The sequence below is a fragment of the Thalia democratica genome, chromosome 4, assembly GCF_965202585.1.
Source record: "Thalia democratica chromosome 4, ktThaDemo2.hap1.1, whole genome shotgun sequence".
NCBI classification, from domain to species: domain Eukaryota; kingdom Metazoa; phylum Chordata; class Thaliacea; order Salpida; family Salpidae; genus Thalia; species Thalia democratica.
The window spans coordinates 34,680,170-34,741,117 of NC_139168.1; the positions used below are offsets into that span (position 1 = coordinate 34,680,170).

General features: G+C 24.5%; 4 protein-coding genes across 5 annotated transcripts in view; 2 read left to right on the forward strand and 2 right to left on the reverse strand.

Annotated features, from left to right (window-relative positions):
- LOC145835016 (cyclin-dependent kinase 10-like) overlaps positions 1 to 7,206 on the reverse strand; it is an 8,422-nt gene extending 1,216 nt beyond the window's left edge. The window contains exons 1-6 of one of the 2 annotated variants that reach the window (XM_082942547.1): positions 6,961 to 7,206; positions 6,658 to 6,730; positions 5,673 to 5,847; positions 764 to 913; positions 336 to 511; positions 1 to 85 (exon numbers count right to left, since the gene is read on the reverse strand). The exon at positions 1 to 85 is cut by the window's left edge and continues 46 nt beyond it. In XM_082942547.1, coding sequence (XP_082798673.1) covers positions 1 to 85; positions 336 to 511; positions 764 to 913; positions 5,673 to 5,847; positions 6,658 to 6,730; positions 6,961 to 6,963 — 662 coding nt within the window. In that variant the 5' untranslated portion in view covers positions 6,964 to 7,206. Of the gene's footprint in view, positions 86 to 335; positions 512 to 763; positions 914 to 5,672; positions 5,848 to 6,657; positions 6,731 to 6,894 lie in introns of both variants that reach the window. The other variant, XM_082942546.1, reaches the window with a different exon arrangement.
- A 392-nt stretch (positions 7,207 to 7,598) lies between these two features.
- Positions 7,599 to 9,591, reverse strand: LOC145834233 (tetratricopeptide repeat protein 14-like). Its single transcript, XM_082941609.1, has one exon. It carries the CDS (start codon positions 9,584 to 9,586, stop codon positions 7,904 to 7,906), a length of 1,683 nt encoding a protein of 560 aa, XP_082797735.1. The 5' UTR covers positions 9,587 to 9,591; the 3' UTR covers positions 7,599 to 7,903.
- A 20,736-nt stretch (positions 9,592 to 30,327) lies between these two features.
- Positions 30,328 to 38,478, forward strand: LOC145834537 (transmembrane protein 135-like). The gene is made up of 12 exons (XM_082941984.1): positions 30,328 to 30,452; positions 31,438 to 31,527; positions 31,908 to 31,941; positions 32,095 to 32,160; positions 32,463 to 32,509; positions 33,282 to 33,470; positions 33,949 to 34,024; positions 34,421 to 34,570; positions 35,675 to 35,818; positions 37,186 to 37,284; positions 37,550 to 37,617; positions 38,080 to 38,478. Exons 2-12 carry the CDS (start codon positions 31,496 to 31,498, stop codon positions 38,222 to 38,224), a joined length of 1,050 nt encoding a protein of 349 aa, XP_082798110.1. The 5' UTR covers positions 30,328 to 30,452; positions 31,438 to 31,495; the 3' UTR covers positions 38,225 to 38,478.
- Positions 38,479 to 55,485: 17,007 nt separating this feature from the next.
- Positions 55,486 to 57,987, forward strand: LOC145834370 (U6 snRNA-associated Sm-like protein LSm6). Its single transcript, XM_082941784.1, has 2 exons — positions 55,486 to 55,607; positions 57,557 to 57,987. Exons 1-2 carry the CDS (start codon positions 55,517 to 55,519, stop codon positions 57,700 to 57,702), a joined length of 237 nt encoding a protein of 78 aa, XP_082797910.1. The 5' UTR covers positions 55,486 to 55,516; the 3' UTR covers positions 57,703 to 57,987.
- Positions 57,988 to 60,948: the final 2,961 nt, after the last annotated feature.

A 60,948-nucleotide genomic window follows, 5' to 3' on the forward strand; every position in this document is an offset into this window, starting at 1 on the left:
TCTATCATCTCAATTTCGTTTTTACCTTTCAACAAAGGTTGGTGCGCTAACAATTCAGCTATTATACATCCAGTAGCCCACAAGTCTGTATTAACAAATTGGTTTTCAGCTGGTCATTAATAAAAACAAACGTTTTATTTTGTAAAATTTAGTTATAGACAACAACTTGCAATTCTCAATAAAACAAAGTTGCGAAAATAGTATTTAATTACATTTGTAATTAAATACTATTTTATTTTAAGAGTTTCAGCCTACAATATCTAAACGTTATTTGATGTTAACTTTACTCCAAATAAATACCTATCAAAAATGAACACGGAAAAGTCACAACTTGCCTACTGCATAGTCATGCGTCTTTGAACCCAACAACAGCTCAGGGGGTCTGTACCACAGAGTGACCACCGTGGGCGTCATGGAAACGGGGGGTATGCCGAACTCGCGAGCCAGCCCGAAATCAGCAATCTTAAGGATTCCATGATCTGTCATCAGGAGATTAGAAACTTTGAGATCCCTAAAAAAAGTGTGATTGTCAAAACAAACCATAACTTTAGTATAGTGCATCAGCACCTCTACAAAAAGATACATTTAAGCTCAAAGATCTAGTTTAATTAAGATTTTTTTACAAAACTTTAATACCAAACTATTTTTTTAAACTTAAAATAACGCATACAAAAAGACATAAAATTTGAGACAATCGATGCGTTATATAGATAATTAAGATAATAAAGAAAGTCGAAAAAATACTTGGCAAAACAAACTCTACCTGTGAACAATGAAACTTTCGTGGAGGAATTTCAGCCCGTTGAGCAGTTGGACGGTAATGCATTTGACTTGGGCTTCCGAGAAGGGCGAGGTCATGTGATCGAGCAGACTCGCCAGGTCCTGCTCGCAATATTCCATCACGAGAAAAATGCTGCAACAAATACGAGTTTGAAGATTTTGTTTCCAATACTTACTATTGCTAATGTCCCTTATAGAAATAGGTAAGTTCGTTGTCGTTTTAATACTTCTTGTCTTAAAAAATGCATCTTTTCAGCCTGTTTCAATGGTATCTTTAATTTGTTTACGTTACGACAAAACAAAAACAGCAGTATGTTGATAAAGAACACAATTTAATTTTCTGATTGTATATTTTTGACCAGTAACAAAGGTACAAGTCTGAATCGTCCGTGCAAAAATCAAATCTAGTTCAAACACGTCGAATAAGACACTAATCAGAACTGTAGTATGTAAAAATTTTTCACGAGAATAAGTTGTTTGATATAAATTATTCAAAAACTCGTGAGAAGGTTTTTTGTTCTTCTAATTTAAACATTTTTTATTCAAAAAGCTGAAGTTGTTATAAAACTTGAAGCGCAAATAATTTATCATACAAGTTATCTTTTACCTGTGGCGTAAACTGTTTTAAACATTATTTTAGAAACAGAAAAAAAGTTCTCAAAAAGTTTTGTCTAAGGTCCTGGTGTACGAAAAACCTTTCGGTTATCGGTTTATATTCCACGGATACAGTTTGAACCTTTGTTATTTTAAGGATAGTTTTACGTTAATTTTACACAACTACTTAATTGTTAAAACCTTTTAGACTATTAAATCATAACTACCTTCTGTAGACTTAATAAAATGTTTTTTATTTATTAAATACAAATAAATAATTACAAGCTCAAATCTTAAGTGAACTTTGTAATTCTATAAAACAGCAACAAAATTGTTTTGTTTTTTAGCAATATTAAAAGTATAGATCTTTAAAGTGATTAAACTTAATTGAAAAATATATTTATATATATATATATATATATTAATGACAACTTTTTAAACTATTTTCAACAATTAAGCTAACTAATCATATATAGAAAAACAATTGTTTAAAAGAAAAGTTTTCTTGTAAAAAATGTCAATGAAATATTTATAAAGTCCTTCAAATTGAATTAAATTAAACTAAAAGTTTTCATAACATTTCAATCTACCCTTAAAAAATACAATGCAAAAGTAAAAAATTCTGCTAATAAAATTATTTTATTTAACACAATAAAATTTTTATATGATTTTCAAATATTATACAGAAATTATCATCGTACAGCAAACTATACTAGCTCTTTTTGCTCAGAGTCCTCATCAACCTTTTTTTTTACTCCGAGATCTCTTACTCCGACTTTTCTTTTCAGAGCATGTCAAGTGATGTAAAATTCCACGCATTAGCGCAAACATCTTTTGTTGGTGCTTATGACGTCACAGGGGAAAATTATTCGCTTGTTCCTCCTCAGACCGCCTCATCCACGGTAAACTTCAACGTTGATGGTCGCCGCAACGCATGTACGGTGCCGCCTAGTGACAGCAGACGCGTAACTAGGAACGTGGTCACTGTTGAAGGGCGAAAAACTTCTGACAGCAGAACTCAGCTGGGCAACAATAAATTCTGCCCATCCAATGATTCTTTCAAAGCTTTAGTGACTTAGCTGACTAAAACCGAAGATATGCCAAAAGCTCATAGTCAACAGCTGGTTAGTAAAGTAAACGAGACTTTTTCATTTATGCCAAATAGAAGAAAATTTCTATTTTATAAACAAACCAAAACTGAGTACAATATCAAATAGGCCTGTTTTTGTAGAACCAGCTAAAAAGCAGATAAGTGTTTGTATAAACAAGCCAGTTTCTTTTGAATCAAAACTCAGTATATTATCACAAAAACCTGTTTTTGTAGAACCAGCTAAAAAGCAATTCAATATATGTACCAATAAGCCAGTTTCTTCTAAATCAAAACTGAGTACATCATCTCAAAAGCCTGTTTGTATAGTACCAGAAAAAAAAAAGTTAAATGTTTGTATAAACAAGCCAGTTTCTTTTGATTCCAAACTCAGTACAGTTTCTCAAAAGCCTGTTTCTGTAGAACCAGCTAAGTGTCAAGTCTCTATCTAGTAACCCAACAACAAAAGAAATAGTTATTATAAATATTGAATCTGTCGCTTTAGAACCAAGGAAAGAAAATGAAGTTGGAGTTTCAAAAACCAAAATGCTTCCAGTTTCCAAACAACTTCTTATAGTTACTCCCCTTGATTCTAAAAACTGGTCGGATAAATCTGACAGTGAAAGTTTTGAAAAATAATAACTTGCTTACATGCAATCAAAAGTAACTAATTCGCCAAAAAACTCTGAATTTATTGACTGATCAGAAGGTGACAATGAGAGTAGTCAAATAAAAAAGAACATGATAGATAGTAAAATGGCTATATTTGATAAACATGCAGACTTTTTTTTTAAAGCCTTTTTAGACCTTAAGTCGCCGAAGCTGTTAGAAAAATAAAAAGAAAGCAAACAATATGTAAACTAAACCATCTGAAAAGCAGTTAATCGCATCAAATAAAAAACGTTTATTACTTAAGCCTTTAGAAAAAGAAGTATCTGTTGAACCAGCTCAAAAGCAAATCAGTGTCAAGCCTTCATCTGATAAACCAATTTAAAAAGAGGTAATACAACAAACGAATCTTTCTTTTTAGAACCTTCCAATGATAACAATATTAGAGATTATCAAACCAAAAAGATAACAGATTTCATACAACTTCCTATCATAGCACCTCTTGATGCTAAAAACTGGTCAGATGAATCTGACATTAAGAGTTTTGAAAAAATTAAAAAGTTCAAAACAATCATACCAACAAGGAATAAAATCACACTGCTTGATAACAGCAAAAGGTTTCCTTCATCAAGCAGCTGTTCAATTTCGGTTGAAAATTTAAAAGTATCAACAAAAACCTCCGAGTTTTCAGAGCAATCTAAAGCAAGTTCTGAAACATCTATTGAAGTTAAAATTTTAAAAGATTCAGCAAAACCCGCAGAAATGATCGTTTCTGTAAGTTGCACAAACGTGAGTTTCTAAAACTTATCACAAACAAATGGTTTTATTTTTAAATCAATTAGAATTTATACTGTTTAATTAATTATCAAGAATTTTTGTTTAGCCAGGTTTTGTATTCAATCTTTAGTTTATGTATAGAATTTAAATACATTTATACGTAAAACATAATTCATAACATTTACTTTACCTTTATTTACTTTTCTATTTATTTAGGTTTTATAATCAGTTGTTATTTCAGACATTTGGAAAAAATAATAACCAAATGCAAAAATAAGTTCGATACCTTTAGAAAAAGAAGTACGTCACTATAAAAATTACTGAATATAATTTTTAAGGAAAATTAACTTATTTTAGATAAAGTATTATAAATCTGTATCAAAAATATGTTTAACGTTAAAAAAACTTGTAATCTATACTTGTTATAGCTTCTCCCTTAGAATGTCTTTTTTTTTTATAGTAATGGATGAAGCTTTTATTTTTAGAAAACTTAAAAGCATACTGAAACTTGTGAATTGGCTTATCTACTAATTCTATATAGTCTAAACAAACTAAAAAAATCAGCAACTTGCCCTTAACTAAAAATTTAAGGTAACATTAAACAACAATGATAATTACAACAACAAAAATTATAATAATAATAAAATAATAATTTAATGTTTCAATTTTTTTTCTAATTACTCGTCTAATTTTTCAATTTAGTCAAATACTAAACTTCCAGACAAACAAAGCTAGTTGATAAACCATAGCATCTGATTTATTTTACTTTATAAATGTATTGATCAGAATTATAAAAAACAACACAAAACAATTTAAATTATGTTCTATAATTTAGTTTAATCTAATACTTAACTGACTCTTTTAAATAGAGCTGAGTTATGGCACCACTTATGTAAATGAAAACAACTTTCATGATAAACTGCTCTAATCAAAAAGTCTTTGGAAATCAAGCTTTTAAAACTTGATAAAAAGTAATTTTTAGCAATTTATAACATGTTTTTATCGGAGCATTAAAAAAATATTACAGCAAGTTAAAATAAATATTTCATATTTTTGTACATTCAGCATGTTTAAAAATTTAAATTTAAAATTATCTTTTGTATATAACAAAATATTTGATTTAAAAAATTTAATGGCACACATGCATCTTATTAAATAATTTTATTTAATATATCAGACTCAATAAAAATTACGATAGGCAATTTACCATTTATATAAAACATTTAAACTTTAGATGCGTTAATTGCCTATTGTCTAGATATAACTTTTTATCCTTTAATTAAAACAATATTTCAAACTCTAAAGTTTAAAATCAATCATATTGTTTTTCCAAATATTTGTTAGCCTTAATAGAGTTAAATATAAAATAAATATATTACAATTTTATACTTATTTCAAGATTTTTACAGAGTTTACTGAAGAGAATTTAGTGTTATTTTCTAAATTATAAATAATAATTGTAACTTTTGCTTCAAATAGTAAAATCATTTAACACTGTGCATATGCATTAATTTTAAAACTTTGTCTTCTGAAGTTTGCTTTTTTTTTCTAATTAGCCGAAAAAGTGTGGCCAAGTAAACACTTATTTGTTTAAAATTAGCCGTGAAGTTTTTGATTATATCTACCTACACTGCATTTTTAAAGTTTGAAATATCATATGAAAGAAAAAATACTTTTATTCATCTAAATATCTTAAAAGAACGCTTTTTGTTATACTAAGTAATTAAACAAATATCCTACCTATAGTGTTTGGATCACATGCTTCCTTGCGTTAAAAAAAACCGAAACGAAGAATTAACTAGTAACGGAAACTTTTTTACCTGACCTGTCAAGTTTCTGCCCGACGACCACTTCCTTCAGATGCACGATGTTCTCGTGCTTTAGGTTGAGCAGAAGGGTGATCTCCCGCAAGCTGCTCTGCGAAATCCCGTCCTGCTCATTCTCACTGCGCACCTTTTTCAGCGCCACTATCTCGCCCGAGCTCTTGTCCCGCGCCCTGTCTGTGATCGAACGCACTTGTTTTAAATTGAGCTGAGTGGTAAAGAAAGCATGCAATGTTTGAAAAATGCGAAGGCAAATAAATTATCACAGCAATAAATGTTGCATAGGAGTTTTAAATACTATTAAGTTATTGTGGGTTTGAGAAGAAGCTAAGGAAATTTCAATATTGTGTATGTTGCCTTTTCTTTTTGTGTAGTTTTTGTTATTTAGTTATGTGGTTTTTTTTTTCAAATATGTGCAAAGTAAGTTACTTAAGAAGAAGTTATGTGCACACAAGATAACTTGGTACACTTTTAATTATTAAAACAAACATTTTTATGATAAATAAGTTTTATTAGAAATAGTTTATATAAACTTGATAAAATTTACTATTTATTAACTTTTGAAAACACCTAGCAAACATTAAATTCTTTAATGTTTTTACTACACATCAAAATCTTTGTGCAAAATAGAATAATTTCAATGCACACTTACTTGAATAAGCACACATCTATGACAAACATATGACTAAACATAGATCATACTAATAGAATTAATATGTAAAAACTAGATATTACTTGAAATTTATTTTTGTCTACTTAAATATATTTTTGAATACAGGTAATTAGTTTTAAAACTTAATAAAAAGTACTTTTTAAAAACTAAGTATCAATTCGTAAACAAAAAATAAAGAAAAAAAGCAATTAAAAACATAAAAGTGAGTAATAAATAAGTTAACTTAATTTGTAAGATACCATATATTTAAAAACCGAATAACATTTTTATTTTATGTGGAGTAAAACTCAGCATTATAAAACCATTTAACTCACACACAATACCATAGGTGCCTTCACCTACTCTGTTAATTTTTTCAAATGATTCTACATCTCTGCATTTTCCAAACTGTTAATGGTTTTATAATAATGAAAAGTTGATAGAAAAAATGTCAAGAATTATTAAACATGGTTGTAGTTTTAAGAACCAAAATTTGTATTTTTATAGCTATTTAAAACAAGTTACTGAGAATTAAAAAATAATAATTTTACATTAAAAAAAAGAGCAAAAACCTTATCACTTTCAGGTACTTTTATTGGTTTACCAGATAAAATTGAACAAACACAACCAGTATTTACCATTTTATTTTTCTTTAAATATATATCTAAGGATGTATGTTCCTTTTTCTAAAAAGTTCAAAAGTAAGGTGATATAATATGTTTTAAAATTTTTTACTGGTCTCAAAATCATAAATCTGAACTCAAATGGTTTTTGTTAATAGTCTCGCTTAAAAAAAGTTTTTAAGTAAAGACAAACTTATAAAAATGTTAATTGTTATTAAATATCTTGTATTTAAAATCCAAAAAGTTAATATACGCTGATGCTTTCATTCATGAAAATCTAACTATTACCTTGAATATAATTTTATAAACCTGAGCTGACAGAGTATTATTTTGAGTTGCAAAATCAAAATAAAACATAAACTTGACTTCAGAAATATAAGTATTTGATAAAATATCTATTAGTTAATATCAAATTCAATAATAAAGTTTTACAATTTTTTATTCGGAAAAATAAATATTTTTTATCAAGTTTAATATTTTATAGTTATTCTTAACTTTCAAAGGCACTTACTAAAACTAACAAACTAGTAAGAAATGTTCATAAAATTATTACTGTGCATAAAAATTTAATATTATAAAATTAATAACTGTGCATTAAAAAAATTCACTAGAAGGTAAATTCTAATACTTCACAAAAAATGATGTGTGGAATATTTCCAAACTTATATAATTTACAAAACTAAAGAAATAAAAAGTTTTTTTAATTTTAAAATAAGAATTAAAAAAAATAAACGTAAATATAATAACAATTTCCTAATTTTATCTATAAAAAGATATTTTTAAACGATTTGAGGACAAATTTATCTACAAGAAATGAAAAGTCTTAAAATTGTGTTTTAACAAATGAAAAGTCTTAAAATAATTTTTAAAGTTAAATTTTTGTAAGTACTTTATTTGTTATAAAATGTGAAAAATTTAATTTTAAAAGAAAACAAATTAATTTTTTTAACATGATATGCTACTTTTTCTTAGTTTGAAATTTTGATATTTCCTCTAAAATAGTATTTAAATTAGATTTATCAGGTTTAAAAATTGATGATGCTCTTTTATTGTTTTCATGGTAGGACTCTTGTTTATATTTAGAGTCATTGTGAAAACTGTTTGAAGTACTTGGTGTTCGACTCTTTACTATTGTTTTTTTATTAGGTGAAGGACTTCTGGTAGAATACTTTTGCTTTCTGTCAAAATCACCATTACCTTCATGAGAATTACCTGATGACAAGTGCCTCTTTTTTTTTAACTTTTTTGATTTGGCTCTAACTTTTTTCTTTTTATGTTTTGAACTTTTTTTCCTTTTTTTTCTGCGAGGTTCAGAATCGGATGAAGAAGAACTTTCACTTGAAGAGTCACTACTTGAAGATGACTTTGACCTTTTTCTTTTTTTAGATTTCTTTTTATTTTTTTTGGTAAAGCTACCCTCAAGTAGTTGCTTGACTTTTAACATAGACTCTGATTTTCTATCTTCTAACTCTTGCTTTATTTGTTCTTCTTTTAACTTTTCGTTTTGATATCTCTGTGCTATGATTTTCTTAATATTCTCATTTGCATATAAAGCTGCTTGATGATTTGATTTGTACTCAAGTGCTTTTTCATACATAGACTTAGCTTGCAAGTAATCTTTGTCATTTATTGCTTTAGATTCAATAGATTTTCCTCTTTGAATTAAAGTTTCAAGCAAGTATTGATTGGCATTTTTATGATGCTTATCATACTTTATAGCCTCTTCAAAACACTCAATAGCTTTAAAGTAAGTATTACTATTAGCATAAATTGCACCTTTACCAACTAAAGCATCAACATTTGTAGAATCTATTTTCAATGCTTTGTTCATTTCACCTAAAGCTTCCATTGTTCTTCCATCTCTGCAAAACTCAGCACCAAGCTTAACATGCTTTTCAGCAACTTTATTAGACTGCCTCTTTCGCAGATACTCAGCATACTCAGATGATGGAAACTTCATGTCATTCAAGTCATCAAAAAAAGAACAATGATTATTAGTAATCAACTTCTTTGACAGAAAATCTACAACATGAGGATTATAAAAGCCAACAGAGAGACTCAAAATTTCGTTGTAGCTTTCTTGAGCTGACAAAGAACGCTTGTAAGTTGGTGGCAAGTCATCCTCATCAATAACACCTAACCTCACATCATTGTTTTTTGGTTGTTCTAAAAATGACAAAAAAATGTCTTCATTGCTAGGATTTAAGTCTATTACCACTCCTTTTACTAGCTCACCTTTTGTAAAATTCTTAAGAGGGTTTTCGAACAAAGAATGCTTCTTCATCTCTTCTTTTGAGCAAAATGCATCAATTTGAAGATGGTCAATATTCATGCACTTGTCACCATCAAAGCAAAGAAGAGTAACAAATAATCCTGAATCGTTAATGAAGCTGATTCTACCAACAACAACATCATTTATATTAACTATAGTCCAAAAATGTTTTAAAAGAACATTTTTGTCAAGATCAAAAAAAGTTTCTAAACTAGGAGTGGCTCCATAAACATTCAACTTATCCTCTTCATTTGACCATTTGGATTTAGTAACATTTACTTTTCCTTTAAATTGCTTTATTCTTTTTTTATTTTTTGTTATAAAAGATTTAATTTTATCAATACTTAACTCCATTATAAGTTTGTCCATTATAAGTCCCTGTTTAAGTACTCAATTAAAAACTTACAGCATTATAATAGTCTACAATAAATACTTTTAGAAAATAAAATACTAACATGATACATTTAGGATTGCCATTCACTTATAAAAAAACTCAACGGTCTAAAAGTAGCATGAATTATTATAAACTAGTCTTGAGTCAGGCAGAGTTTATTTAAAGAACTTTGATAATTTTCGCAATTGCTACTCAGTTTACTTTAACCTTAGACTTCAATCAACTTATGACTTATTTACAAAATACAAAAAAACAATCCTTTAAAATGCATAACTACTTTTAACATTAAAGGTTTAAAAAGGGCATAAGCAGAAATAGGAGTTATCATGTTTATTTTTTACACAACAGTACTCATTTTCAAAAATGTGTCAGTAAACAACTATTACCTTTGATTAACAAAAAACAAAAACAATAATACTTTTTAATTTACCAAAGATTACTAAAGGCCATAAACAGTTTTTTTTTACAAGAAAGTCTTAATTTTAATACTTTTTAACAAACTACCAATTGCTTTTTACTAATTTTCAACATTCATAGTAACTTTTAAGATATAGTTAATTAAAAATAGAGGTCAATTGGTATCTTAATAAAAAATACTACTACACAAAAATAATACTTATCCTCCTCAACTTTTAAACCAATCTTCTTTAATTAATTTTTCAGTCTTATCTTTATTATATAACAAAACAATTGTGCTATAGGATAATTTTAGATATTAAAATATAATTCATTTAAAAAAGTTATTGTTTTTATTTAAATTTTAGTCATAAAGTTGCTTCTATAATTTATATTTTAAAGATGTAATACGCTGTTTTTTGTTTAATACAAAAAACATTTCTATTATTTATTTCTATAGTTTATTATTAACAAAACAATGTTTTACTCCTATATCCTAAAAAACCTTTCCTGTAAAATGTAAGTCTTTTGAAAAAAATTGGAGATGTATTTTTGAAATTTTTAGGAATATCAACAATGAAATAATTTTCTTCTGTATGCTTGCTTGTATATAAAACTTTTGCTGAAAATATCTTACAAGTTTATGAAAATTTTTGTGTTCTATAAAAAGTAACTTAAAGATTATAGTTAAATATTTGTAAATTTGGTCTAAATAATTTATTTTATAAACCCCATATGACCTTTTATTCAAATATGATTAGCAAAATTAACATTGAGTTAAATCATTTACCTTCTTAACTTAAAATGTCTATGTTAGTATTTTTCATCTTTTATCAGGACTTGATTAATATTTTTACATTTTATACAGTATAGCAAGCTGCAAAGCTAAAATTTTTTGCTAGAAATTGAAGTCAAAACTAACAGGAATAAAGTGGTGTATCATTCATACAACATTACTTAAATTTAGAAAAATATATTATAAATAACTTTAATAACTAAATGAAAAAACATTTAAGTACAAATATCAAATTTATAAAGTATAATTTTAATTTCAATATCGTAGCCTTGATCAATTAAAACTATTTATGTTACCATCAATACACCTGGTCACTGGTCTTTAAAAAGTTTGTTCCAGTTTAATTGTTCTTTAAAAAAAATGTTTTTAATTGTTTTTTTTTTCTGGTTATAAAATTACTGTGAAAGATACTGTAATTCTATTTTAAGTGTGTTTTATAATAACTATAAATCAGAATAAAATATAAGTTGTTTATTGTATATAAGAGTTATTTTGTATTTAATGTAAACTTCATTATTTCCCATAGAAAAATTGATTAAAACTTCACATTTGTCCAGTTTTTTTTTTTGGTTAAATTTTTAAATTTCAAGTATTTTCAGATATTTTTGGATGAAATGGCATTCTGGAATAATTAATTTATTAAGGCACTTAGTCAAAGTATTAATTGTTATACTGATGTAGAACTATGCACAATACTTGGTAATTACCTAGAATGATGTTGCACCAATATCAAACTGAAATTAAATTGTAATTGATATTTTTTCAACCATAATGTTAGGCTAAAAAATTATTGTTTTAAGCATAATGTGTCTTATTTTTTAGTGCATTTGTGTATACACCCAATTAATTATATACTTTGTTTTCCCTTTTGATTTCTGTACAAATTCAAGTTTTAATAGTTTATGTTATTTATCTCATTTTAATTATTTAAGGGATATTTCTGTTGAGATGTTGTTAATTTTAAATATAACTTTGTTATGAGAAAAATGATTTGTCAAGTTCTTAAATATTAATAAAGATTTGTGTTAACTTATTGCTAGCACTAAACTACATTAGTTTTTATTTTATTTTGTTTTGTAGTTATTTGTTTTTAATTTATACTGCTTAATGGTATTTGCTACTTAAATTTTCAATGGCTAATTGTGGAATAACTTTGGTGGCAGTTACATCATAATTGGACTGTTGCTATTGTTGTTTTGTTCAGAACATCAGCAGCACTTGCTTGGGGATTTGAGCTTCAAGATTTTTCCACACTATGTAGTTTTTAATGTTGATATTTTAACCTTGTGAAAGTTTGCCAAACAACATGTCTCCAAGGTTTTTTTGATAAAGGGTTAGGATTAGTTTTTTTTTTTTTGGTTAGTTAAAAGTTCTTTTTTATTTTTTGTTTATAGATAGATTTAGTTTTATTTCTTAATTAAAATGTAACTTTTTTAATTGATAAATTTTAAGTTAGGGCAGATGGAATAACACATGATGAGCTCAAACTCACTCAATAGACTTCAGAAAATATTTATTGTTGCAGAGGGGAGAAAGAGTTCTGATGTTTTTCTACCTTAAAAATAAATCTATGAAGACACTTTTTTTTAAACAAGCTATATAAATACATAGTAAGAATTAAATTTATTTGTAAAAAACTAAAATATTTAATCAATTTTATTTTACAATATTGTAATCAATGTAAATTATTGTATTGATATAATTTCTTTATATTTTAAAATAAAAGCAATTTAAGTTTAAGGGCATAGGGGGATAAACATTTTTTTTTGAAATTTGGTTTTATTTTATATAGTTTTTACTAAGCTACCAGATGCTTTTTACAGATTTTAAAGTTTCAACATAATTTTTGAGATATAGCTGGTCAAAGTCAGAGGCAACAAAAGGATCTTTAAGGGAGGCGCAAACTAAAACGGCAAATAACTAGAAATCACTAAAAATCTATCTTTTCTTACGTTTTTTTAAATAACTACCTCAAATTTTCAGGAAATGTTTCTTGCATTATTTAGAAAATTCTGTCGGAACAGAATTCAAAACAATTAAAAAATAAAAGTTTTATAACAAAAATTTTTAAAAAATCTGTTTTTTTGTTTATTTTGTATGTTAAATTTTTGTTTTTTAATTTTTTTTTAATTCTTTCCAACAGAATTTTCTAATTATATCAAAGAACATTTCCTAAAAATTTGAGGTAGTTATCTCAAACAACGTAGGAGAAGATATATTTTTAGTGAAATAGTCTATTTTTGCAGTTTTAGTTTGCGCCTCCCATAAAGAACCTAGTGTTGCCTCTGAATTCACTAATTAATTAAAATAAAACATTAATAAAGACTTAAAATTATTTCAATGTTTACTTTTTTAACTTAGTATTGTTAATATGACTGTGTTAACTTATATTTATGTTAGTATAAAACGTCAAGTAGAGTAAAATGTGTTACTATATTTTTTATCTAAAAGCTGAACTGTTTTTAAATAGAAATGTTTTGCAATTTAGAAACTTTGTGCAAAACAAAAACTTTTATGTAAACTGCTATGCACATATGCTAAATTTTTAAACCACTGCTTTAGAATAATTTAAAAGGCAATAATTATATATAAATTATGTATAAGTATAATATTATTTTTCAATCACAAAAATTAGTTCAGTTTAATAATACAAACTGCTACAAAAATTTCTTACGACTATTCTTATTTGTAAAGAAAACCAAATTTTTTAAAACTTTAATTTATAAATTTAATATAGAAATGGGAGTCACTTGTACAACAGTTCAATGTATAAGCAAAAGCTTCTACAAATCATATGGCAATAATTTTGAGTTGTTTTATGTATGCTGTAAACTCATTTCAGATACTATAGCTTTGATTCGATGTTCATACTTTAGTTGAACTATATTCAAAACTCAAAAAGATACCATTAAATTTCAAAATTTTGATTAATTTTAACGCTGATTCAAGTAAAGTTTTACAGCTATATTTATTTTTATGAACATGTTTAAATGCTTATTTATGTCGTTCTTCTTAATGATGTTTATGTTGTATATATACATCTAAAGATTTTGATAAACTTTATAGTAAGGGTAAGTCAAAGTTTTAACAACTTTACAACTACAATAAAATTATAACGTTTAAGTTCCTCAGATCTTTCTTTTGGTATATCAATCGATAATTGTTAATTTTGTGTCTTTATAATAACAAGTATATAATAGCTTTTAGCATGCTTTCTAAAAATTATAAAAGCTGATATTTTATACTCATCATTATTGCTTGAAGTACTTTCAAATGCGTTGTCAGAAGCAAGAACAGTAATTTATTTTACTTGCTTCTGAAAGTACTTTAAGCAATATTGATGACTGATGAGATGAGTATAAAATAAAATCTTTGTTATTTTTTTTTTAAGTTTAATAGTTTTTTTTTATATAGCAATTTTACAACGAAAATGTTTTATTTTTGAACATAAAACTACAAAACAGTTTATCTCTTATTTATTGACCTTTCAGATGTTGTCTGTTACTATTTGTAAAAAATCATTAGATATGCACTAACAAAAAGTATTGGTTTGCATGATTTTTTTTTTCAATTTATAAACGGTAAGTTTTCACGTGTAACAAAAAACTTATAGTATTAGCTATTTTTTTCTTTAGAAAACTTAATAAAAACTATAAATAAGCATCAGCATAGAAGCCAAATGTAGCTGAAACGCGGAAAATTTGTTAAAAAATGAGCTATTTTCCACAATAGCAGTTAGCTTAGCATAAACCTCTTTTAACCTAAATTTTGATTTTTATAGCAGAACGGCCTTAAGGGGCGTCACGTAAACGTAAAGGGGAATCCTGTTGTACAAAACATTTTAAAAATAATTTATCAAAGTTTTTAAACTGTAGTAACAATGCTTGTAACTACAAGTTGTAAGGTTTAAAATAAAAAATTTAAACTGTGACAAGTTAAATCATTATAAAAGGTTCTAAAGGAACACTGCTCTTCAAATAAATTAAATTTGGAAATATTTAAAAAATGCTCATGCTCATAACTTTTATAAAATAAATCATCAGTATTAAAAAGCCAATTTTTTGTATATTTTAAAATTTCAGTTAGTTATATATATTTTTCATGTTTTTCAGGTAGAAAATTAAATAATGTATTTAAATGTTAATTTAAACTTATTTAAACTTTTTTATATTGTTTAACGAAAATAAGATGAAATAAGACTTTCAGCAAAATATTAAGCTTAGTAAGTTGTTTATGAAACCTTGCCAAATCCTTAATTACACTGAAAATACCAATTTTTAAATTTACAAAGTGTTCAATATAATGTTAAGAAGCAAAATAAAGGAGGGTGGAGTAAATCTAATGGTTGTCTACCATACAAAAATTAAAATATCCTAGAAATAAAATAATAAATTGTGATTAAAGTCTTAAAATACTTAATGATTTTTATCAAAAAGTTTTCTTTTTAGTTTAATTTTTGTTTTCTATTTTATATATTTGAATGTTTTAATGAATTTTTAAATGACTTGATTAAATTTCAAATTTTATGATTTCATTTAAGTAATATAGTTTATAACCAAGACATTACTATATTCAAATTACTATTTATTCAAACATAAGTTTATCATTTTTTCAAAAACAGAAATAAGGTTTAACATTTTTTTTAGTTTTTAGAAATGTCTCTTTGACTTCATTTTTGCACATTTTTGCTGGTCACTCTTTACTCAAAAAAAAAAACAAATTGAGTCTTAATAAAATGGGTGAATAAGATTCCTTGAAACAACCTATCTGCAAATTTTAATTTAATAATGTCTTCCATTATTAAAGTCTAGGACTGTTTGTATAGTAGCCATATACAAAGTAGCCTACAAATGTGCATAATTGTGTTAACCATTAAAATAATAAAATTGGTTAGCCTATGTTATTAAATTAGTCCAGTTTTATAAGCTAACTCTTATTAAAAATATCTTAAAAGACTCTCCTTTTTTAACAACTAAATATTTTAACTGTATACTTATTAATTATTCAAGAATTATCTAAATGACTTTAGACTAGTAAAAAACATTTTACCTATTATTTTAGAACTTAACAGTTATATAATGTTTTCTTTTTAATATTTAACAATTTATTTACTCTTTTTAGCTCTTCTTTGATTTCTTAAATAAGTTCTTCTGTTATTTGATAAATATTTTTTTTTCAATTTTGGTTTTGATAAGTTATGTTTTTCAAGAATTCTAGAAGTTATGATTTTATAGCTCAAGTTTAGAAGTGTACAAATTTTTCTAAAAACAGCTGTGTTTAAATCAAAACTAAACAATGTCTTTTATTCACTAAAAAAAATTAACAAAGTATTATGTAAAACAATCCTAAAAAATTTAAAAATAAGTTTTGTGCAATAAGTATAATAAGTATAACAAAATAATAGTTAAATAATTGATCTTAATCATCTAATTGTTATAAAAAATTATCATTAAGAACAGTTTTAATAAAATATTCATTAAAAAAATTTGATGGATTTGCTTCATTAAGAAAGTTTTCAGCTCATATTTCCCATATTCTACAATATATGAGAAAAAAAATAAAATTATGGCTTTTAAAGCTTTTAAAATAGTCAATAAAAATGTACATTAATTTTGTGGTGGACTTTAGATAAAATGATTGTGCTAAGAATTAATGTTTCAGTTTTAAAATTTGTTTGTATCATGTAGAAATTTAACATCAGTAGATTAGTTTTTTTATAGTATCATCCATAAAGTTTATACTAAGATTTTTTACACAACCAAAAACAGTTTCAATTAACTTTTAAGATATATTTAGTTAAAAAAAGTTTCAGATACATACTGTGTGTGGTACTCTTAGGCTAGTATGAACTTTTTTTGAAATCTCATGCTAGTGTTGATTTCCTTTCAGTATCTCATACCATTTTTTATGCCTTAATTATTTTTTATTTCTTACAAATATTAATTTTTTAAATTATTCTGTAATTATTTAGGTGTCTTTTTGTATTTAAACTTAAGTAGTATTATTTTTATTCAAACATTTTCTAACAAAAATGTTTTGTTTCTATTTTATTATAAACTCTAACTAGTCTGAGGTAACACAGGCTGACTATTTTGCCTCAAAGAGTGGCAATTCTGATTATTATTAACCCAGCTAAATTATAATTACTTCAACTTAGTAGTTAGAATAGTTAAAAGCAAAGTATACATTTGTAAGTTGTTTAAAAAGTAGGAAAAACATCTATCTAACTAACTAATGAATTTTTATAAAGTATTAAGTAAAAAAAAATACTTATTTTAATAGCTTATTACTAACAAAACAATGTTTTACTCCTATATTTGCATATAGGAGATCCTCAGTTGTTGTTAACAAATCTGAAAAAAAAATTTGAACAAATAAATGGAAGTAAAATAAAATTAAAAACAAAATATTGAAATAGGCATTTAAGTCAAGAACTTTAAATTGATTAATTTAAAAAAAATAACAATATTACTAAAAAAATATGTACAATTATGATTCCCAATATTTATTTAATCCAAAATACTAAAAAAATATTATTTGTTATTTTATGATAGTTAACTTTATAACAGCCTATTTAATACAAAGCACTCAAACATTTATTTGTCACAGCTGGTTAAAAATGATAACTTTCAAAATTGAAGCACCTACTAGGAAGAATAAACAAAAATACACTTCTAAATAGAAATCTGTTCCTGAGTTTAAAGGTAAACTAGTTGATTGTTGCTTTACATAAATAGGACTTATCTATTAAATACAGAATATGATTTTACTAATAGACTAATAGATTTTACTAATTTGGATTATGCCTGATGTTTCTAGTTCATACCACGTAAGGTGTAGATAAGATTAAAAGTGAAATGCTCAAGTCTTAAATACCATGCTAATACTAGCCAACATTTGAAAAAAGTTAGTTTTAACTAATCATCCTACCAAAAATTTTGAATAAAAATTAAAAACATAATAAGGGCATAGGGATGTAGATCACCATTTTTACAATTTAGTCTTATAATATTGAATTTTAGCTAAACTCCAAGTTGCTTTTTACAAATTATAAAAAAATAAATTACTTTTTGAGATATAGCAGGTCATATTGGACAGCAACAATAGGTTCTTTTTGGGAGGGGCACACTAAAACAGCAAAAAAAGACTACTTCACTAAAAATCTATCTTCTTCTACGTTTTTCGAGATAAATGCCACAAAGTTTCAGAATATGCTCCTTGCAACTTTTAAAAAATTGTGTCGGAAGAAAATTTAAACTAATAAAAATAGATAATCTGTGACAAAAAAAAACAAAAGAAAAACTGTTTGTTTTTTGTTTATTTTTATATAATTTTAAATCATTCTTTCTGACAAAGTTTTAAAGTACTTTAAACAACATATCCTGAAAGTTTGAGGTATTTATCTCAAAAGACGTAGGAGAATATAGATTTTTAGTGAAGTAGTCTTTTTTTGCTATTTTAGTTTGCCCCCCCCCCCCCCAAAAAAAAAGGAACCTATTGTTGCCTCCTACTTTGACCTGATATATCTCAAAAATTGTTTCTTATTATTAGTATCAGTAAAAACCATCTTGTAGCTTAAAAACTCAATAAAATAAGATCAAAATGTGAAAAAAGTGTTTAACCCCCCTATGCCCTTGATACTTTTATTAAAATTTGTTTGCATTTCCTGATTTTAAAAATAACTAAATTAATTCTCATACTGCTCTACTATTAGCATGTATTTTTCATAGATATTCATGATAAAAACTTCAGTAACAAGTTTTATTCATTATTTTTTTCATAAATGGGCTAGATTATGCATGCTTGTTTTCTAAAATATTATCTTTTTGTATAAACTTTACCTGAACACATTAAGCTGAAAACGGGTTAAAGCGGCCATTGGTTATAATAAAATAATCTTGCTGAAAAAAAAAATGAACAAAGTGTTAAACATAGTTTAACAAAGTTTGATTTTTTTGTTTTAAAATTGGTTTTGTTGTTTTTCTGCTTGAAGTATTTAAGAAGTTATGTAAGTTTAAATCCAACTAGTTTTTGCTTATACAGTTTGAAAACTACTCCGAATTCTTAATAGTTTTGACAAAATTTTCATGCAGAATGTTAGAGAAAAATTTCTGTAAGACTAATTTAGAGAAACTTTTTTAGCATTTTTCTTAAACTTTGTTGAAATAGTATTGGAAAATACAATGAGTTATTTAAAAACTTAAAACTTTTAACTTAATTTTTTTTAATTGATATTTAAAAAAAAAAAAAAAGTGCAAATAGGCATCAGGATGTTGCTTGTATAAACCTAAAATTAGTTAATTTCCTAATGATTGTTTTATTTTGTAAAATTGTATATAGAATTTTTATCATATTTGCTAAAACATAAAAAAAATGAAGATATTTCAGCACCAAGCATTTGAAATATTCTCTTTTAGAAATACTTTGTAATATATTACCATAAATCATCAATGAAATTATCAAAAGATTATAAGTTTTAAATCAAGAAAATGTACATTTTTTTTCAATTTTTCAAAGAATTCTGACATTTTTTAACACTTAACCAAAGAAATCAAAAAACCTAAAAAAGTTTTTATATAAAAGCTTCTAAGGTATTTTTTAGCAGTTGATGTTGGCCTTAATTTTGATAAAAATTTTAGGTTTTTTCAACTTATTTTTCTTTTTTTTAAAAGAAAAAATTTGCTACATTAAAGCTTACATAATTTAATTTTATTCACAGGCCACAAATGAGATATTTATATAACAATACTTTTATAATTTTTTTTTTACTGAGAGATTGTTTCTTCCTAAGTATTAAAGTCTACAGTTTTTATTTAATAAAAATATTTACTATTAAGTTTTTAATTTAATCTTTAAAATAATTAAGAATAATATACTACACGTACATTTTTTTTGCATATAAAAGCAATTTAAATCTAATTAAGTTATATTCAAACATTTTATAAACACGATAAAAGTATTAATATTATCAGTAAATATACAATTATTTCTAGTAATCTATTAAGTTTGATAAAGTGTATTTGTATCAAAGTTGTTTTCTATTTTTTGTTTAACTTTTTAATTGAAATATTTGTACAAATTGATCAATTTTTAATGTTTTATACTTGAATAAATTTTATAGCTTTCTATTTTTAATGATATTTTTTGTTTAGTATTTAATGTGTTTGTTCTAGTTCAAACTATTTTAAAAAACTTTTTTGACTTAATAGAAATTCATATCACTTGAAGCACTGATTTTAGTAAAGCCAACTGCAAAAATATAGTTAAGATTTCGAGAGAATGTTTTAATTTGATAGTGCCTGTCAAGTTGTAAAACAAGTAGGATTTTAATTGTCCCAGGAGCACTCATCTCTTTAAGTTAGTTTTTGTTTTAATATTTCATTTATTCTAAATAACTCATCAGTGTTTGTAGTTTATCTATTTATTTATTTTTAGACCATCTTCCCTAATTAAAAAGATACTTTGGTCTTTAAGTTAGTTTTAAAAAAAAAGTTTTTTACCTTTCTAAAAATTTTTTTCAACTTAAATAAAAGTATGACTCCAATTTTTCCACTTCATAATATCTATATTGTTTTTCTAACTCTTCGTTTTAAAATGTATAATAATATTATATTTAACTTCAATGGATTTTCAAATATTTTAGAAATTATTTTTGAGTGATAAACAAGTTTTTGAAATTCTACTTCTCTGTAAAAAGTTTCAAATACAAACATATGTAAAACAAAGCTTTTGTAGTAATATTTAAAAGTTTTAACTAATTTACACAACTTTTTTTATGTTCTTAAGCAAAAAACCTTGAATTTAAAAGTTTTTTTTTTTTGCAATGAAGAAAAACATAAAATTATCAATTAAACTTAGATATAAATTTACTCAAAAGTCATCCAATTTTAAAAGTTTTGTATAAAGATTTTTATTAAAATGCTAATCCAAGTTTAAGTAAAAACTAGAGATTAAAAATATTCAAGGTGCTTTATTTTTGTTATAATTTGCTCTTGCTTTGTGTCATGTAATACAACTTTCTGATCAAAAGAACTGTAATTTTTAATTTTGGTTTATTTAGTATTACTTCATGAATACTGTATCAGTTGAATTGAAGTTTTTGATGCTAAAGAATTTTAAAACAATGTATAGCTTGATCTTATTTTGTAGATTTTTAACTAATTTTTATTTTGTTTATTTACTGTTTATTTGATTTATTAAACAAATTTTGAAATATAACTGTTTAAAATTGAGAGCACAATAATTTTTAAAATATTTAACAAATTTTAAATTTACAATGATAAAAAATAAAATGATTTAGATAAACATTTGAACTAGAAAAAAAATTTTAAATTAGTTTTAAATAAATATATATAAAGGTATATGTTTTGTAACTATAAATAAATAAATCTTTGTTATATGCCAGCTATTTCATTTCCTAATTGTTTGCAATTTTAATTATAATACATTAAAAATAACATACTTCACTGCTAGGGTAACTTGAAGTAATTTGTTCTAAATGTTTATTTCAGATTAATAAAAAAAAAATTTCTTAACTCTTTTAATTTTTAATTATTTAAGTATATATTTAACATTTTATTACTAACAGTTTTATGTAACAAATTTTGCACTTAAGTAAATTTAGTTGTGTTAAATATGTTAACAAAATATTGTTCTTGTGTTTTTTGAAGTTATAGAACTAATAGTTTTATCATTAACTGTTTTGTAAAACAACTTTAGTAATTATATAAACTACTTCTTTTTTTAATTAAAATGTGTTCAAAATTTTTTTTTTGTTTTATTAGATTTGTTTAATTTATTTAATTTCGAACAAAAACATAAATTTCTGCTTATTATTTATAGTCATGTTTGTTAAAAGAACAAACATTTTAAAAGTTATATACTGTAGGATTTAACTTTTTAAAGTGATGTGTGTTAAAAAATTAATAGTTTCAATAGAAAATTCCTCCTTCTGTGGTTTTATTCCATTTTAGTGTTAATTTCTAATCAGAAATAATTAATTAAGTGGCTTAAAAATAAAAACAGTTACTGTTTAAAGCAATTTGTTTTAATTGCTTTAGAGTTTCTTTATGTTTTAAGCCAACTTTACAATCTACAATATTATTACTGATGTTTTTTTCTAATTATTTTTATTAAATAAGAGTTTATTTAATTTTAGTCTATTTAGTCTATTTTTTACTTTAAATGTAAAAATTTACTAACTTAGTATACTAACTTTGTTAAAAATTTTAGAAATAGTAAACAGTTTTTTATTCAGTGTGTCAACTTATGAATTGTTGGTTTCGTTAAAACTTATTTGTCTTGTTGATTTACTGGTTTTTTAGAAATGCTTGAACAAATTAGTTGTATAAACCAAGCTTATGTAACATTTTAAAATATTTTTAAATTCAATTTGTGTTTTTATTAAACCGATATTTTCGTCCAGATGCTTAAAACTAAGTGAAATTTTTACCTCCTACCTTTGAAGTTTTGTTTTAAATAGAACATTTTGATATTATCTTAAAATGCACTTTAAGCTGTATCTTTTTATCAATTTTCTTTACACTAAATTTAAAGTTATTCATAATTATTTTATCACAAAAGCTTTTATAGAAATGAAATTTTGAAACTACAAAAGTAAGCTCTACTTTTTTTGTGAAAACTACCTTTAAAAAAAAATAGTGTAGAAAATATCTTAAATCTATTTGATTAGTCTTTTTAATTTCACTGTAGATTATTTGATGTTTTTTGACCTTTGTTAACAATTTTCAAATTAATACCTACAATAATGACATAAAACAGTTAGTTATGAAGCTTAAATTATTACCTATTATTTCTATGGTTTGGTTTTAAGAAGTACCATTAGAAGCAATTTAATTCTAATAGCTTTAATCCATTTGTTTTTCATTTTTATGATGAACAAAAAAGATTAAAAGACCAGCATAAAATTTGAAATAAGTTCTTCTAGGTGTTTTATATTGTAAAGTTATTGTAAAATAAGTTTTACTGTTTATAAGATGTTTTTTAAGGTGTTTTTTAGTTATGTAAATAGTTTTGCTGGATTTTAGACAGTGAACTACTTTGATTTGTTTTTATTATTTGTATTTTTTATATGTTGACTATGATAAAGCTTTAGTTTTTAATATTAACTCTTTAGCTAATTTATCGCAAATTTTTTCAACAAATAACTTATTTTACTATTTTCAAGTATAATATTTCAAGTATTGGATAAAATACTTAAATTAGCTACAAAATTTAACTTTAAACTAATGATTTTTTTACATTTAAAAGTTTTCTGTATCCTATAGGTAAATGCACCGAATTTGTATACGTCCAATTATTAGAAATGATATCATTTGTTTTCTTAAGGTTATCCAAAAATTCTGTTTAATGTAGGAATATATGCAAACTAAATAAACTAAAGAGTTTTTTTTTTTTAATTTATTATAAAACTGATAAATAACCTTTTCATTAAGTACACTTACTAAATTTCACTTTGTGTTCAGTATAAAAGTCTAAAACTATATAAATATTAGAGTTCAATACTTAATTACCGTAATTTATAAATTAATCTATTAATAATAAAAAAATGCTTTTATCCATTATCATCGTTAAAATTTTAACCAATTTTTATTACAAAGAGGTTACATATTTTGAAGTTACTGTAAATTATTAAAAAAAATCATAGTCTAAACATTAAGTACAATTTCATTTAAAGATTTTTAAAAATATCGTCTTTTTAGTAAATATTGAAAAACAATCTTATAATTTACTTTTTTTCGAATAAAAGTGTTTATTACTGTTATTTTAAGACTGAGTTTATAGAAATATAAAATTTAAGTTTTGAATTAAATTTATTTCCTTGATTAGAACCTAAAGTACACTTAAAAGTTTTACGTTTCGTTTTTTTTCTAAAGTTTTTATATATTTATTTAAATACATTAGAAAAAAATACTCAATTAAAAATAATATTTTGAAGCTTATGTTAAACTCAAATTCACTTAATTTTGAATTGAGAATTGAAAAAGTTACATACTAAGCAAATATTTTAAATTTAAAATCTAAACTTAAACAGCATTGCGAACTCAATATTTGCAAATTTAACCGACTGTGCGAACTCAAAAAACACGAACCTAACTGATAGACTTCTGCATTTGAAAATTTTAAGTATGAACAAAAAACTGCAAGCAACTTTTAAATCAGCTAAAGAATGATACCGGAATTTGTACTTTTAGTTTGCAAGAATTATTCTTTTAGTATTTTAGTATGAAGAAGTTATTTTCCGTAAACTGAAATTTAACAAGAATAGCACTATAGTATATTGTTTTAGTTGTAGACTAATTAATTTACTGAAATTCAAAGAAAGCCAAACTTAGCTCTTGGGCGATACTTAACGGTTAAAAATCTGTATATGTCAATTTTCCTATACAAGTTGAATGAGGGCAAAAATAGCAGAAAAATTCTGGCAACTATGAGCATCAGTTTATATAATTATTGTTAAAAAAATTAAAATATAATTAACATGTAATTCATGAAATAAGTTTTTCAGAAGAAAGTAATAAAATAAAATATTGTTGTTTTCAATTGACAAGATATCGAAATTTTAATCAAAAAAACTATTTGTATGTAATTAACTAACCTTTTATTTTTATTAGTTTTTGTATGTTAGTTGTTATGTAACTCAATTTAAACAAAAAAAACGAATTTAAGTAATAAAAAACTCGATTTGACACTATAAAAAAAAATAAAATCAGATTTCTTTTTATACAGAATAAATTTTTTTTGTGACAGTTATATGCAAACAAACTTTATTAGTTCTTTCAGTCATAGCTTTTTGCAAACCAAAAATGTTTGTTTTTAGAAGTTAAAATACAATATTAAAGCAAAAACAAAGTTTTGAAAAGATTTTATTGGTTGCATGTAGTTTTGAGATTTGACATAAGTTTAAAACGTGAAGGTTATGTTTTGAAATAGATTTTTTTACTTTGTGCATCAAAATGACTGGTATTTTTAACCTTCAGACTAAACTAGTTTGTTTTTTTATAAGCTATTCCGTACCGCTTCTATATATTATTTTTATTTATTACAAGTTTATTGAAAGAAAAAAAAGCGCTCAAATATTTGGTCCAAGGACCTGGTCACTGGTGTGCGAAAAAACCTTTCGGTTATCGAGTCATACACCAAGATACAGTTTAAAGTCATGTTCAGGACAATGGACAAATTTAAGAGTTAATTATAAAATAATTTTTAACCTGAAATTCATTTTAATAAGTTAGTTTAATGTTGGTATATACATAAATATTTAAATCTAATAACATATTTAAAAATTCGCATCTAAAAAATTTTTAACCATATTCTAATAATGTTTACATGTGACAAATTATTTACAGTTTTTTCTAAAAAATGGTATGAAATAATATAAATCTGGTGTTTTGTTATCTTCAACAAAATAAAATATCTAATCAAACTTTTACTAGGTTAAACTAGTTTTTAGTATACTTTTTTAATAGTATGTTTCTAGCTTCTGGTAAAAATTCAGCATTCATGTGTTGTATTTTATTACTAGGAAGTACTCTGGGAATGTCCCTATTTCAAATCTAGTGTAAAACTTGTAGTAGAACATTATCAAGTGTTTTAATCTTACCAGTTTGGTAAATTGCTGTATTGAATTTAATTTTTCTTACTTTTTTGTTTTAATAAGACCACTAAAAACTATAAAAGTCATGTTATAAATTCATCTTTAAAATACACTTTCCTTCTTTGATAAACTTAATGCAGTTTGTGCTGTTTTGTTTGATCTGTGTAGTGGGCTGCTAAGAGGCCATTGACCATTTAAGCTGCTAAAAAATTAAACCAAGAGTTTAATTTAACTGTTTAGAACTGGGCTTCTTCTTTTAAAAACTGGGTTTGGTTCTAGTCTGCTTCCAGTAAATTAAAAGTTATGTGAGCTTAAGTGTACTAAGTTTTTACTATTTTGAATTTAAGAATAATTCAAAATGATCCTAAAATTTTGTCAAAATTATTGTCTAAGCATCTGGAAAAAATACTTGTATAAAAATTATTCTTTACAGTTTTTTTATTTTGAATTAGCTATAATTAAACAAAGTTAAAACTCTTTAACTTTCAAAATGAAAAATATATTGTTTCTCATTAAAAAACTGCTATTTGTTCTGAAAATTTATTGGTGTATTTAGAGTGTAGATAGTAGATATTAACCTAAATAGTTTGGAAAATACATATATTTTAAAAACTAAATTATTAAAAAATTGGTATTTTATAAAAAACAAACTATTAATTGTGCAAAAAATCTCTGTATCTTATTTTTAAAGCTTAATAATTTGCTTAATTTCACAAGTTTTTTTGCAATATTAAATAGCCTTATAGTTTAAATATATCATAATGCTTGTAAACTTTATATAATTGTTATTCTTTTAGAATAACTTTAACCATTTGTTTTTGAATACTTGAATGTTAAATTTTGTACCTATTTTTAATCTCTTAATCAATAGTTATAGTTGTTTATAATCATCTTAAAGTTGATTAATATTGACTTAAGCTAAAAAGTCATGTTTAACACAATTTTCTATATAAATATAAAAAAATCTTCTACTTTTAGTCCTTTTAAATATGTTAGGCCCATTTCGAACAGTTTGCTTTTTTATGAGATTTTTGTCAACCTTGCAAAAATCATTTTAAAGCCTTATGTAAACAAAGAATAAGCAAGTATGTTTGTTCACTCATGTTCTTGGTGATTATTAAATAAAGTATAAAAATACAAAAGTCTTAAGTTAAAATTAAAAAATATTATGGCTTGCCAAAGTGTTTTTTTTATGAGAATATAAAAAAAATTCAGAGTAAATCTGTTGCTCATAAAAGACTGACAAGCCCTTGTGTAAGTGAAATTGTGCTAAAATAGCAATGCTGTATTAAACCATATACAAAAAAAAAACAGGTTATGTTTTTTTTTCTTTAAATGTAGGCAACCCTGCAGAAAGTAAGTATTAATTATTTATTTTCAAACTATAGATTAGTTTTAAAAATCTAATTTTAAAAAATCATAAAACTGTTTAATATTTAATTTATATGAAACAAAATAAGGTAAACTACTAAAAAGATTTTTGTATTTAAACAACTGTGTACACAACCAACAATTCTTCTTCAAATAACACCTTGGCGCTTTTTCACCTTTTATTCACCTTTTACATAAACACACACATTCACTTAATATATATTAATATAATTGTATATCCTAAGTAAAATATAATTTTATTCATTTATTATTTATATATTTCACACATGTCACTTTCTATTCTCTGAAATTTTATATAATCATTTTACCCTCCGACTATAGTTTTTCATATCTTTATGTGTAAAGTTCAAAGTTTAATTGGAAATCTGTATTCAAATCACAGATAAACCTCAGTTTTTTACCTACTACGCCCAATAGAAAGGCTAGAAGTTTTTTACTGCAGGTTTATACTTAGTATATAACCACCTTGTTGTTTTATGTTTTACATTTAACTTTCATATTAAACACAACCCCTAATTTATAAACAGTTTAATTATTTAATATTAAAAATATCTGTATAAGATCTTTAATTTAAATACCCAACTTCTTTATAAAACAATAATTAATTATTTTAATAATTTTAATATTTATATACAATATATATGCAATTTAAGCCATTGTGGTTTTATGTATGTTGCCGTAACTTAACTATTGGTCAGTGGTTTGTAAGCTTAATAACAAGTTTTTTTTTGTGCTTTGTTTTCTAAAATTTAAAATTTTAAAATTTAAACTAAATCTGCTTCCTAATTGCATCTAAATTTGATATTGTTATAATTTAGATTTAATCATTATGAACATTTAATAAATAAAATATATATTATATCAAGTTCCTGTGGCTTTTATTGTCTTAAGTGCTTTAATGTTAAAATAATTAACCGTTGTTAAATTTGTTGATTCAATAATTAATGGTTGTTGTTTTACTTTTTATTCACAATAGATAACATATAACTTATCATATAAAAGCGCTTTACTGCTTTCCCAAACATAAATTCTAAACTATCTAACTTTATAATACAAAATAAATAGCTAATCCTAATGTTCATATATATTGTGACGTAATTATTAGATATATTTTGTTCAATCATTAACAACCGGTAAATAAATTTGAATTTGTTTTTCCTTCCATTCATGTAAGTAGTTTATATTGTGATTTTTTTTTATTATATATTTTAGTTTACTTTGCCTTATTTATTATAATGATAATTACAAATATTATATAGTTTTATAACAGACGGATTTAATATTTAGTATTTTACCTTAATATTAACCATCAACCTCTAAAAATCTGTATAAATTATTTGTATTTTAATGAACACATGTATACACCTACCTTAGCTTCTATTATTTTTCTTTACAGTATTTATTTTTTACAGAACCCAGTTGAAGTGTGTTAATCCGTTAACACACAGAAACATATGTTGGTACAATAAAAGAAGGATACTATATAATTTGTTCAAAAGAAAGTTTATAAATTTTAAATCTATTGTAATACAAAATCAAAATTAAAAATACTTAATTTAAATTCAGGCATATTTTGACTGTTTGTTTCTTAATTTAAAGGATTTTTCTTTTTGGCTTTAGCAGTTGCTATTTTTTCCAATTTGCATACAGAGCTGAATTCAGTTTTAGTGGTATGGCTGTTTAAGTTTTATAAATTGTGTATAACAATTTAATATCATTAAAGTTTTTTCTACTATGTAGTTTGATAGTTCAGTTTGTTTGCTTTTACTTGTTTTTATGCTAAACATAAACTGTACTTATATTTATTGAACTATGTTTTAAAAATCTTATGTAGAACCCATGGATTACTTAGTTACGTTTTGTTTAAAGATGACTGTCTTGTTACACCTTTATTAGCGATCACTAATGAGGAACTAAGTTGCATATTTTCTACAGTTAAAGAATTAAGGTACCATGATAAATTTTTTTAACACTTTTGTGTTATGTGAATGTTTTAACTTTTTTATATTTGGCATTAAATTGTAGGAGATAGCAGTGGTGTTTTTGATCTTTTTGTTAGTCTGCAATGTGTTGGAAAGCATAGTTTTAACAAATTCACAAGTTTGTTACCTACTTTAGCTTTAACTGTTAAGCAAAAAGATATTTAAAATTTATTTTTCTTCTTCTTTGTTTTTTCTTACTGCATAGTTTAGGACCCGAATATAATTTTAGTGGTTCAAAACCTTTTATGGTCAATACATGTTAAACTGTTTTTTGGTACTATCACTGTCAAGAGCTACTAAATGAAATAAGAACTTTTTGTTTAAGAATAAGCATTTGTATTTTCTTACAATAATTATGGCCATAGGGAAGATATTTTTTTTAAATAACACTAGATCATATATGAAAGATTAAAATATAAACTATAAGTAAGTTTTTTATAATTAAAAAATTTAATTGATTTTGAGATGTAGAAGTTTTTGTTAAAAGTTTTAATACAAAAATATTGAATATTTTTTTTTGTTGTTAATTTTCTTAAAGTTTAAAAAGTCTAAAAAATACTTTTTGTTTTTAATCTGGAGATAAAATAATACATATGACAGTTTTTGACAATTGTTTCATATTAGAGATAGGAATATCTTACATAATTTTCAGAAAAGTTTTAGTTTGTTAAACATGTTTTATAGAAATTTAGAATTTTAAAATTTATAAATATGTGACGAAGTAATGATCTTGAAGATGTTTGTACAGTATTTACTGTACTAATATGTAGTTTAAGAGATATTTAAATTATTTTTTAATATCTATTAAAGTGAAAAAATCAATTGTTTCAAATTGAATGCAGTTTTGTTTAATATACTTTTTTCAGTTTAAAACTAGTCACAATGAAAGAAAAAAATATATTGTACAATAAGCTACCATTGTGCCACAGCGTACCTTTTACTTGCTATGAAGTTGCTCATACATGGACTTCAAGCTGCCCTAAAGCTAGTTTAATGGTTGCTCGAGATTCTATGAAATTTTCTCTTAAAGTTTATGCAACTTTCTATGGGGCAAGTATATTTTAAAATTTTATATTTATGTAGTAAGGTGTAAATTTATGTTTCAAAATTTTATTAAAAACATTTCAGAAAAAAGGTTGATAGTTTAATTGAAGATTTAATTATGTAAAAAAGTTGAAGTTAAAACAAAAATAGAACAAAATAACTATGTTGATTAAATAAATAAGAATTAAATCAATAGCAAATGTTTTAAGAAAAGTATACTTTCATTAATTCTGTCAAGCAAATTGTTTTTAAAGTTTGTAATAATAAAATAGTAAGTTTATTTGATATTCTTTAAAAATCAAGTTAAATCATAGAATACAATGTATTACAACTCTATAAATCGTGATATATGGAGTGACAATATCAGGAAAACTATTATTTACATGATTACAAAAAAATATTGGTTTTAATTTTAAAAGTCTTTACAAGTTTACAAATAAACTGTTTTTTTACTAATTGTTTTTTTAGACTACATCATTAATAAAATTACTCAAAAAGAAGAACAGAAAAAACTTTTTTGAATTTTTGAAATATCAGCTGAGTGGAATTTTACGATCAAGTATTTTTCTTTCATCAAATGGAACATGCTTTGTTTCATTCTTTTGTATATATAGGTTTTTAATATTTTTAAAATATTTTTGTCTATTAAAAGTGACCTTTCGGTTCAGAAAAGGTCTTTAAATCATTATTCCTTAATTCTTTTTTAAGGTTTTGAAGTTTACTAAAGTTGTAGTTATTCATTTAATATATAAAGTATTTTAAGTTTGTTTAGTCTGCTATACTTAAGTTTTAAAAATTTAATGAATGATTTTATCTGAAGTTGCTTTTTTTATTCGTTAAAAGTACAAAGAGTTTTATTCTATGGTGTTTTACAGTTAAAATATGTTTCTACCTTTTTTGTATATTTCATTTTTGCAACCAAAAACAGTCTGGAATAAAAAAAAGTCTGTCATAGAAAATTCAAAGAAAAAAATCAGTTAATATTAAACTATTTTTTGTATTATTTAAATTTTAATATACTATTTAGTTAATTTACTAAACTTGATATAATGAAGTTTTTATTAAACTTATTAACTGTGGTAATGTTTCATAACAAATTTACAAATAAAGTAAAATTACATATCAAGTATAAACTTCCTAACTTATATGTTAACAATACTTTTTATATGATTAAGTTACAAGTATGTAAAGTTTTGTCAAGTTTTACAGTTTTATTCTATAGATTATTTAGGACTAAAATAAATGTTTACATAAAACTAAGTCATTCTAGGAAAAAAAAATATATAAAAATAAGTATTTAAATAATAAATTTAAGTGTTTATTAACAAAAGATCCTAGTGAAACAGGTTCACTGGAATATAATAAAGCAAATTATACAGTAATCTTCCTTTATTGTACCAATATATGTTTCTGTGTGTTAACTAATTAAGACACTTCAACTGGGTTATGAATAGAGAGAATAACTTATTTGTTAACACACAGAAACATATGTTGGTACAATAAAGGAAGATTTGTTTTTATATAAAAATAGGTACTTTAAAATTAATTAAAACTAAACAGAATTTTATTAGTTTATCTTTTTACTATTATATCTTTTAGATATTTATTTGGAAGATTATACAGATGGCATAGCGCATTAGCTGGATTTTCAACTGGTATGTTGAGCATCATGATTGAAAGAAAAGAAAGGTTTGTATTATATTCGAATCAATTTTTTATATAAAAGTTAAAAGAGCTTAATATTTTTTGCATTTTTTTATATTGCGCTTAAGTATGCCCTGTTAACATTATAACTATGTTGTTTTGAATATTTAGTTAGAAATAATTTCAGTGCAATGCTGTTATTTACATTGTTATCGAAATCTAATACTAACTTTTAGTATTTATTTTTAGTGTTGAAAACAAATGCAAAATAATATTTATAGTGTTGTGTTTAAAACAAAAGTTTTGATTTAATTTCAACAATGAGTAAAAGCATATTTGTAACATTATTTTAACTTTTTAGTTTGAATTATTTTTTAGTTTGATAAACAAAAGTTAAATATATATAAATTTAAATTGATGTTTAGGCGTGGACCACTTGCTACATATCTCAGTAATTTAGTAAGTATTTATTGTCTGATATTTTAATGTCTCAGAAACTTTTATTCGTATCAATTTTGTTGTAGCTTGCTTTTGATTAAACTTTTCTGTTAACTGATTTGAAAAGCTAAAAGTACATTGAACAAATTTAAAACTACATAATCTAATATTTAGGCTCTCGAACTTTTGTTTAAAATGGCAAAGACTCGAAACTTTATCAATGGAATAAGAAACGGCGAGGTAAAAAAATATAATATTATTTTATGTAATTTAGTATTTGTTTATATATTTTTAAGGTTTTTCTTTTTAAAATGTTTATTTTGTAAGCTTTTTACTCTTAATATACACCTATAAGTTAGGTACTTAAAACTAAGTTTTGTAGATATAATTTCTGAAGTTTAATTTTAATGATAGTTTTTAAGTAGTAAGAAATATATATCCTTGAATATTTTTTTAATATAAACATCAAATAAAGTTTTAAAATTAAATTTAAACTTACAAAAATCAACACTTACTAAAATATAGAGATTATTATTTTGTAGGTGTTAATATTTTCTGTAGCAAGCAGTGGATTCCTTTCACTTTTTAGGTTTGTTTAAAAATTATAATGAAAGTTATAATTTGTTTTTTATAGATATTGTAAAAAAATTAAACATTAATAAGTACTACAATAGCAGCCTAATATAGTAAACACCTTTTAAATATAAGGTTGAAACACTTATTCTGTAGTTAATCTTGTTTTATTTAACTTTTGCTTATGTTAATCAGATTTTATAGATATTAAATATTTGTTTTTTAGGTTATTATACTATGAGCAAATATATTTAAAAAATTAGATAAAATAATTTGAAGTTTAGTTGTGTTATTGGCTATCACTGCATAATTTTTATATTTTTGTTACAAAACGAATATAGCCAAGAGCATGTAAAATTATTATTTTGACTTTTGCTTATTAAAAGGCAAGTAAAAATTTCATTTCAATCCAAAAAAACAAGTAATTAGTTTTTTCATGGTAATTTAAAACTTTTAATCAAAAATATTTTAGAATTGCAACTATACTAAATTAAAACCACAGACAATAAATTTTTTATTTGGTATTTTTTATTTTTTAATGGTATTTTTTTATTGAAAAAATTGAATTTGATACTGGGTTTATCAAAAAATATGATTGCAATACATTAACTTCATAGTTATTACAAACACAATAACATTAAAATTTTTAATTTTAATGCTGAATATTTCACTATATGTAGGCGGTATTATAAACAAGTTGTATTTAACAGCAAAAATTCAATTGCGTAATGGTTAAGTGTTTAAAATCATTAGTAACTTTTAAAGTATTATACATTATATTAATGCAGAAGAAAAAATGGACTATCACCAAGTTTACAGTCTCCTCTCGAGTTTGTAATGGGAAAGGATGAAAGTATATTAGAAAATATTGCCGTTGATAAAAACAAAGTTGGTGAACATAAAAAAGCAAGAAAAACCTCTGATAAAATATCTTTTATTGAAAAGTGTGAACGTGTTATTTCTTACATTGTAAAATTGTTAGTTAAGTTAACTATAATAATACTAAATTAAATTTTTGGGAATGTAAGTAAAAACCATTGCTAAAAATTACAGTATATTAAACTGTAAAATCAACAAAAATTATTAATTTTTAATGATATAACTTATATAAAATAAAAAAAACAAATGTGTATAAGTTTATTAAGAAATAAATTTTAAAAATTGCTTTTGCACTCTTTAACTTATTTTAAATTACTTTTCTTTTTGGTGTTTTTGTCATATTGTTTTACTTTGTATTAATTTATATTTAGTTTTATATTTAGTTTAGAAACTTTAAATAAAAAAAAAGTTCTCATGTTAATAAAAAAGTTAACGTAACAGTTAGAATTATATTCTTTAAGTAGAAGCTCATAGTATATTTGTAAATGCCAGTAGTTTTTATTCACTAAGAATCTTATCATTTCACAAGAAATCATTAAATTAAAATGTATTGATGTATTTTAACTGTATTTACAGAGTTTGCAGAAACTTACCTTGCGTTAAACACTGCACTTGCAAGCACAAAGATGGATGCATTCAGTATTCATTGCAGGTTTGCTTAATGTTATGTTCAGGTGATAGTTATACTAAGATAAAAATATAATCATTAACTAATTGCAAGTTTTTTAGTGGTCCTTGTTTATTTAAATACCTATATACCTTTACATATTGTTATTTAATTTAGAACTTATTTATAGCTATTGATGAATATGTGCATATATCATAAGTTACAGGCAATTGAAGCCAAGTTTTTACTTTTGCTTTTTTTATCTCAACTTTGTCTTTTCTATAAAAAAAAAGTGTTTTGTCTTAAAATTTTGGTTTCAAAACTTTTAGAAAAGTTGTTAAGGTTTAAAAAAAAATTTATATCTACTTATCTGATATTACCATGGAGTCTTTAAAACTTTCGATTATTGTACAGACTGATTACAGCATTTAAAACTTCCAGGGTTACATACGTCAGTTTGTTTTTGGATACGCCATAGAATTTGCACTTAATTTAATTAAAATAATAAAAACAAGAAGACTTAACTTCTCAAAACTAATAAAATCAACTTCATTAGCTTCATTTCTTGCATCTTATGCTGCTTTGTTCCGAGTAAGTTAATTTACTATCAACTTTATTTACTATTATTGTTATTTGAAAATGTTATTTTTTCGAAAACCAAGACTTAGCATATGTTATATACTAGAAGTAGAGTTTCTCGCAGTTACCAACTAAAATTAGTATGTTGAAAGTAAAACTAATCAAAAGGTAATCAAACTATTGGTATTTTTAAAGCTAATTTGATGTTAAATAAAAACAGTAAAAAAAACTAAATGACGTTAATTGAAAAAAAAAATAGTTATAAATCTTTTTTTTTAACAACTTTTTATTTATCAGATACTTACAATAGTTATTTTTTTAATTGCAAATTGTAATTATTTTTACGTTTGTTTCGAAACTAAAGAGAATAAGAAACCTAGTTTTTACATTTCAAGTATATTTTATAAATTAGAAAAAAAAGGATAACTGTTTTTAATGAATCTTAAAAATTGTACATTTTTAAATAAGGACATGAACGGGTATAACATAAAAGTCTAATTTGTGGCATAAACATAAATATTTTCAACCAACTTTTTTTCTAATAACTTTTTCAGAAAATACTCTTAAAAGTAATTGTTATAATCAGGTTTTCCAGAAAACCTGGAATTTGAAAATTTAGCCTAAAAAACCTAGAAAAACCTGGATTTTTTTACAATTTTATCATGTTGAGTAACAAAATTTCGGTTTGAAACAAAAAACCTATCCTAAAGATAAAGTTTTTTTGACATCATCAAAGTATTTTTTATTATTAAAAAACACATTTTAATTTACTTTCAAGTATCTTTTCATTGTTTTTATACTATTTAACACAGTTTCTTACCTTAAACTCAACTTTAAACTAGTTATAGACCCAAAATGTGTACTTTTGGAAACATGGTGAAATTTTAAAAACCTGAAGAAAATTTGCCAAAAATATTTGGCAACCCTGTATAATGCAATTTAAGTATACCAGTACAGTAATTAAAGAAATTAAAACTATTTTAGATGCTTAAGTCATGTCTGTTATTAAAATTGCTTGTAAAAGTGTAGCTAAGCAAGTGAAAACTTTTGATTTTTTTGTGGTATAAGTTACACAAAATTCACTAAAGTTTTTTTTATACACTAGTTATTTCACAGCTAAGTAACTGTTTGTTACGTTGGATTTTTAACAAAGACTCACCGACATTGTTTGGAGGTATTTCTGGTCTAACAGCAGGAGTGTCATTTGGCTATTATAAAAGCAGCACTATTGCTTTGTACTTTCTATGCAAATTAATTGAAGTTAGTTGCTTTTGTATTTGTAGTTTTTAGTAGCTTTTTTAAATATATTTTTTTAAACGATATTTAATGTTTTGTCTGTTTAAATGCTTAGGTTATTCTATTTAAATGTATAATTTTTTAAGCATACTAATTTGTTTATTTTATAACTTACAATTTTCCTAACTGTTTAAACAAAATAAGTTTCAACTGCCCTGTATATAAAAAAAAAATTCATTATTGGTATAAACACTTACATTTAAAAAAATGGTTGTAGCTAAGTATTTCTTATTGTTAGTATTAGTGATCTACTGAATTCACAGAACAAGACTCTCATAACATTTTTTTTTAATAAGTATTGTTTTAGTCTTTTCACAATATAATTATTTGGTTTTTACCTAAAATTCGTTCTAGAGAATAACTATAAAGTTTGATAAAAAATTTGCTTTATGAACCTTTATTTCTATCATCTTTGTTTTTAAACACTGGAGTGTATATACGATTATTTTTTGGTTAAGGAATGAACAATTTTCAGAATATTTAAGATTACACAAAACACGTATTGGTGTGACATGGCCATGAATTGACCTGTTTGTATTGGTCCAATTTTAAAGTTGTCATTGATTAGTATGCTACTACGGTGCAAATTAAAAGTTTGGATTTTCACTGAAAAGTTTTAACGTATATGGCTACGAGAATGATTTAAAACTAGTTGTATATCTTTCCAATAGAGTTAAATTGGTGTTTGTAGAAGTATTTAATACGGTGGATTTGTTTTTGTTCATTGATTTGCTTAGAGCTTGTGTATTTTAAGGGGACTATTTTTTTATTTAGTTTGATTACTTTTGAATCTGTTGAGTATAAAAAACTTTTATTTCTGAGAAAACACCTAAATCATGCTTTTTCCAAATAATTGAAATTAGAACCATATTTGATAGATCTATATTTTGTAGTTTTTATTTGACTTTAACTTCAATAAAAAAAAAAGTTTACTTAACATTTTTATTTAATGTAATTCAGCTTTGTTTTGTTATTGAAAAACTAATTATATTAAGTTATATTTTTTAACTCAGGTGTAGCAAACTTAGATATAAATGAAAGTTTTCGAACAGCAGTTTGATAGATTCAAGTTTAGATTTTTTAGTGTAACTAATAAATAATTTTTAACGATTATTTAAAAGTTAAAGTTAAGTTATTTGAATTTATATTAAACTTTTCAATTTTTTAAAACCTCAAGTCTCCAAAGTATACTCAATTAACATTCATTTTTAATTTTTTTATGTTCTGTATAAATGATTTTCAATTCTTTTTTATAAATACTTAATTGTGCAAAAAAAAGAAATCCTGATAAACTAATATATTGCGTTATAAAACATAAAAAATCATAATAGGTTCTTCTACTAAAAGGAGTTGACCAAGGTTATTTACCTTATGTGAAACACTTTGACTCTCTAGTATATGCATCAGCCCTTTCCATAGTTACTAGCGCTGTTAGTCTTTATTTAGTTTGGTAATTTTTAAATTTAAGCATGTTTTTTTTTGTAAAATTATAAAAGTAAGTAGTAAATTTACTTTAACTTTAAAATAAAATCTATGTTTTCCTAACTGAAATATGAAAAAGAACTCGTGTGAAACACTTGTGTTACTTTTATGTTTACAATATATACACTGTTCTTAAGGCTTAATACTTTCAAGACTTTAAAGTTTTCGAAGATCTTTTTTCTAATGTGTTCACTTAAATTTTCATTCAAACAGGCATGGTTAGAGCCTCACAATATAAGGCCCGGGTATTGGAATTTCTTACTTGGTGTCAGTGGCAATAAGTAAGTTTTAATTGTATAAAATTCTAAATTTTATTTGTGCTTCTTGTTTTATGGTTCAAAAAATATTTCAACGTTTTTAGTATGTTCAGTATTTTCGTCCGTTTGAAATTTATTGAAGTTTTATAGTAACAGTTACGTTTTGTTATACTACTAAACTTTAACTTTTTTAAAATCGTATCAGTTTAGTCAAAACAGAGTTAACTTTAGTTTTAAATATATCAAAGTAAATTAGGCTTACTTTAAAAAATAAACACATTTTTTTGCACCACTTAATAAATTAACCGCTGCTCAAAACGTTATTTTTGATATGAATTTCTTAATGCATTTTTGTTGATACATGTTTCAATAACTCTTAGTTCTAGTTTTAAACCATAGCTTGTATAAGGTTAATTTTTTAGCGCAACATGATTGCATTTATCACTTTCTGTTCACTTATTTTGTTGACAAAAAAAACACTCGTAGGTTTCAACTGATGTTCAGAAGTCTGACTCCTGAGTTCTTACCAGACCTAAACACTCTGTACATGGACTATGTTCCTAACTTACATCCGCAACACGTAAAATCGCAAAAAGTCATGGAAATTTTGCAAAAATTCGGCAAGCTCTAAAAGAAGACGTTTTTGTTATTGCTATACTAGGTTTTGTAATATTGCTTTAACTTAATTTGAATCTATGATCATGAGATTTTTGGTTTATAGTTTTTTAAGTTCTCTTACATATGATGAGATTATTTTTATCTACAACATACCTAAGTGCGAAAACTTACTTTTAAGCTTATGCATTTATTTTTAAAGTGTTTGTATTTTTAAGTAGTGTTCTACAAATTTTAATTAAGGTTGTAACTCAGTATTTTTATTTTCAAACGTTGCTTAAACGGTTTACCAACTCTTGCGAATATTTTTGTTTGAATAACTTTCTTGTTAAAAGAGTTAATGTACTTCTTGCAAATTCTTCTTAAAGTTTTATGCAATTTATTTGTTTTATTTTTATATACTTTTTTCCATTTATTTAGAATGTATATATTTTTATATCTTAATTGTTAAAATTATTCACTTTGTTTACTGATTAAATTTAATCAACTTCAAAATTTATTAACCTTAGACTATATTTTCTTTCAGTTTAAACAAGTTAAATATTTTTATTCGAATTGCATGTCTAAAGTCGTTAATTTTTGTTTGTTTAGTATAGTGTTTGTTTATATAGTGGAATATTTATTTGCTTAAAACAATGTCTTTTTCACGATCAAACTAATTAAACATTTTTCTAACATTATCCAAGAACAATTTATACTTGATGTTAAGGCTATCATTTCTCTTTTTATCTTGTTCTTATACCTATGCATATGAGATTATTTTATTAACTACTACTGAATTAATAGAAATGTCTATACTCTTTGTGTAGTTTATGTTTTTAAAAGTTGAAATAATAATATTCTATACATTTTTTATCTAAAATACATAACATTTCACTTAATTTTGTTTAAAACAGATGAAAAATATATAAAACTACAAAATATTTTTATTATTTCCCAAAGCTTTCAAAACTACATAAAAATGCTTATACCCACTAAAGTTTTACTAGATAAATAGAATTTGATGTTATATAGATTGTGTAATAGATAGTATGTTTGTTGTTTAAATTTGGTTACAAGTGCTTTATACTTTATAGGCAAAGTAAAAGTAGAACAAAATAAAAGTTATGCAATTTGTTAAACATATAACTAATAGTACAAGTTAATTGATTGTTTAGTACAAAAAAACTGTTGTTATACAAAACAACAGTATAAACCAACAAAATTATGAATACCTTAAGGAGCAGCCTGTAAAAGTTTTAAAGTAAATTATAAAAAAGCATTCAAAGATATTTTATGTACATTATACTGGATTAATTGTATATTAAAATGTTCTTTTTAATTAAGTAAAGAATGCGAAAATTTTCAAAAGTAAGTAATAGGTTACACATTACTACAAAACAAATGTAAAAACAAAAATATAGATTTGTGTTAGAGTTTTACTACAGCAATATTTTATTTAAAGTTAGTTTTTGTTTGTAGAAATCTATATATAATAGTATTTGCTTAAGTCTAAACTATAACTCGTAAGTAGTAAAGCTTTTAAACTATACTGAGATTAAAACAGTTACCACTAAGTTTTTACAGTTACATTTTAAAAAAATGTTTATATGTTATTTAAATTAAAACATACTTTCATAGAAACTTTAGTAGGGAAGTTTATGTATTATAAACTAAATGATCTTTTTTGACCTTAAAACTTTATTATTATGACAAAAGTTTTTAATTACATCATTTCTCTTGTTATTTTCTTAATTTTTTTTTATTAAACTGAAGTAATTTTAAGAATTTAGTAATTATTTCGAATATTATTAGTATACGATAAAAACAACTTAACTGAAAAAAAAATCGTTTAAGTTAAATAACATGATGTGAATATTTCTTTTGCAGCTTAATACTGCGTAGGTAACTGAAACGTTTAAATTATTTACTTTGTAACTTAGCTTTTTAAACCATTCATTTCGTCCATGTCAATACAAACAACTCGTTGTGGTATATAAATACCAAAAGATTGTTTAAAAAAATAAAGCTTGAGTCACATTAGAAAAGTAATTTTATCAAACTTAAAGGCAAAACTTGAAATAAAAATAGTCACAAATTTCTATTATATCTATTTCAATTCCAACAATGAATTTTTTTTTTGTTGAAACCGATTTGTGATACCATCTTAAATCATGACAAAAAACTTATTCCTAGACTCACTGATAACAAACTTAAACTATAATACTTTAAGATTGCCAAAATTAGAGTAAATAAATTGACTGTCTTAAATAATTGTCATATTTTAATTTATCTTTATTTCACCTGAAACAACAGTTCTTCTTTTTAAAGTTTAACTAACACATGACCTTCTCTTGTTTCTTTTACTTTTTCTAGTTATTCCGATTCATAAACTTTTATTTAAGGTTTTTGTAATTAGCACTTTTAATAAAGTAAACCTTTCCTCAATTCACATAATCAAAATTTAATTAGTAAAGTATATATAAGACAAGAAAAAGCACTGTTGAACTTCTTTTCTTTGTATAACCAGTTTTTTTTTTTTTGCAAGTGTTTGTATATAAATCCTACATTCTTTGAATAAAGAGTCGTATCATCAACTGAAAAGACAAACGTTGTTTACAAACAACTTTTAAGAACTGAATAACGAACCCAAAAATATTAAAGTAACTGATTGTTTTTTTACAATTTAATTGTCTTATATATACTTTAATATCGATTTATCACCTATATTTACTCCACACACTGTTCACTGTGTCCATACACTTATATTAAAAAGAAATGATAGTTACAACACTTATTTATTAAATAGTAGTGTTGGTAATTTCTTTCAAAACAGTGAACTTTAATTTTACTTTTTTTTAGATAAAATTAAATAATTAGTTTGTTACTAAAGTAAAAACAAACTGTTTTAAAAAAAAAAATCAACTAAAACATTCCAAACATATTTTGTGTGCTTAATTTAAAATTTCAATATTTTTCTCTTTATAAAGCTACAGAGAATTTTTCTCGTGAGCACAAAAAATAGATTAAAACATATTAATTTGTTACTAAATAACTCCTGACAAAGTATTTAAAAGTTTGATGTTTCTTACATCATTTAAAAAAAAGAGCATGAACATATAAAGAAAATTAGCTACTTAACATAAAAATTAATATAGAAGTATGACTTTAGTATTTTAATATTGTTTGTAGCTTAAATTTATGCATCAAATAAAGACTTTCCATCATATTTCCTTATACTAACTTTAACTTTTACTATTTTAAACAAATTAACAAAAAAAAATTAGCCTGAAACGATCGTTTTCTTTAATAATTCCGCTCAAGCAAGTATTCTTTTTGTGGATAAAATGGTTCCTTTTACACAAAAACTTTCTCTAAGATTTTTGATTAGTAATAATTTTCTTGTGTGAATAAAAGTAAAACCGTGTTACAACATTTTTTAAAAACTGCACAATTTTGAAAATTTAATGTCATTATATAAACATTCACTACTCCTACTAATATATTTATTGAACGACAAAAAAGTACGCTCATAATGTTTGGTCCTAAGATCTGGTGCACAAAAAAACCTTTTGGTTATCGAGTCGCACACCACAGATACCTTTTAACGGCTTGTCCATGACACTTTTTACAACAGATTTTGTTTTTACAGCAACTTGCTTATGAGAACTTCAACTATGTTTACTTCACGAATAAATTTTGTTTTTATTGAAGTTATAAATGATTTACATAATCTCCTCACATCACACTACAAACCAGGGTATCCCGAAGTGGAACAAGTGGCCCCCTTAGGAGCCATGGCAGATACTCAGGGGACCACGAGCAGCAAAGAGGTAAGAGGGGGGCCATGAGGTCATAATTTGAACTTACACTAGATAATCTTAAGTTGCAGATGAAGAGCAAAAAAAAATCTTAGGATTTTTAATGATAGTTCAAAAACTTACAACAGATATTCACGAGTTGCAGATGAAGAGCAAAATATAAGTCTTAGTTTTTTTTAATAGTAGTTTAGAAACTTACACTAGATATTCTTGATTTGCAGATGAAGGGCAAAATATAATAAAAAAGTCTTAAAGTGGTTCTGCGTAATCTTGTTGAAGGGGCCATGGCTTTTTTAATTTGTTTAAACGGGACCATTTGCAAAAAAGTTTGGGAAACCCTTCTATAAACAAACTATAATCGTCGTACGTCGGACAAGGGAAAGAAAAGAGTATCGACTGCACAGCATGTATAGCTTCTTTCAGTGGGGCTGCAAAATTTTTTGTTCAATAATAAAGTATTTTATGTAGTAGCTTTCAATATTAAACATTAGAAAATTACATAACTGTCTAAAATCAATGACATAAATTTTTTAAACTTTAAACAATTTAAAAATTCCAGTAAAACATAATGAAAATCTTGTTAAGTAATTCAGTTCTTTAGTATCGCTAAAATAATATAAATACGAACTTAATTCCTATTTTTTAGACAATGTTAAAATTTTGCCTTACGTTGTTAAGCCAGCACGAAATATTTGACACATAAGAAACTAAAAATGAAGGATTTATCAATAATATTAGTTTGTCTCAATAGTAGAAAAACATATTCAATGATATATTAATAAATTACTTTGTCAAGCAGCTCCAGTTAAAATAACTTGATTTGAAAATAAAATTTAGATCTAAAATAAATTATATTTTGAAAACAAACTAATATCAGACGTGAACAATCATTTTGAAACTTGATAAAAAAACTATGGATTCTCTAATATTGTCAAATTAAAAACAATATTTGATTTGGTCAAAGTTTCCAAAGTTAAAAATTAAACCCTTTAATTTGTAAAATGGTTCGAAAATAGTTCTTGAAAACACTTTTCATTGGCTAATTTCGAATAATAAGATTCCTTTTTCAAACTTTTCAATTTTTTTACAGTGACCTGCCAACTAGTCACGCACTTTGAACACAGCACAAAAGTGCGTACCCAACCGGTAACGCGTACCGAGGAATTTTGGTCTTAAATTACCTACAATAAGCCTAATACAGACATGTTAAAAGCAACTAAACTTTACTGACAAATGATGCTTAAAACAAAATCCCTCATAACAAAAATTTCATTATAAAAACAAAACATGTTTGTTAAAAGTTCATAAAAAGTCTTAAATTATTTATTAACATATGTATTTATATGTAAGATAAGAAGTAAGGTTAAAAGGCGTTAAATCCTGGAGACTATAAGCTAAGCTTATCGGAATATATACCACAGATGTTTTTGTTTTAAAACTTTATTCCGACTAACGGCGTTTCACTGCTCTTAAATAAATTTAAGAACAGATCTACGGAGTCTCAAAAATTCTTAGAGGTTTTTTGAGACTCCGTAGATCTGACTCCGTAGAGCTTTTTTGAGACTCTGTAGATCAAGTTAAATTTATTTAAGAGCAGTGAAACGCCGTTAGTCGGAATAAAGTTTTAACACAAAAACATCTTTGGTGTATTTGTAAAAAATCAGTCACAGTCTTATACGAGCACTTTGAAGAGATCTTTCATTTATCAAAAAACAAACATTTTTAATTCTTATTCAAATAGAATGTTTTTTAAAAAACGAAATATCTCTTCAAAGTGCTTGTATAAGAATGTGACTGATTTTTTTTTAATGGTTCTTACCATTTTTATTTATGTTTATCTAAAATTCAATCCTGTCCGGTCTTTAAAATCAAAAGAGGAAGACTACCTTCATCCCATTTCAATTGGTGTATTTGTATGTAAGTATTTATTTTGGCAACCGTTCAGTTCCAACCCACGCACTATTTCAACACGATCAATTTCCGTCACTTTTACACAGAATCACTTTTGCACGGAGAGTCATTTTTGCATAGTGTTAGTTTTGCATAGGTGATACTTTTTCTCGAATTATCATTTTTTATGACTGCAATTTTGCACAAAGCGTTCTGTTTGCATGGCATCAATTTTTACAGGTGCCATATTTAGCACCAGTCGTCACTTTTGAAAGACTTTTTTTTTTTTATAAAACTAAGTTGACCAAATTTATATAAACTAAATTATAAAAAAAAATCAAATTAAACTAAAATTGTACTAAAATAAAGTCTTATCTGTTTCAAAATCAATTACTTATTAACGTCTTAAATTGATTATCAATTAAAATAAGTTTAACATGAAATTAAAATAAAACTAAAATTAACCAAAAAATAATTGAAAATTAATTTGTTAGAGTAAAATAAGAAATAAGATAAATAAATAACCTGTAACACGATTATTATCATGAAAGTACGGACGACTCACGGAAAAAATTATTTAAATTATGTTTAGTTTTTTTGAACTAACTTTTATTTTTTACTTTAATATTAATTGTTTTTATACTACTAGGTCTAAAATTTAGACTCTGAATATCCACACTTTATTATACGCTGTTAAAGCAACATCTTTTTAAAAGAGGTCCTGATAGCATTATAACTTTTAAAGACAAGTTAACTGCTGACAATATAAGCAGTATTTTTTTTGCTTTGTAATAAATTAAACCAACAAAATTTATACCACATTTTAAACTTAGTATGAATTTCCATATTTAAGATTACTTCTCGCTAAAATAGTCCAAAAAATAATGTAGATAAGTTTAAATAATTTTACCCTACCATTTCAAATGTTTTATTTTATATGTATTAAATATAAATAGATTAAAAGCTGCATCGCCTATTTGAAAAACAAAAAAAAAAAGGTACAATAGAATAAGAATCAGTACATACATTTTACAACAAATAACTTACACGTTGTACGGTAGATTGAACTTGTAAAACATAGCCCTAATATAAAAAAAATGTATAACGGTATTTATATACAAACTTTGGTAAAAACTGTTTAGAAAGTTAGTAACTTTTCTAAATTATAGCTTTAAAGCACACGATACCGGGCAAAAAATAATAAACCAAAATACTTTAAACTGTTTATTAGACTAAACGTTACATTATGTTAAAACATTAAAATGTACCAATAGTTTTAAACTAAGTCTAAAAATGCTGTAAAGTGCATTAATATATAAGTTTAAACAAGTTTTTAAGCTGCAATAATAAATTAAACATTCTTTTTAATAAAAAGTAAAAAAAACTAATATAGTGTTAAAATAGCTTAAAGTAAGTAAAACTATCAAAATGTTGTTTTACTTTAACAAAAAAAAGTTTTAACTTATTCTTTCTAAAGATTCTTTACATTTGTACTATAACCACTGACCGATAGCTCGGTCGTAGTTAGGTTAGGTATTGTTTGTTTTGGTCCTTTGCCTTGGTTTGTGATCGCGTCATGCGTTTTATGTCGTCCATCGATAAGCGTTTGGACGACATGAGCTATTGAGTTATTTATATATATAGTATCATAAAACGGTCAAATGGAACGCTCGTTAATTTTAATGTATTGATTTTACTACTAAGCTGAGAAAACAATTTCAAGTGAATGGTGATTTATATACAACAAAAAACAAAAGACGGTAGTATGTGATAAATGAAGTAAAGTGATGCAGTTCTACTTGAACTGACTCGAGGTTTTCTAAAGCTTAGTGACTATTTGCTTGCTGAGATTTAAACAACTCGAACGATGTTCTATCTTGCTTTATTTATATAAATCCTCTGCAGTACTTCTACTACCTTGGCCCGTTCCATCAACAACAACCCGCACACCCAACCGAACATCTTTTTAACATACCAAGAAAAACTTTTTTTCCTCTCTTCTCTACTTATTTACGTCACGCGCAAAAGCCTTTCTGTAATTTTCCATTAAACTTATGTTAACTCATTTATTGTAATTTTCCACTTAAACTTATTTTTGACTCCTTCATAGTACTTCTAGAAACAATTAGTAAACTACTACTTGTTATACTACCTTTTCTACCATACATAATTGTTTTGTTTTTTTTCTGAGTACTAATATTTTTAAATGCTTTTTATAATATATAGCTTTTGAAACAGATAGAAGCTACTACCTGTTATAGTACAATTAAACTTAAAAGATTATAAATTAACATCGTTGTCAAAAGTTCTGGTTCGTGGATGTTTTTTTTTTTGCGTCTATGTATTATACTTTGTATTTTATATTTTTAATCGAACAAAAGTCATCTTTGAATTAATTTCTATAAAAAATTAAATGCTAAACAAACAAAGGTTTTTTTAATTTTTTCACTTTTAAAAATATGTTACTTAAAAAGAAATTATAAATAGCAAGAAGCATTATTTTAAGTATAGTTTTAGGTCAAGTTTGTTTTGATTTTAAAATACTTTATTCTAAATAAATTAAAGTTTTTGTGTAATAAAAGTTAATTATAGTACTTTTTAAGGTTAATGAAACTTAAAAATTGAACTTAAGGTTAATAAACTTAAGGTTAATGAAATATCACAATTTTTTCTTAGTATAAATATAAAAAACAATTTTATTTTCAACACATTGTTTTGCAGCTAAAAAGTTCGTTGCGTGCCACACCGGCAGTTAGTACTTAGTTAGAAATTATGTATTTAGCTAGCAGGTCATTGTTATTATAGAACTTATATTCAGTCTTAAAAAAAAGTTATACAATTTTTTTTTATGTATGTAAGATTTAGTTCTTTAAAAGGTATGAACTAGTTGTACTCTATATCAAAAAGTTAACTTACATATGTTAATTTCTTATAAACTATTTGTAAATAAAACCATAAGAAAAGGTTTTTTTTTGTTACGTTTATTCCAGTTTGTATTTCAGGGGACGCACACGATACAGGAAACCAGTCAAAACACGCCCTTGCAAGCGACAAAGTTTTACTAGACTTTAACGGTGCCGTCCCGTACAGTCGTCAAACCATTAAATTTCCAAAAATTTGTTTTTTCATGTTATTTAAATAAAAGTGGTTGCATTCATCTTCTTTTAATCGTTTTTATCTAATTTTCTAAATATGATAACGTAGTATCTGTATTCTGCGTAAGTTAAAGCTGATCACATCTTTACTTTAAACAATAAAAAAAATCAATTGATTAAAAACTGAACACGTAATTAAGGTTTAAGCACACGTAAAGTCAAAAAAAAAAATTTCAAAGTACTTTATAATGATTTTTTTTCTGTTCCAAAACTAAAAATTTTTAATTTAAAAAATTGTCTTATAAATTAAAATAGTTTTCACCAAAGCAATAAAATAAAGTTAATTAAAAATATATATTTAGGAACTAACATTTTTTTAACTTTTATGTCTAAGCTAAGTAGTAAGAAGTAAGAACTGAGTTAATTACAAAACATAGTAAGGTTTTCTTTAGTTATTTTAATAAAAAAAAGAAGCTGGAATATTTTAGTTAATTATAAAAATTTACATTTTTAAATAGTCCTTAAGTTTAATCACTATAATGTAATAAATGATTAGCAAAATTGAAAAATTAAAATTTTTTGTTCATGGTTTCTTCAATACTTTTTTTTATTCCAACATAATTGAAATTAATTTAAAAATTTTTACAGTTGTTACTCTATTTATTGTTTAGTTTAAGAGTGTTATATTTGCCCTAATATTTTTGCTTTAAGTTTTTTGCTGATTGAACGACAAAAATAGCCGGTCAAAAAGTTTAGTTCAAGCATTTTGTAAACAAAACTTTTCGGTCATCTAACCATAAACCATGAATAGAGCGTTTTGTATTTTTGAGGACCTATTATAATATAAAATTGTATTCAATAACTTTTAAAGATAGATTAATTTAGATGTAAAACACAGTTTTTATTTATAGTATTTTTTAATTTAAAATTTAGAACAGTCTAGCTAAGACAAAATATAATGGTTGCTGGTCTGATAAATTAAGTCAGTTTACTACAGTTTAGCTAAGGGGAATTAAAAAAAAACAAAAGTTTTTAATTTTAGTCTTCAAATTAAAAATATTTAATTTATGTAAAAAAAGCAGCATAAGTCAAAAATTTTATTAGAAAAATTTAAAGTGGGCCAAGTATATTTCAGAAGTGTAATCAGTGGTAATCACTCAATTATTTAATTTACAGTTAGTAGTATATATACTAAATTATACAGTTAGTAGTATATATATATATATACTTATATTAAAAGTTTTATAAAAAGTTCTGGTCGATAGTGCTTGACAAATTAAATTGGAGCTAAATATTTATCTAATTATATAAAACATATAATTTATACAGCTGTTTCACACATGAAATGTAAAATTTCATGTGCCCTCAGTAAGTTTCAGTTTCATAATAGTAAACAGAAATTTAGATTTTGAATAATTTTATATTAATTGTGACGTCGTAAATTAACAATTATAGCATATTATTTTAAATTCAGCTAACAGTACAATAAACTGTACCATTACTACGTCACAATTATTATAAAAAATTTCACAATCTAAATTTCTATTTACTATTATAATAAACTGTAACTTACTGAGGAACACATGAAATTTTACATTTCATGTGTGAAACAGCTGTATAAATTATAGTTTTTATATAATTAGATAAATATATATACTTATATATATATTAATCTGCTGGACATGATGTAAACTGTTCTGGTGTATGACTCAACAACGGAAAGGTTTATTTTGTGCACCAGATCCTTTGGACCTGATTTTTGAGCGTTTTTTGTCGTTCTAAAACAATATATATATATGTGTTGTAATTTAAAAGTTTTTTCAAAAATTTTGGTCAGTAGTGCTAGGCAAGTAAAATTGGAGCTAAATATTTAATTATAAAATAAACAACAGTTTTATACAGACATAAAAAACCACTGTATATTACATAGAAGTATGTCTTTTGTTTTATTTAACATTTTGTTATAAAAATGAAGTGTTTTTTGCCAAAAAAGAAGAGGTTGAAAGTTTTTTACTAATTTAAAGCATAAATATGATTATTTCCAGAGATAACTTCAGGGTGACCACTAAACCTGTAAAAACCTTGAACTTAAAAATTTAGGTCCAAAAAAAACCAGGAATTTGTTTGGGTAAGGAGTGCAGTTTATTTTTTTGGTCATATTGTAATATTCATATCAATCCGTATGATTTGATGTGTAGCAATGTAGCACATAAGAAAAATAAAATTAGACCAACTTTAACCACACTTTTCTCTACTTATACTTCAATATTTTTTTATTACTTTTTTTTTATAGTGATCTACAAACATTAGAGGTTGGAAAAAAAAAACCTGGTTTAATCATTGGAATTGTTTTAAATTTTTTAGGGTATCAATTTAATAATTCAACTAAAATATGTGTAAAACGCATCAAGTAACCAAGCTGTGAAACAGAATAGTTATTTTCTGGGTTTTTTGTTTTTGTATTTACGTTTGTACTTGTTACGTGCTACATTGATACACATATGATTTGGATGTGTTTTTGCTTCATTAAGAAGAATCTAGAAAAAAAAATTGCAAAAAGAAAAGTATGCAGCTCAAAAACTAATTTTAACCCTAAAAATCACATACTTTGATTTTTTGACTTAAACAGTAATAAAATGACTTATACACGCACTATACTTAATTTATGTCTTAAATGAAAGCTTTTACTAATTGACATATGTTTAAAGATATATTAACTGCTTTTGATGTATTATGATATCTCAATACATCATAAGCAGTTAAGGGCATATGGGTGAGATAAACACTTTTTTTTGAAAAATGATCCTATTTTATATAGTTTTTACTAAGCTACAAGATGCATTTCTGAATTATGAAAATTCAAAATAATTTGAGATATACCCGTTCAAAGTTGGAGGCAGCAATAGAATCTTCATGGGAGACGCAAACTAAAACAGCAAATAACAAGAAATCACTAAAAATCTATCTTCTCTTACGTTTATAGAGATAACTACCTCAAATTTTTAGGAAATGTTCCTTGCAATATTTAGAAAATTCAGTTGGAACAAAATTTTAAGTTATTAAAAGATAAAAATTTTATAACTAAAAAACAAAAAAAAGCTATTTTATTTTTTATAAAATTTTGCAATTTTTTAATTTAAAAAAAATTCTTTCTGACAGAATTTTCTAAATATATCAAGGAACACTTCCTGAAAGTTTGAGGTAGTTATTTCAAAAAACGTAGGAGAAGATAGATTTTTAGTGAAATAGTTTATTTTTGCCGTTTTAGTTTGTGCCTCCCATAAGGATCCTATTGTTGCCTCCGACTTTGACCAGCTATATCTCAAAAATTATTTTGAATTTTTATATTCTGTAAAAAGCATCTTGTAGCTTCAAAAATCTTTATAAAATAAGATCAAGTTTCAAAAAAAGTTTTAAACCCCCCTATGCCCTTAATATGTCTTTAAATAGTTTTTTAGAAAAAAATTGAAATTACATTACATCAGCAATATTTTTCTGGCTCTGACTCCACACATTTTACATTCAAAAACATAAAAACTAAAAGAAAAAACAACAGATGAAATTGCTTTTTATATTAAAAAAAAGTATAATTTTACAGACAAAATTTGCATAAGTTTTGTAAAAAAGATGTCATACTACATCAATGTTTAAATGTTACAAATACATGCTTATAATTATAAGCTTTCATTTAAGATATAAATTATAAGTTTAGTACATGAATAAGTGATTATATTACTGTTTAAGTCAAAATATCAAAAAATATGTGATTTTTAAGGTTAAAATTAGTTTTTTTGGGCAGCAGTATTTTTTTTGCAACCTTTTTTTTAGATTCTGCTTAATGAAGTACAAACACATCCAAATCATACAAACTTGTAAGTCCAGCAAATATCACCCAAGTACTTCTTACCCCTAGAATTTGAGAAATTTAAAAAAAGACTTTTTAAAAAAAATTAACTTTAGCTTTTAAATAAAAGCTTCAAGAGCTAGTTTAGTTTAAGTTTAAGCTACAAGCCAGTTTATATAGATATCAAAAATATCATTAACTTTTGAGATATTTTATTACTTCTAAAAAGTTTCTAATACAAACGTATGAACTGCAAATTTTTTGGGTCAATTTCTCAGAAATTTTTAAAATCACTCAAAATGTATCTTGTCCTTCATTTTTCAAGCAATCTTCTTCAAGTTTTCAGGAAATGTTTCTTATTTATATTAAAAGAAAAAATGTTACTTATGGATTTTGATAATTAAAAAAAAAAAAGATTTTATGTAAAATAAATTAAAAAGTATTTTTTTTCAAAAATAATATATTTTATAAAAAAAATTTTAGTCCAAAGTAACTTTTTTTTGTTATTGTATAAAGATTTGACTAAAAATTTGAAGAAAATTGCTTGAAAATTGTAGAAGGAGATAGATTTTAAATAAATTTTTTTTTTTGCTGTTTTTATTTTCCCTTCACATAGGAAACCATTGTGTGGCCCAACTTTGACTGGTCATATCTCAATAAAAATAATTCAAATTTTTTGAAATGATAAATAGTATTTCAAAGCCTAGAAACAACTCTATAAATTAAGATCAACTTGTAAAAAACATGGCTTAACCCCCCCCCCCCTCCCCTATGGCCTTAAATATGTTGTAGTTTATTTATACTAAATTAGACTTATAGTGAAACATTTATGTAATAACTTAACAGAGCTGCCAAAAAAACCTGAAATCCTAGAAGCTGGATCAATTTAAGTCTTATGAACCTGGAGAAACAAAATATTTAAGAAAAAACAAAAAAAAAATTGGATTTTAAACATAAATCATTAAGAAATCTTGAATTTTAAATAATTTTTACATGTAAAACATAATATTATTTTTACTATTTATAATTCTATTTATTTTAACGCACATTCAAGAGACCAGTGGCCACCCTGTTACTTTTATATCTTAAACTTCCATTCAACAAAAATTTATGTAAAATTTTATTTTTATAAAATCATCCAGAAAAGTGACTGCATATATAGTTATGAAAATATTTGTATGTGTTATTGAAAAAATTACTTGTTAATTTCATTTGATCCATTCAGTAGATATGATATTTACACTAAAAAAATCATAATTGTACAAATAATGTATTAAAGTTAAACATTCAACTAAAAATTAAAAAATGAACTATGCCCTTTAACAATGTGTATACAAGTTTCACAACCTAGTGTGTAGTAACTCAAAAATAAGGTTTTTATTTTTTTTGTCCTTTAAAAATTTAAAAACACTTTTTCACAATTTAGTCTTCAAAATTTATAGAGTTTTTAAACAACAAGATGATTTTTACAGATTTTAAAAATTCATATTTATTTATGAGATATAGCCGGTCAAAGTCGGAGGCAACAATAGGTTCTTTATGGAAGACGCAAACTAAAACAGCAAAAATAGACTATTTTACTAAAAATCTATCTTCTCCTATATTTTTTGAGATAACTACTTCAAAATTTCAGGAAGTGTTCCCTGATATAATTAGAAAATTATGTCAAAAAGAAGTTTAAAAAATTAAAAAAATAAAAATTTTGTAAAAAAATATACAAAAAACTTTTTTTTTACTATAATTTTTTTAATTTTGAATTTTGTTCCTACAGAATTTTCTAAATAGTGCAAGCAACATTTCCTGAAAATTTGAGGTAGTTACAGGGTTGCCACACACTCAGGAAACTCCAGAAATTGAGGGAAACTCAGGGAATTTTCTAATTATAGAAAATCTCAGAAAGACTCAAGAAAACTTACGTAAACTTTGGGAATTTTGACTCTTTTTTTTTAACTCAGGGAAACTTATGCAGTTTTGATTTTTTCTAAAAATTTCAGGGAAGATTTTTTTAAAAATCTCAGGAAAATTTTTTTTCTAGATCTAAAATTAAATTCACTTAATCCAGTTTCAATATTTTGTTAAAAAAAATTTTTTATTTTAATTTTTTAAGTGCTTATATAGAAGTTTTTTAGCCTTGCGGCTAGTTCTTCAATATTCTTAGAATTAACATTGTAATTTTTTGATAAATAATAAAATTTTTAAGGATTTGAAATACAACTCAGGGTAACTCAAGGAATTTTAGGGTTACTCAGGGAAGATTTTTTGACTTTACTAGTGGCAACCCTGTAGTTACATCAAAAAACATAGGAGGAGATAGATTTTTAGTGATTTCTAATTATTTGCTGTTTTAGTTTGTGCCTCTGATAAAAAACCTATTGTTGCCTCAAACTTTAACTGGCTATATCTCAAAATATATTTTGAATTTCTAAAATCTGTAAAAAGCATCTTGTAGCTTTGTAAAAACTGTAAAATAAGATGAACTTGTGAAAAAATTGTTTTATCTTCCCTATGCCCTTAAATGCCTTAAATTTTCAGGAAATGTTCCTTGTAATGTTTAGAAAATTCTGTCAGGAAGAATTGAAAAAAGAATGTTGTTATATTAAAAAACAAAAATAAACAAATAAGGTTTTTTATTTTGTCATATATTTTTTTTTAAACTACATTAAGTTTAATTTTTTTTTAAATTATCAAGAAAACATTTCTAAAAATGTATTCTGTAAAACTATATTTAAAAAAAAAACTTATAAACTTACTGTCTGTTAACACTTATAGAAATACTTACTTAAGCAACAGACTGAAACTGACTGAACATTTTAAAATTTAGTACAAATTAAAACAAAGGCTATAAAAACCTTTTAAAAATTTTGACACATGGTTGCCAGACACTTAGAATAACTCTGGGTATTTTCAACTTAGTTTTTCAACTTAGGCTGACTCAGGATAGTTTTCTTTTCTTATAAAAACTCAAGATAATTTTGAGTTTTCTAAAAAATCTCATGACATATTTTTATAGATTTTGAATGAGATTTATTTTATATAGTTGCAATATTTTCTTATTTTATGATTAATTTTGATAATGAAATTTATTTTTATTAGTTTTTTAAACTTAAAAAAGACTTTTTTAAGAATTTAAAAAACTCAGAACAGTCAAAGCTCACTTAAGACAGTTTTTTTGACTCAAAGAGTGGCAACCCTGTTAAGGGCATGGGGGGGGGGGGGTAAACACCCTTTTTTGGCTTTTGATCTTATTTTATATAGTTTTTACTAAGCTACAAGATGCTTTTTACAGATTTTAAAAGTTCAAAATAATTTTTGAGATATAGCTGGTCAAAGTCGGAGGCAACAATAGGATCCTTATGGGAGGCACAAACTAAAACGGCAAAAATAGACTATTTCACTAAAAATCTATCTTCTCCTACATTTTTTGAGATAACTACTTCAAACTTTCAGGAAATGTTCCTTAATATATTTAGAAAATTCTGTCGGAAGGAATTTAAAAAAAAATAAAAATTTTATAGTAAAAATAAACAAAAAAACATTTTTTTTTTGTTATTTTGTTATAAAATTTTTATTTTTTTTTTGAATTCTGTTCCAACAGAATTTTCTAAATACTGCAAGGAACATTTCCTGAAAATTTGAAGTAGTTATCTCAAAAAACCTAGGAGGAGATAGATTCTAATAATTTCTAGTTATTTGCCGTTTTAGTTTGCGCCTCCCATAAGGATCCTATTGTTGCCTCCGACTTTGACCGGCTACATCTCAAAAACTATTTTGAATTTTTTAAATTTGTAAAAAGCATCTTGTAGCTTAGTAAAAACTATATAAAATAAGATCAAAAACCAAAAAAGGGTGTTTACCCCCCCTATGCCCTTAACAGCACCTATTACCAGGTATAAAAGCTCATAAGAATTTTGTTTTCCTCTCAGAATTTTTAATATTAGTTTAAATGTTATATACTTCAACTGTTTCTATATAAAACTGTTATTAAATCAATAAAAGATTGAAGAACTACTTAAAGATTATAATACAATATACAATTTTTTGTTGTCAATTTTTAAATTTTAATCAATCATTGTAGATCAGGGTTTCTCAAACTTTTATTTAAAAGACCCCCCTTAAAGAAATTGAAAAAGCTATGGCCCCCTCCACCAACATTTCTCAAAAAACTACTATTAAAATTACCCAAGACTTATTTTTTGCTCTTCATTACTAAATCCAGAATATTTAGTGTAAGTTTAAGTATGTGGCCTTGTGGCACCCTCAATTTTCTAATTTTTTTCCATAGTTTCTTGTAGAAGTTTCAAAACTACCATTAAAAACGTCAAGACCTTTTTATTTTTTTGCTCTTCATCATCAACTCCAGAATATCTAGTTTAAGTTTTAATTTTTAAACTTATGGCTCCTTTGCTGCTAATGGCCCCCTAAATTTCTGTAATGGCTTCTAAGGGGATTAATTGGCCCAGTTTGGGAAACCCTGATGTAGATTCATAGTGTTAGGTATTAATAGTCCTTATTTAAAAAAATAATCATATTTTTGTTTTGTTTTATAACCATCTTTAAGAACAACTTTCTTAAACACTAACTTACATGTTTAAGGTATATTACTTGTATATTTATAAATTAAATTTTCTTAACAAAAACAAAACCAAGTAGTTTTGTAGTGTATATGTTGTAAGTGTAGAATGTCTAAAAAACAAAATCCAAGTGAGTTTCTGAAGCAAATCATTGGTAAGCCGGTAGTGGTTAAACTTAATTCTGGTGTTGATTATCGTGGTAAGATTTTTATTGTTTTTTAGTTAGATTTCAATTATTTATACTGCTTGATTATATAATTTTTTCAATATGATTCTGTATTGTCTCTTTTCTATGTTTATTTATAAGCTTCTTAATACTTGACTAGCTTTCAGAATTTCAAAATATATTAACATTTTACTTTGATATGACAAACAAAGCTTTTTCATTTTTATAAACCATTTATTATAAATAGCTTCAAGATCTCTTTGGATAATTTAAACTGTTTTTCCTATCAAAAAAGCTTTAATATTTATCAATTATTTAAATTAAATGGAAATCAATTCGAATAAAAATATATAAGATAAGCTTGTTTTTACTTTCTTTTTTAGATTCTAATACATAGTTCAATTTGTAATTAAGGTATTTGATGTTCAGAATTACTACCCCAGGTTTGTTCATTATTTTTTTTATAGAGCTCTGCTAAAGTCTTTTGAACAGCATAATTTTATTGATAGAAAGTATTTAATAACCTTTACGTGTATCAAAAAATTCACCTTTTGTACAAATCTTAATAGAAAAGCTAAATTTGGCAAAAAAGATTAGTAATTTATTTTAAAAGCAAAATATTAATTCATAGGTTTTAAAGGGCATGTGGCATGGGGTAAATCACCTTTTTCACAATTTAGTCTTACTTAATTAAGTTTTAACTAAGCCACAAGCTGTTTTTTTCAGGTTTTTAAAACTCAAAATAAATTTTGAGATATAGCCAGTCAAAGTCGGAGACTACAATAGGTTTCTCATGGGAGGCGCAAACTAAAACGGTGAATAACTAACAATCACTATAAGTCTATCTCCTCTATGTTTTTTTAGATAACTAGCTGATTTTTTTTTTAAAGTTTTAATTTTTTAATTTTTCATAATTTCTTTCTGACAGAATTTTCTAAATATTGCAAAGGAAGATTTCCTGAAAGTTTGAGGTATTTATCTAAAAAACGTAGGAGAAGATACTTTTTAGTGAACTAGTCTCTTTTGCCGTTTTAGTTTGCGCCTCCAATAAAGAACCTATTGTCACTTCCGATTTTGACCTGTTTTATCTAAAACTATTTTTGAATTTTTTTTTAATTGTTAAAAGCATCTTGTTGCTTACTTAAAACTCTATAAAATAAGATCAAACTGTGAAAAAGTGTTTTATCCTCCCTATGCCCTTTACAAAATTAATAATAGGTTAAGCATCTTTGAGAATCAATTAATCATAAAAACATTTAACAATTCTATTTGAATAAGATTTATTTAAGCACTGACAAGGTCTTAGACCGAAACCTAGTTTGTAAAATAAATTTTTGAAAAACATTAATTTACAAAATATAAATCAGTGAGAATTTAATAACATCAAAATCATAACATCAAAAAATTGTTAAGTAACAACATGATCATTGTTATCTCCAATAAAACATAAAACTTGTACTACATGAAACCAAACAAGTAGAAAAATTTATGAAAAAACCTGACTAGTGAATATTTAATTAATAAAAGTATTGCATTCAACTTTATTTACACATTACAAAACACAGTAGCTCAAATCCTATTTGATAATAATAATAATGAAACAGTTTCAAAACATGCTGTAAACGAAATAGTAAGACAATTAATAATTGGACAAGAAAATGTCTGGCCCATCAACTAAAATCTCTGGCCAAGGCATATTTTTGACTTTAAAATATCTTGTCTAAATCAAGTAAAATTAAGTATAAAAAAATAATTTTATGTGGTCTTGATTTGAATTTTAGTTTACATTAGTTCTTGTTAAATGATTTTCTTATTTTATTTTTGTATTAAATAAAGTTTTTATAATTATTTTTGTGTAAGATTTTTAAGATTGTGCTCTGATAAGACAAAGTTTAGATAAGAATAAAGTTATTTATTTATGAAAATAAAACTGTATATAAGGTCTATCATCTTGGTATTATAAAAACTATTACAAATCACAGGCGTCCTTGCTTGTTTAGACGGGTATATGAACATAGCTTTAGAACAAACTGAAGAATATTCAAACGGTCAATTGAAAAGTAAGTTTGGAGATGCGTTCATCAGAGGCAACAATGTTCTTTACATAAGTACAATTAAAAGACACTAGAATTCTTATAAATGACAAAGTATTGGATAAAGATTTTAAATTTTGTAATGTACATTTCCATATTTTATTTTTTTATTATAAATCGATCTTCAAAAATATAAGTAAATCTTTTACTTTTTTAAAACTTATTTCGTGCTTCAGTAAATGTAAACTAGGTCTTTAAAAAAAATTAGGTTAATTGTTTCAATATTAAAGAAGCATTTAAAAATAAACATTTTTGATAAAACCTTTTCTGTTTCTGTATAAATCAAAACTATTAAATTTAGTAATTAAAATGTATTTGTTATTTTATCAAGTACGTCAATATTTATTTATTCTTTTTCAGACTACGTTTTAACACAAGATTAATTATTAAACATAGAAAGACAATCTGAAATAAACGTAGATTTTCTTACCAAATAATTTAAGGGTTGTATACAATTATTTTAAAATTAAATCTGTGCTTCCAAATCATAAAAAATATTTATGAATAGCATGTCATTAAATGAATGAATAGGTACTCACTTTATGATATTATTGTGATATCACTGTTATTAGACTATGTTTTTTACTGATATAAAATAGCTAAATAATGTAGAAGATAAAACAACACCATCAAAAAGGCTATTAAATAGTCCACAAAAACAAAGTTCTATTTTATAACGACTCAAGATAATTAAGATTTTTGAAGGTCTTAATGTATCGTTCAAATGTTTATAGTTTAAGGCATAGAGGTGTTAGGCACTTTTTAACTGTTGATCTTATTTAAAGATCTTTAACTTAGCTAACAGTTGCTTTTTACTAGAAAATTAGTTTTTGAGATATAAGAATACTAAGTCTGAGAGTCCAACCATATTGGAATTTGATAAGTTTAAAAAAGAAGGCATTAGAGTTTTAAATTAAGATACCGGAAATCTTTAACGACTTATACATGTAAAATAAAAAAAGTTTATACTATGTAATAAGATTTAAGTATTATTTATAACTTGTTTAAGACCGCTTCTTATTAATAAACACATGTAAAGTAGCATTAAAATATAATTTAAGTGATTTTATACTAATTAGTACAGTTTTTTTACCTTAAGCTTAATTTTATACTAAGTAAGACAAGAACTTTAATTATTAATAACCTAGAAAAAATTCAATAAAACCTTTTACAACCCTTTTCTACCTTGGCTAATTTTTAATTTTGATAATAGTTTCACATGATTTTTTGCTTTAAAGTGTATCGACCCTGCTTAAAGGTCAGTTATTATCTAACTCTGGTATTAATCTAAAAAGAAAATAGATATGGAGCTATGTGAGAAAATTGAAGTATAATTTAAAAGTATTTAGTAATTCTGTTTTGTACTCCAATGCAAGGTTTAATATTTATGTTTATTATAATAAGACCTCTTTACTGCTTTCTCAGTTCTTCAGGGCTGTTTAAAAATTACGTTGAAAGATATTTCTGCAATTTTTGTTTTTTCTTTCCTTTATTTTATATACTTGACTCACAACTTTAATACTTAAACTTATGTAAATTAAAAAAACAAAATAAAAGTTTTTTTTGTAGTTAAGTTACCATAACCAACACATAAGATTTTATTTCAAATATAGTTATGTATGTTACTAATTTTGAATAATAAATTTGCTAAGTGTGTAGAAAAATAGGGCTGTTTATCCCTAAAAATTATTCGAGAATAAATATCTAACTCGTTTTCCAAATATTTCGATAAATTTTCGTTATTCAGCTAACTTAAGTCTAGTAGTCTATCAAATCATCTATCAAGTTCGTCCTTTCTTTTTAAGATTCGGTAAGGATCTTGGTTTTCAAAAAAACCCTAATGCATTTATGTGGAAAACATAAGTTTTTCTTTCTAAAGTAAAATTATTCTAATAAAATAAAAAGTAATCAAAACAGACTTATAACAATTAATAATATAAAAAGCAACTACGATCAAACAAATTTACAGTACTAAATACTTCTGCGAATAGCAATTGCCCTACAATCTAAATGTTTAGAAACGAATGATCTACCGAATATTGCCTTTTGAGATCCAGATCCTGCCGGATTTTTAAAAGAAAATTTGGCCTGATACTAATGAAGAATTTAACCAGATCCTACTTTAAAAATAACATTTGAATCCTTATCCTAATGTTATGGATTTGGTAGAACACTGGTTGCTACAGAAGTTTAAAAAAAATTAACGAAAATTATTAGATTAACTCAACTTGCACACAGTCTGCTTATGTTTAATTTTGTGGATCAAAGAAAAAAATGTTGATTGATTAATTTTTATTACTTTTCCACACGATATACGAGTCCTTACTTTCTTTGGTTATATAATGGTTACTTTATATCTTCTTTGAGAAGTTCTTTGTATACATTTTATATCTTACAATAGAATTGAAAAGCATCTAGTTGGTAAGCCATATGAGAAAGCATTAAGTTCTAGAATTGTTCGACATAGACTTTTGCGGGCCACTTTATCATGTAAAACTAAATGACAACTTTCTTAAGTTAATTACGTCTCAAGTGATAACACTACTTAAAGAAGAAAGTAGATAACACAGTACAATCTAATGATTAAAGTTTTTAATAAACAGCGTTTCATGCACTTGGCCAAAGTTCGGCAACCTTTTACAATTCATATCAAATTTTTCAAGCAAGAGTTGCTTGCGAGCCGCAGTAACTTAAAATAGTTTAAGTAATCAATAAAAAAAAACTGTTTTTTAACCCACAGTTTTTATAAAAATCATTTATATAGCAAAATATGTCTACAAAGGTAGCTCTAATACTAAAAATAAAGTGTTATTTGTTAAAACGAACTTTGTTAAACGCACAATGCTTCATGCATTATGTTTAGGCAATGCTCCAAAACAGATATTTCTTCAAAACACTATCGACAAAACTATTTATACTTGTAAGATAATTAATTGTAACTAAAACCTAATTATAATTGTTTTTTTTACTACTGTTTTTCTTTTTGTTAGCTTTCAATTTTCAATAAATAAGTATAACTTGTTAGTATTAAATTCTAGGATAAATTATTTTTTGTAGAAAAAATCAAAGCATCAATAAAACTTAAAAAAATAGAGCTAAAAAATATATCTGCAATTTATAAAATATTATTATACAAATTTTAATAAGTTTTTTGTTTTGTTTTAGTTTATTAATACATTTTTACTTCTTATGTCTCTTTAAGCTTATACGTTTATTCCTTTTTTGTTGTAGAAAAACATCAGTCTTACTCTTTCCTCTACAACGATAAGTATTTTTTGAGA

What these genes read in the sequence shown, in the direction of transcription:
- LOC145834537 (XM_082941984.1), top strand. Translation starts at nt 31,496, where the DNA reads ATGTTGAGCATCATGATTGAAAGAAAAGAAAG. An exon ending in CTACATATCTCAGTAATTTA is followed by an intron (nt 31,942 to 32,094) that starts GTAAGTATTTAT and finishes TCTAATATTTAG; the next exon opens with GCTCTCGAACTTTTGTTTAA. An exon ending in ATTTCTTACATTGTAAAATT is followed by an intron (nt 33,471 to 33,948) that starts GTTAGTTAAGTT and finishes CTGTATTTACAG; the next exon opens with AGTTTGCAGAAACTTACCTT.
- LOC145834233 (XM_082941609.1), bottom strand. Translation starts at nt 9,586, where the DNA reads ATGGACAAACTTATAATGGAGTTAAGTATTGATAAAATTAAATCTTTT.
- LOC145834370 (XM_082941784.1), top strand. Translation starts at nt 55,517, where the DNA reads ATGTCTAAAAAACAAAATCCAAGTGAGTTTCTGAAGCAAATCATTGGT. An exon ending in TTCTGGTGTTGATTATCGTG is followed by an intron (nt 55,608 to 57,556) that starts GTAAGATTTTTA and finishes TACAAATCACAG; the next exon opens with GCGTCCTTGCTTGTTTAGAC.